This window comes from Herpailurus yagouaroundi, unplaced genomic scaffold, assembly GCF_014898765.1.
Source record: "Herpailurus yagouaroundi ecotype Mexico unplaced genomic scaffold, PumYag 186, whole genome shotgun sequence".
Lineage (NCBI taxonomy): Eukaryota > Metazoa > Chordata > Mammalia > Carnivora > Felidae > Herpailurus > Herpailurus yagouaroundi.
Genome location: NW_024412417.1, coordinates 14,132,020 through 14,203,824, shown reverse-complemented (window position 1 = coordinate 14,203,824; position 71,805 = coordinate 14,132,020). Strand labels below are relative to the sequence as shown.

At 41.2% G+C, this 71,805-nt stretch overlaps 1 protein-coding gene and 1 long non-coding RNA gene across 4 annotated transcripts; one reads left to right on the top strand and one right to left on the bottom strand.

Moving 5' to 3' along the window:
• Positions 1-30,843: 30,843 nt before the first annotated feature.
• AZIN1 (antizyme inhibitor 1) lies at positions 30,844-62,683 on the top strand. Of its 3 annotated transcripts, XM_040494159.1 has the most exons (13): positions 30,844-31,220; positions 35,340-35,477; positions 44,747-44,892; positions 49,530-49,727; positions 51,994-52,167; positions 52,678-52,850; positions 54,547-54,681; positions 56,115-56,196; positions 56,592-56,666; positions 57,316-57,478; positions 59,453-59,568; positions 59,888-60,102; positions 60,341-62,683. In XM_040494159.1, the coding sequence occupies exons 4-13, from the start codon at positions 49,626-49,628 to the stop codon at positions 60,450-60,452; spliced, it is 1,347 nt and encodes a 448-aa protein (XP_040350093.1). In that variant the 5' UTR covers positions 30,844-31,220; positions 35,340-35,477; positions 44,747-44,892; positions 49,530-49,625; the 3' UTR covers positions 60,453-62,683. The 3 variants fall into 3 exon arrangements, with proteins under 3 accessions (XP_040350093.1, XP_040350092.1, XP_040350094.1); XM_040494158.1 differs by lacking the exon at positions 44,747-44,892 and having other exon boundaries at positions 30,845-31,220; XM_040494160.1 differs by lacking the exon at positions 44,747-44,892 and having other exon boundaries at positions 31,079-31,220; positions 59,456-59,568.
• Positions 62,684-63,740: 1,057 nt separating this feature from the next.
• Positions 63,741-64,179, bottom strand: LOC121042815 (uncharacterized). Its single transcript, XR_005796465.1, has 2 exons — positions 64,072-64,179; positions 63,741-63,838 (listed from the first exon to the last, which is right to left on the bottom strand). It is a non-coding gene; the product is annotated as an uncharacterized LOC121042815 (long non-coding RNA).
• Between the last annotated feature and the right edge of the window lie 7,626 nt (positions 64,180-71,805).

The following is a 71,805-nucleotide window of genomic DNA, read 5'->3' as shown; positions in this document are numbered from 1 at the left end:
TCATTCCTTTTTATGGCCGAATTTCATCATGTGGCTATACCACACTTTGTTCCTCTTGTCACCCATCGATAGACATTTCGGTTGTTGCCACCTTTTAGCTATTGTGAATAATGCTGCTACGGACAATGGTGTACCTTTTGAAGCCTTGCTTTTAATTCTTTTGGGTATACACTCAGAGGTGGAATTGCTGTATCATCTGGTAACTCTATGTTTAACTTTTAGAGGACCCGCCAAACTGTTTTCTACGGCAGCTCCCCCAGTTTACGTTCCCACAAACAATGCACAAGGGTCCCACTTTCTCCACAACCTTACCAACATTTTGTTTTGTTTCGGTTCGTTTTGTTTTGGTGAGAGCCATCCTAATGGGTTGTGTAGTTTTGATTTGCATTTCCCTGAAGACTAGAGAAGTTGAGCTGCTTTCCATGTGCTTGTTGGCCATTTGTATACCTTCTCTGGAGAAATTCCTGTTCAAGTCCTTGCCTCCTGTTTTGTTTTGTTTAAAAATTTTTTAAGGTTTATTTATTATTGAGAGAGAGGCAGAGAGAGAACGAGCAGGGGAGGGGCAGAGAGAGAGGGAGACACAGGATCCGAAGGAGGCTCCAGGCTCTGAGCCGTCAGCACAGAGCCCAACACAGGGCTTGAACTCATGAACCATGAGATTGTGACCTGAGCCGAAGTTGGACACCAACCAACTGAGACACCCAGGTGCCCCTAGTCCTTGCCTCATGTTTTAATCAGGTTTTTTTCTTGTTGAGTTGTAGAGGTTCCTTATATATCCTGGATATTAATCCCTGATCAGATATATGATTTGTGGAGAAAATTTTAAACTCCATTCAAAAGAATGTAGCAATGTTACAACTAGTAGTCACCAAAGTGGTGACGTCCAGCCTTTTGAATGCTAAAATGAAAACTCTGTTGCCAGCTGGGAGACATGATTCCTTCCAGTCAGCACCTCAGAAATGGGGGCAAGCAACCAACTGCAACAGGTGACGGGAATGAGCACCCAGTGGGGTCAAGGCGGGTGGGGAAGGATGACCAGAACTCAGAGGGTCAAGGGAAAGACCCTGGGTTGTCCCTCCCCATGTCCCCTGCTTCCTTGGATGTTGACTGAGAAAGACTCTTCTGATTCCTTTCTAGTGCCCACCTGGGGATATCCTATCCCAACTTCTCCCCTCCCAACCCTGTTCCCCAACTGGGAACTTCACATTATTTCAGGGCAGCCTTTCATTTCATTTTGTTTCTGGGGCCTCAAGGCTGGCAGGCAATGTAGCTGATGACGAGATGGTTGAAAATCCCCATCTCCCCAAAATAGAGCTGCGGTTAAGAAAATAGCATCAGTCGTAGCGCCATGTTTGAGATCAGTCTTTGAAGCCATTGGCTGCTTTTGAATCCTGGATCTCCTGTTTATGAGCCCTGTGATCTTGGCAAATCAATTCTCTAAGTCTCATTTTTTTCATCTGCCAAAGGGGGATAATAATAGGATCTACATCAGAAGGCTGCGGTGAGGATTAAATGAGATACTTCCTGGAATGTGCTTTGACTAGGGATGGCACGTTGTGAGGGCTTAAGAAGCATTAGCTATTATTATCCTCATTCCTTCCAAGGTGCCTCTTAAGTTCTGGAATTGGCATGTTCCCGTGAATGACCCCAGACATTGCTCCTGTTATGATTTTCTACTCTGTGCCTTTCCCAGATGGCTGATTGCATGTTCTACAAATAGGTAGTGATGCTTCCAGTTTGTCCAGCATCATATTCAATAACATTAGAAACTGAGTCACAGTGCCCAGATCCAAAGAGGAGAAGAGTTTGTCCCAGAGGAAGATGAATCCTTCAGAGCCGCCCTGCGGAGAGCATTGACAGCACTATGTGATATTTTCCTTGACTGCCCAAAATAGCATGGCATTCACCTGGGAATCTGATAGAATTTCAGTGTTGCAGCCAAGAGCCAGATATGGCGGCAGCGGCCCAACCATGGAACGCCCAGGAAGAGATGCATGAATGAACACCTGGCTCAGACCAAAAGCACTATGGCTGAGCAGCTAAGAATGTGAGCACCAGGGTCAGGAGGCCCAGATCCCTACCCTGGTTCTGCTACCCGCCAGCTGTGTGACATGGGCAAGGAGCTTAATCTCTCTGGGCCTCAACTATTATCACCTGTAAAGTGGAGACAATGGCACTGCCCACTTCATGCTATTTTGTGAGGATGAATAGTTAATACGTGTATCGGGCTGAGAACAGTGCCTGGCGTAGGGTAAACCTTCTCTTAGAAATACATGTCATGCTCTGGATTCATCAACCATGGAACACACGGTGATGGAAGAGAAATGTACCTATCAAAGAGAGACAGATGGAGAGCATGACCCCGGGTCCACCAAGCAGCACGTCGGGACACGTGGTGAGCGAGAAGATAACGTGGCAGCATGCTTTGAAGCTGGCACTCACCGGAGTGGCCGCCCTCACTATCACGCAGAGACACCTGCAGCCAGCGGGGTGGGAATAGGAAGCGGAGGTGGAGAAGGATAAAGAAGCTTCACTGGGGCTTCTTGGGAATGGGTATTGGGAGGTACCCAGGCGAGGGGCACTCATTCCATTCAAAATCTCTCGGAAGAAGACCAGTTTATACTTGCATCTGACTTCAGCAACATTGGCTTCGTTATGTTTTGCCACCAGCCTTTCCCTGCAAGATTACATTAAGATAAATTGTAAAAAACAAAACAAAACAAAACAAAACAAAAACCACCCATCTGTGGCTCTCTACACTCCTGCGATTCCCAAATGAGTATCAGGGAGTGGCCAAGGGTGCTTCCAAACAGGCGTGAGGCGGCTGCCGTTTGTGTCCCTGCCTGGTGTCCCAGAAACACCTCCACCCGCCCTGTGTTTTCCCAGTGGTAAACTGCCAGTTCTCAGGTTTCAAACCCCTTTGCGTTTGGCATCTTGGCAATGGTTCCCTTCCCGGCTCAACTGGCCTTTCTGGCACCCACTCTTGTTAAATTCATCAGCTTGAAGCAGCCGTGCAGCCTGATGCCGAAAAGTGCCGAATCGGGACAGTTCGAACCTGCTCTCAGTCACTGGCTGTGTGAGTTTAGGCCAATCGCTCCCTCTCTTAGAGCTTTAGTTTCCGTCTCATCACGATGGGGATCACCTGCACCTTCCAGGGCTGTTGGGAGGATTACAGGAGATAAAGGAGCCCTTGCATACCTGGCAGAGCTGGGGTGAGATAACTGGGAGCTATTATTAGCCAGCATAGCCTAGCACAGCCAGGCCCTGCAGCTGCTCTTCTGAATCCCTAGCCCTGCTCCCTCCTTCCTCCTGGACTCCAGGTTTTAGGAGTGGGATAATTACTAAGTGCCGAAATCCGGGTGGGTGCAGGTACATCTAAAATTACAAACAAACACATTGCACAAATAAAATTACAAACCAGCTCGTGACAAACTGTTCCAGCTGTCCAGATTGTAGGGCACCATTTGCCCCAGGCAGCTAACTGTTGCTGTTTTGTGAAGTCATTTGAACCAGGGGGGAAGGGGGGGGGGGTGGGAGTGAGGACAGCGTGGCAGGGTCCTAGATGCCAGGCTCTGCTATTGGCTGATCTGGGGGGAAAAAAAAGACTCTAATGGAACCCACCCACGGGAAGGGGGAAGTCAGTCCCTCTCTGTTCTCTGTGTTCTAACTGAATTACTCTCCAGGGCTGGGGACAATTGAGCCAGAAGCAGGCGGTACTAGGATTTGTCTTTGGCACCAGGGTAACCAGACTCTCAACTGTTCATCATACCCACTCTTGCAAAACAAAACAAACAACAACAAACCCAGGTGCCTTTGACCAATATTAAGCAGAATGGTGTCCTCTGAAGTGAGTTCACAGAGACAGTTACTACAACGGGGCGGCCGGCTGGGTATTTGACGACCTTTCACAGGACTGGAATGAGCTCGAGTCTTCCAGACAGAAACAAAACAAAGAGATCTTGGGTCCTTTAACTCATAGGAAAACAGTCTTTATCTCTTTGAGGTCAGCCTCCTCCCTCCTTGTCTAGTTATATTACTATCAAATGAAGGACACAAAAGGGTCAAACGTGCCCCTGCTTATCTCTTAGCCAAATCCAGCCTTTCTTTGCTGAGGGCAAGCTTTTAAGACCGGCCAGTTTCAGGCGACCCAGACCCTCTCGGAGTTCCGGGGGGCTGCTGCCTTTGGGGCCCAAAGGCCCCCTGAGGTCCTTCCTCCCACCAGGCAGTATGGAGTTCCATCCTCCCGGCTTCATGAAAGTTGGCGGTAACGTGGCCATAAGGACTCAGCAGTACTCCTCTGTTGCTTTGTGCAACCCAAACGAAGCGTTCTGTTGAGCGAAAGGGAAAGGGGGGGATCTAGGAAGACACAAAATTCCCTGTGGCATTTCTAAGTGGGCCGGTAATTATACATACACAGATAATGTTATCTGCTCTACAAACAAAACTCACGATGGGGTGGGGGGCGGTTGTAGACTAACCTTCCCGGAAAAATCTCCTAAGACAATCTTGGCTATGGGTTTTTCTCCTCCCCTCTCTCTTCCCTCATCTTTCCTAGCTCCTTCTCCTTTGTTCCCCTCCGTGGACGTTTCTGGAGGAAGGCAAACCAGCACCATCCATCCCCTGCAGAGCATAAAAATGGAAGTAGAGATGATTGGAAAGGCAAACCCAGCCACAGCTTCCAAGCTTGCACAGTATCCTCTAGCAACCCGAGCGGTCCCAGGACGGCTGGAGAAGTCTTGAGTCACTGGCTTGTGGACTCTTTTCTTGTCCTTAATCCTCAAGCCCGCCAAATCTCTGCAGGTCTCTTGGGGTGATCTCAGAAGCGGCCCACTGGTCCCAGCACCTGAGTGTCCTGGAGTGCAGCTCCTTACTGACCAGACGATGGGGCATATGAGCCCCAGAGGACTGGAAAAGGAATCCAAAATCGAAAAAAGAACCCCAGCGTCTCCCCATCTACAAGCTCCTACGTTCCTTCTTTATGAGGAGAGCGAGCAGGAACTTCTCCGCACAAAAGGGCTGGGCTTGGAGGGACTGGGTGGCTCAGTCGGTTGAGCGACAGACTTCAGCTCGGGTCATGATCTCACAGCTTGTGAGTTCGAGCCCCGCGTCGGGCTCTGTGCTGACAGCTCGGAGCCTGGAGCCTGCTTTGGATTCTGTGTCTCCCTCTCTCTCTGCCCCTAACCCACTCGCATTCTGTCTCTGTCTCTCTCAAAAATAATAAACATTTAAGAAAAACAAAAGGGCTGGGCTGCACGGAGGGGCTGCCTACCTCAAGAGGAGACCAAGAATCTCTTTGGTATGCATGGAAGCAAGACCTGGAGTTTCCCTGGGGCTTCTCTCGGGCCACTCAGTCTTACCTCAGCTTTGGAATTGGAGAGAGGCACCAGGATGGTGGGAAGCCCACCTCCACCCCTGCCTCTATATATCTGCCCCTGCCCCCGGAGGGAAAAGTTTTCCTTCCCTTATATATGGGAGCCTTGGATACAAGTCGTTTCAGTTGATCACTTTTCTTTGTTTTTCTGTGTGTGCATGGGAGCCACAAAAAACAAAAACAAAAACAAAACAGGAGGGTTGTTGTTATCGCTATGGAGATTCTTTTTTTTTTTTTTTAGCAGTTAAACAAAGTTACAGAAGAACCTCTAAACTTTGGTGCAGAGGACTAAACATAACCTTCAATCCTTGAAGGATTCCTGGAACACTGTTTAGGTGAGTAGAGAATCCCCACTTATCCACAGGGTTTTGATCTTTGCTGCCCGGCCCCTCCACACATGCCAAACAGACAACGTGTCCAAACCCCAGAAGCTCCAACTCTCGTGAAGTTCAATCAGAAAGTCATCTGAAGGAGACTGAAAAGAAACAGAGCGACAAGGCCTCATAGGGGCTGTGACAAATCACACCAACAGTAGCTCACACCGCCCCGTGCTGTAAACGGATTACCCCACTCGAATATCACAACACCCTAGGGAGGAGGCATCACATTCCTCCCCATTTTACAACTCCTGAGCCAGCGTAGAAGACTGTGGCCCAACACGCCGTTGCTTGAGTCACGTGGCTAGGTTCAACTCCTGATTCCATCACCACCTGGCCCTGTGACCTTAAGCAGAGTCCCTAAGTGTCCTGTGCCTCAGTGTCCTCATCTGTAAAATGGGGACAGTAATAGTACCTAGAGTAGCTGCGAAGAGTGAGAAAAGAGACACAAAGTGATTAGAGCAGTGCCGAGCACACAGTAAATCACACGTTATTACTGTGACCTCATTCACCCAGCTGGGAGGCTATGGAGCCAGATTAGATCTGAGGATTAGATCCAAGTTATCTGGCCGCCCAGGTCTCTGGCTCCAGGTTGGGCAGGGAGCTTCTAGGAAACTAGAAGCAAGGAGCTGCTGACAAAGCCCTGGGGGCATGGCCTTGCCTCTCCTGCTCACCCAGGTCTGGGTTTTCTCTTTCACACGAAGGCCAAGCTGCAGCTCAAACACCCTTGGACACATTCAGCAGCGGTGAATCACAAACACACAGACCAGGTCCGTGAGATCCCTTCTGTCCCTGCCATGGCCAGTTTGTGATGCAAAACCCTGCCCCAAGCACCGATTCTGGGCGGCCTTTGCTGTACCTTTCAGCCCTGATGTCCTGCCAAGCGCTGTGCTTGAGGCGGCCACATTCTCCAGTCCTGGCCTCTTGGGCACCACTCTTTTCCACGAACTATTCAATGAGCTCTTTCTTCAGCCCAGCCATGCATCAGTGAGGGCCGACGTGGCTTTGGCTCACTACCGCCAATCAGAGTGATTGCTGGATTCCAATTACCAGTTGTGGTGGCGGCGAGGGAGGCTCTCCCTGCTGGGGGCTGCTCTTTCTCGGGTATTCCCCTGGCTGGTGCTCTCACCCTGGTAACTATTCCTGAGGGGCTTCTATGATTGTTGCTAAGGCAATCACTCCCTACCCCACACCCACTGTCAGGCAGGGCCTCCCCGAGCTCAGAGAAATAGACCCAACACTCAGGCCCATGTCATTGCTTAGTGGAAAGGCTCAAGGAACATCTAGTATCCCCAAATATCCTCCCCACTAATCAACCATCCAGCCAAAGATAGACTTACATCTCTTCATTATAAGTATTCCTTTAGGTTGTATTTAACCTAAGCCTGTGTTCCAGGTTGCCACCTAGTTTATACCTGTTATCCTAATAATTGTTAATAGGGTCCCTTTCATTCTCAAAAGTGTCTTGGTTTGGGCATGAACTATCTGGTCCTCCTAGTTTTAGCACACTTTCTCTCTGGGGGACTCCCGTTAAGATGTGCATGGTCCCTGGGCACTTGCATTTGCTAGTCCAAGGTACAGAAAAGTCCTTATGGGACTTTGAGATATTGTTCTAGGTTTATTCTATTGGTGGGGGCCAACAAGGGCAGGGGGAAAGGGGGTGAAAGAGGGGAGAGACTTCAGATCAACTAGGCTTAAGAAAAGACTTAGGCTTCTATACCTTCTTTACCTTCCCTGCCAACCCCAGTCTGGTCAGGTGCCATCTTCTGTGTTTTCCGACCTTCCCTGGGTGAACTCCAGGACAGCAATTGTCTTGATCCACCAGATCCTCCACCAGACCATAAGTTTCCCAAGGGCAAGGACTACATGTTACTCAGCTTTCTATCCCCAGCGTCTAATCTCACGTTTGGCACATAGTAAGCATTCATTAAACATTTTCCCTGAATGAATAAATGAATCTGAGACTCAATGTCTTCATCTGTAAAAGGGAAAGCCTAGCCTTTCAAGATGGTTGTGAGGCATAGAGGTATTTGTGTACAGTTTAACACATGCCCAACTACTAGAGACTTTCCTTAAATAATAACTTGTTTGCTATCATTATTATTAGTCATGCAATCAACCTCAAAGCAGCGCCACTAAAACCAAGTTGGAAGACTAGGACAGCACCTCCCAGAGAGCTGCCATCTCATAGTGATGACTGTTCCCCCTAGAGGGAAGTTCAATGTCAGGTGGGTTCTCGTACAAGGACTTCTTGGCACAGAAGGGGAAACATACAAGGTGATTTGTTCCACACTCACTTAGGGTCACCCGTTCTTAGAAAATAAGGCAAATAAATCAAATGGGTAGGGGAAGCACTGGGTGTTTGGGATGGGTCTGTAACATTGCTGGTTGCAGAAAGTGTGGGTGAGGTGCAGAGGGTGCAGAGCAAATATGAAAAATGGGGAAGGTGTTCCAAGGACATCTGCTTTGCAGTATGGTGCAGGACCAGGATGTCAGTTCCATTCCCTGTTTCATTCTCAGAAAGTCCTAGGAGATGGGATTTTATTACCCCATTTTCACTTTGAGAGGAGTGGTTAGATAGCTTACCTGGGGTTCAACAGCCGCTGAGAAGCAGCACTGAACACTGGGATTCACCCCAGGTCTGCCTGGGCCAGAGCCTACATGCATTCTTCCCAGTTTGCTGTCTTTCCCAAGGTGGTCCTAGGGTAAGGAAAGCAAGAAAGATCTGAGATGAGGTAACCTAATTTCCATGTCCTGACCCAACTTACAGGAGGTGGGACAGCATGGGGCTTATTCCTAGCATGGGGTCTGGCCTATGGCAAGCTCTTGGCAGACATCAAATGGAGCCAATGAAAACTGGGTTCAGGTGTGTCTTGCCAGACCGTGGCAGTAGGGGAGAAGGAGGTACCGTTTGCATCATTCCCAAATGCTCTTTGCTTCACCCACAGGGATGTGAATTAGGAACCCAGAGACAAATGTAATTATATATTTTGCTCAGAAACCATTACCTTTCATCTTTTTTATTTTATTTTATTTTTTGGAGAGAGAGACAGAGTGTGGGCAGGGGAGGGGCAGAGAGAGAGAGGGAGACACAGAATCTGAAGCAGGCTCCAGGCTCCGAGCTGTGGGCACAAAGCCCGATGCGGGGCTCGAACTCATGGACTGTGAGATCATGACCTGAGCTGAAGTCGGCCGCTTAACCGACTGGGCCATCCAGGTGCCCCGTCATCTTATTTATTTTAAATAGGAGAGATAAGAGTGCCCATGAGATGTCTGTAAAAAAACAGTTGGCCTAAACAGCATTTATATATGTGTGTGTATATATATATATATATATATATATACACACATATATATATTTACATAATTATATATATTTACATAGCTTATATAAGTTATATTATAAATTATTTTATAACTATATATAATTTACATAATCATATATATATATATATAATTTACAACTTTTGCTTAATAAACTTTTCTTTCATTCCAAGACAGTTTAAAATGAGAATTTCTACTTATACTATTTTGGAGCTGGGAAGAATATTAAGGGTTAAATTGTATTGTAGGGCTAACCTGTAGCCTTAAGAAATAACAGCTTTGTTTTAACACTGTAGATTAAGAGATAACAGCCTTGTCCTATCAATCAAGGGAATAAAAGTTTAAGGAAAATCAACTGGTTTAGTGTTTGATTGGATTGGGGCAAGGGCATATCTGAACTGTTTACACCCCCATCTGGGAACTATTTCTTTGTTCTGTCCCCAGGTGATGATAAGACAATGTGGTCGGCTATAAAAACTCTGTACCCCGGCTGTTGGAGACCGCACTCTGGTCAAGAGTGTCGGTCCGGATCGGTTGGCCTTGCCTCTCATTGCAATAAATTTTGTTGCGACTGTCACTGGTGCCCGTAGCATTCTGTTTCAGGAGTTGTGTGGATGCAACAAGAATCTTGGCATTTATCTGATCAGACACCCCATTCTTCAGAAAGGTGAGACACAGTATCACGTGGTTTGTCTAAGGCCAGGCTCCGTGGACTGATAGAGCTCATTAGAAGGCCTGAGCACTCTCTCTAGACCACAAGTTTTCAAATTGTGGAGAGTGAGCCATTAGTGCGTAGTGAAATAAATTTTATAAGCTACAAGCAACTTTTTATTTTTATTTTACCTAAAAAAATTTTTTTTAGTAGACTTCATCCTTTAGAGCAGTTTTCGGTTAATATGAAAACGGCACAGAAGGTACATATGCTTTAACTGATGAACCAATATTGATACAGGATTATTAACTAAAGTCCATCGTATGTGCTGGGGTTCGCTATTTGTGTCATTCATTCTGTTGGTTTTGACAATGCATTATGTCATGTGCCCATCATTACCATATCACACAGAATAGTCTCAGTGCCCTCCAAGTGTCCTGTGCTCAGCCTAGTAATCCCTTCCCTACTCCCCCTGGACCTCTGGTTCAATTTTTTATATGTAAGATAGCATAAAATTATAAAAATCATAGTGCACACATTACAGTGTGGTACCATTTCATGAAACTTTTGTTTTAGATACATATGTACATATATGTGCATTTAGGCTATAACGTAAAATGTGTGGATTGGAACAAAAAAATGTCTGACAAACATTGCTCTAAACTTTCTCATACATAAAACTCTAGGGAATGAATCCAGAAAATGAATCCACAGATGGAATATTTCATATATAAGACCAAAACAAGAAGAAAAATAAAAAAACTAAGAGACATTAAAAATTCCCTGAAGAGTGAGTACAAAGAGGTCAGAAAGTTACTGCTTTTCCCCAAGTCAGTTTTGATTTTAGTCTCTTTTTTGGGACTGCAAATCATTCGGATTCAAAGACTTTAATGTTCTTAGAGTACGAGATAAGGGAAGGGGCTGGAGGGTTGGGTGGGAGCAAGGGTTTTATCCTTACAAACTCATTCTGTTCAAAATTTCCAAAAATGTTATCTCTGAATAGTAATCAACAACAACAAAATTTCTTTTAAGGAGCATTTATTGAGGTTTGTTTGGCTACACAGCTATTGATTTTTCCATCGACAGGGCTGCTGCTGTATTTAACTTCATGTCATGCCAAGTATCTGAAGATTTCTACAGGATTCGATTTTATGCTTCAGTTGGATTCAATTTTTAAAAAAAAATGTTTTTTAACATTTATTTATTTTTGAGAGACAGAGGCAGAGCATGAGCAGGGGAGGGGGAGAGAGAGAGAGATACAGAATCTGAAGCAGGCTCCAGGCTCTGAGCTGTCAGCACAGAGCCTGACGCGGGGCTCGAACTCACAAACGTGAGATCATGACCTGAGCCGAAGTCGGACACTCCACCGACTGAGCCATCCAGGTGCTCCTGGATTCCTCAATTTTTAAAAAATCTCCTTTCCATGCATATTGGTACCTCATCTGTCCAGGGGAGATGTGGAATCTAGATACACCTGTGTGTCTCAGAGAAATCCTGATTTCAAACTTTGAATTGCGTTAGCTGATAGCGTGGCCTAGGGGTAGACGAGGGTTCAACTCCCAGGTTCTACTAATTACTTCATGAGCTTGAAAAGGGATTCTCTCTTAGTATTCTCTTTCAAGAATAATGTATAAAAATTCTCTATTAAATGATGCCAAGATTGTATTAGGAGCTTCTCCTCGTATGAGTGATGTGTTGGGTTCAACTCTTTGGATGGGATTTCTAATCCTATCAACAACCTATGACATAGAAATTATTGTACTCATTGAACAGTTGAACTAATTTAAGCTCAGAAAGCTTAAGGAGGACACCCAACGTCACCCAGAAAGATAGTGGTTGAGTTAAACTGGAACCCATGTCTGGAAGCGCATGGGCTTTTTCTTCTATGTGTCCCCAGGGCCGTAGTGCTTGATACATAGTACTGCTCAGTACATATTTCCTGAAGAAATGACTGATGGAAGATCAAAGGCATAGCAAAGATTTGGGGTTGGTTTTAAGGATAAGTAAGATAATATTATTGCTATACTTGGCATTCACTGAGCACTTACTTTGTGTCAGATACTATGTTAAAAAATTGTTTAATGTTTATTTATTTTTGAAAGAGAGAGAGAGAGAGAGAGAGAGCGTGCATGTGCACTGGGGAGGGGCAGAGAGAGAGATGGGGGCAGAGGATCCGAAGCAGGCTTTGCTCTGACAGCAGGAACCCAACGTTGGGCTCGAACACACGAACTGTGAGATCATGACCTCAGCCCAAGTTATACGCTCAACCAACTGAGCCATCGAGGCGCCCCTGTGTCAGATACTATGTTAAAGGCTTTACTTGTATTAAACTATATACACACTGCACATAATGGAATTAACACGAGGTATGGCATATAGTAAAGACATCAGTGTTACTAATGTTATTATGTATCACTATAATGGTAGATAGCAGCATTATAGCAAAAGAGCTTGTAATGTTATGATCCCTTCAACTTACACACTCGGTGATTTTCTCTGAGCCGTATTGACCAGGTCAACTGGGGGGCAGCCCTTTCAGCAGTGAACTAGCCCCCAACCTGCTTTCTCCCTCCACCTCTTTCTCACACAGGCGTAATTACAACATGCTGTGTTGGTCAATCCCCCTTTTTTTTTTTCAGTATATGTGTTGCTGAGGCAAGCACGGTGTTGGCCAATTCCTAAATTACATAAGAAGCCCTCTGTGTGCTTTTGTGGTGGGAGGGGGCCAAAGGGGTTGCAGTCTTGTGCTGGCATCTAGTTTGCATAACGTGCTCTTCTCTTTCGGCTTGAATTGAGAAAGAAGCCATGTGGTCTGGTGGCAGCAGCTGGGAGGAAAGGGTGGTGACTCAGCAGGGTTGTGAGCAGAACAGTGCAGGGGCAACTCTGAGGAGCAGCACAGATCAGCCTCTTCCTGGCAGCAAGGGAGGCGGGTGCTCTGAGCAAAATCAGCCCAACAGGCAGCCCTGGTCTGTGGGAAGGAAAGGAAGGAAGTGGTCCGTGGTAGGACCTGGTCAGGCTGTGTCAGTGGGCTTGGGGACAGTGTGAAGAAGGTCCGGGGAACTGAACTGGAAGTTCTCTGTGATCTGAGCGCGCACATTTTAAAGTGGGGAAGTACAGGGTATTGCCCATGGGTCTACTAAGGTCTTGAGCCTGTGACCTTGAAATTGAACTTCTAGATGGTAACTGGAATCCTCATGAAGTACATGCCACAAGTAGGAATATTATGCATATTTTTCTAAATAGAGCACTTGATTACCATCCTAGATAAGCATTCCATCTAGTGTCCCTACTACTGAACCCAGTATCAATATATTTTGACATGGGACCCCTATAAATATGAAGTCACTGTTACCTTTAATGACTTGAAGGTCTTTCAACAAAAATTCTCAGGAGAGAGATCTTAGAGTTTATTCATTCGCTTGTTTATTCATTCATTCATGCATTCGTTCAATCTACAATTTATCATCCTTTTAAGAAATTATTTATATTCTCTGAGTTACACCTGATGGTGACCTGAGCAGAAAGTCAGAAGACTGGTATCTGAGTCCCATTTTTGCTAGTACTTAATTGTGAGATCTTGGGAAAGTTGGTAAAATGTCGGGAAAAATTCTTTGCCTGTATTCTAAGAAACTTTTTAAAAAAGGCACCTGAGATAATGTATGGAAAGTACAGAAATGGTACTTTAGGAAATCACTGCATTTTATCTATTGAAGAAACTGAGACACAGAGTGAACAAAAAATGTGCCCAAAGTCATAATTAGCTAGTAAGGGAGGGCCAAGGATAAGATATACATTCTAGTGACTGGACAGGTTAGAGGCTGGAACTGATTCATCAGAACAATTTCTTTTTTTCAGTAGGATGCATGTGACTGTACGAAACATCAGTCCACTGAGGTACAAAGGGTTACTTACTGAATATACAGAGATCTCTCCCAGAATCCAAGGATAGAAAACAAAGTATTGGTCGGGCTTCATTCAAATTGGCCAGAGAACTGGGAAACCCTCAGGAATAGGATGGCTCTTCCCTGGATCTCTTCTTGGTCTCTGATTCTGAGCCGGCTCAGCCTTTTCTCCATTTTACCTGCCTTCCTCCACTCAATCATCCTGTGAGACACACACAACAGGACTGCTCATCCTGGACCTATACTGTGACCACTAAGTTCCAGCACCCTCTGGAACTTTTGGCATTCCAAATTGGCCATTTGGAATTGGCCAATTCCGCCCTGAAATTCTCCAAGGATGAAGGAACTAGCCTGGATCAGACAAGTCATTTCTGAGCAAGTGATTGGTTCTTCCTGGGTCAGGTGTGTGCTCACTCCTGGTCCAATCAGCTGTGGGATTTCCCACCCCCACCATCACCACCATCCATCTCTAGAAGTCACATTATCTCACATTATCTTGTGCAGCTTCCAGAGAGCTGTGGGTGGCCAGGGTGCTAAATTCCCAGGCTGGATGTTATCACAGAAAGAGAGGAACTATTTATAGGTAGAGTGTATTTGGAATGATTTTATGATGTAATTTCAATTATGAAATTTAAGACCCAAATTTCCTGGTCAAAAAAAAATCAATTCAATTTAATAAATACTGTGTCGGGCTCTGAAGATCGACACATAGGTCTACAAGGTATGTCCACAAATAGCTGTAATATAAAACAGTCTATGAAAGTTGCTTAAAAACTGTCTTACAAAATGGCATGGAAGCATAGAAAAGGATTACATTTCCTGGGGGAGTGGGATGGTTTCACTGAGTAAGTGCAACTGAAGATACGTCTTTTTTTTTTTTTTTTCCTGAATGTGTTTCTTTTTTTCGTTAACTTTATTTTTTATTTTTAAAAATTTACATCCAAATTAGTTAGCATATAGTACAACAATGATTTCAGGAGTATATTCCTCAGGGCCCCTTACCCATTTAGCCCATCCCCCCGCCCACCACCCCTCCAGCAACCCTCAGTTTGTTCTCCATATTTATGAGTCTCTTCTGTTTTGTCCCCCTCCCTGTTTTTATATTATTTTTGTTTCCCTTCCCTTATGTTCATCTGTTTTGTCTCTTAAAGTCCTCATATGAGTGAAGTCGTATGATTTTTGTCTTTCTCTGGCTGACTAATTTCACTTAGCATAATACCCTCCAGTTCCACCCACGTAGTTGCAAATGGCAAGATTTCATTCTTTTTGATTGCTGAGTAATACTCCATTGTGTGTGTACGTGTATGTATATTTATATATATACACCACATCTTCTTTATCCATTCATCCATCGATGGACATTTGGGCTCTTTCCATACTTTGGCTATTGCCGATAGTGCTGCTATAAACATGGGGGTGCATGTGTCCCTTCGAAACAGCACACCTGTATCCCTTGGATAAATGCCTAGTAGTGCAGTGGCTGGGTCCTAGGGTAGTTCTGTTTTTAGTTTTTTGAGGAACCTCCATACTGTTTTCCAGAGTGGCTGCACCAGCTTGCATTCCCATGGAGATATGTCTTGAAGTATTCATTTAACTTTTATAGAGAGAGATGGGAGATCAGGAGGACACACATGAAGTAATGGGAAAAGAATGAACAAAAAATGGGAACAAATTACGTGTGACTCTGAGAGGGCAAAAACGAAAGTGTGGCTAAAGAGCAGGGTGCGGGGGAGAGAAAAAGAAGCCAGCATGAACCCACTGGCCTCAGCTATACGCCTGATGTTTTCAGACGTTCCCTTGTTTCATCCTTTCAGCAATCCTTGAGATGGCATCTACCGTCACTATTTCACCAAGAGCACAAAGGCTGAAGGCATTCTCTCCGTTGTGCCATGATGAGGATGAGGTGGAGTGCGTGACAGGGCAGATGGAGAGAGGTCTTCCTGCTACATAACAAGTCCACACTTGGTGTGCCTGGCTGGCTCAGTAGGGAGAGCACGTGACTCCTGATCTTGGGGTTGTAAGTTTGAGCCCTTCGTTGGGTGCAGACATTACTTAAAAATCTTTAAAAAAACAAAACAAGTCCATGCTGGGCAGGAAGTCATGCAGGAATTCTGAGCAAAGAATCCTGATCTGGGCAGGAAGTCATGCAGGAATTCTGAGCAAAGATCATGATCAGATCTGAATAATAAAAAAACAATGCTGGTGGTAATGTGAGGATTAGAGTATTCTTTCTCTTTCCTTCATTCATTTCATTAAAAATATATATTGAAAACTTACTGTGGGCCAAGACTTTGTACTAGGCCTTAGGAAAAAATGTTATGCATTCCAGACACAGTCCCAATTCCCATGAAGTTTACAGTCTTTCTTTGTGTGTGTGTATATAATACAGTTTTATATATACTTTTCTCCATTTTATTTTATATACACACGTGTGTGCATATATGTGTATATGTATACATACATATACATATATACATACATACATATACATACATACATATATGTATATGTATACAAGAGTAAACCTTTACATTTTAATTATCTTTTAGCTCACAAAAATAGTAAGATAACATTCTTCTTTTAAAAATTCTCTTCAGGGGCACCTGGGTGGCTCAGTCAGTTAAGCAGATGACTTTGGCTCAGGTCATGATTTTGCTGCTCTTGGGTCTGGGCCCCGTGTCGGGCTCTGTGTTGACAGCTCAGAGCCTGGAACCTGCTTCAGATTTTGTGTCTCCCTCTCTCTCTCTCTCCCCCTGCCCTGCTCATCTCTGTTTCTCTCTCTCTCTCTCAAAAATAGACATTAAAAAATTAAAAAAAATAAAAATTCTCTATATATTCTGGATATTAATCCCTTATCAGATATAGTTTGCAAATGTTTTCTCCTATTCCATGAGTTACCATTTTATTCTGTTAATAGTGTCTCTTAATGGACAAAAGTATTTAATTTTCATAAAGTCAAAGTAGTCTATTTTTTTTTCCTTTTTTTCCTGTGCCTTGGTGTCATATCCAAGAAATCATTGCCAAATCCAATGTCATGAAGATATCCCTCTATTTTTTTGGTAAGAGTTTTATAGTTTGAGGTCTTTGATCCATTTAATTTTTGTGGATGATGTAAAGTAAGGGTCCAACCTCATTCTTTTGCATGTGGATGTACGTTTTCCCAGCACCACCATTTGTTGAAAAGACTGTCTTTTCCTCATTGAATGGTCTTGGCACCCTTATAAAAATCATTTGAAAATCATATAATTGAGAGTTTATTTCTGGGCTCTCTGTTTTCTTTCATTGATCTGTATGTCTGTCCTACACCAGGATTGCACTGCTTTGATTACTATAGCTTTGTAGTAAGTTTTGAAATTAGGAAGTGTGAGTCCTCCAAATTTGTTCTTTTTCAAGGTTGTTTTGGCTATTTAGGGTCCCTTGAGATTCCATATGAATTTTAGGAGTACTATTTTCTACTTCTGCCCCCCAAAAAGCCATCAAGATTTTGATAGCAATTATATTTGAATCTGTAAATTACTTCAGGTAGTATTTACATAGCATTTTGAATTCATGAAATGCCACTAAATTGTACACTTTAAAATGGTTAATTGTAGGTTATGTACATTTCAGGTCCATTTTTTTTTTTTAAAAGATTGGGCAATTATGTCTGAGGAGCCAGTATGCAGGTGGTATGAGGCAGCGCGAAGGGCAAGGAGGGACGTTGGGTTTGAAGAACTCTAATGCAGAAGTCTTTAGGGCAGGTGAAGTTCCCTGGAGTTGAGCAGTAAAAATGCTGGGAGGCTAAGGTGTTCCAAGAGTCTCTATGAAGATTAGTTCCTCACAAGGAGATTCAAGTCTACGGTTTCAGAAGGATCCATGCGAGGCTGGGAATGGTGTTCATCACTGGGGTGCATTGGAGACAGATGGGATTATAGGAGAATTTTATTATTATAATATCTTTTTAAAGAGAAAGAATAATGAAAATTGTCTTAAAGCTGTAATATAGGAACTTTAATATAGGAAAAAAAGATAATGAACTAGGTGCTCCCCCTTTTTTAAAATTATCATGGGAATGTCAGGAAGGTGTTAGATGATACAGGCATGGATATGGAGCGGGCGTGCCAGCTGGATTAATCTCTTATTTATTTTCAGAGTAATGGTCTGGCAATAGTACTGAGGAGCTGGGAAACGGCTAACTCTGCTTCCCGACCCTCAGGTATATGAGGCTTGGTAGAACAAACATCCCTCAAAGCAAGACTGAGGGAAGGGAAACTGTTTTTGCAAGATAACCAGATTTCAGTTAAGACAAGCAATGGGAGACAGTCTAGAGACGTGAAGGGCTTGTTCAACATGAAATGGGGATCCAAAGGAAACAGCAGAAGGGCATGAGAAAGAAAGGAGTAGCAGGGGAATGAGCACAGGAAGGCCCAGGGTGGTATGGGGGCTAGTGTACAGGGTAAGATGGGTGACTGGAGGCATTTACATTTGAGGCACTTACATGGTATGCAAACAGCGTGGTTCAGTGAGGAATAGCAGCCTTAAGGGCCCAGAGACACCCGTGATGTCAAGTTCAGGAACGGTGGAATAGGCCTCCTGGGATCTGAACAGGATGCTGGACTTCAGCTGGGACACTGGATGGTAGGATCTGGATAGACAATAAAACAAAAGTCACAGAAGTAGACAGTAGCATGGATTACTTGAGGGCCCTTGAGCAAACCAGACTAAAGCTGAAGGTTTGGGCTGGGATTACAAGGCTATCTCCTAAGGGTGCGGCTGGGTTCTGATGAGATTTAAAAGCCAGCAGAGGAGTTAAGATATGATTTGTAGGAAGTGTCCGTGGACAGATGAAAGGATAAGGAAGACGTGGTATATATATATATATATACAATGGAGTATTGCTCGGCAAGCAACAAGAATGAAATCTTGCTATTTGCAACAACATGGATGAAACTACAGTGTATTATGCTAAGCTAAATTAGTCAGAGAAAGACAAATATCACATGACTTCACTCATATGTGGATTTAAGATACAAAACAGGTGAACACAAGGGAAGGGAAGCAAAAATAATATAAAAACAGGGAGGGGAACAAAACATAAGAGACCCTTAAATACAGAGAACAAACTGAGGGTTGCTGGAGGGGCTGTGGGTGGGGAGATGGGCTAAATGGGTAAGGGGCATTAAGGAGGACACTTGTTGATATGAGCACTGGGTGTTGTACGTAGGGGATGAATCACTGGATTCTACTCCTGAAATCATTATGGCACTATATGCTAACTAACTTGGATGTAAATTAAAAAAAAAAAAAAAAAAAAAAAAAAAAAAAAAAAAAAGACATGATTTGTAAGAAACAGGTTCATTACAGGGTTTTGCCAGTGGAGGGACAGATGAAAACGGCATTTAAGGAAGATTAGTGTGAGAAAAATCCATGCAAAAAGTGGATAGGGGCCGGAAAGATTGGACTTGCTATCGATTTTTCTACCTAAACATGATGCGTGTAGGATTGGACTAGGAAGGACAAGAAATGAAAACAAGTTTCAAAATGAAAACATTGTTTCAAAATGAAAACGAGTAGCACTCGTTTTATATATGGATGAGGTGATGAAAAGAATTAAAAGCCTTCAAAATTTTGGACCCGGTTGATTGAGAGAAAGAAGGAACAGGATCAGTTTGTGGGGAAGGAGAGGGCAGTGATGACTTTGATTTGGGACCTAGATTTGTTTGGATCATACAGGTAAATGAGACTCTCCATCTGACCAAATGGAACAACTATCACATTTTATAGATAAAGAAATCTTGAGTTTGAAAGGACACAGGACATCCTGTCAGAGGCAGTTGGCCATTTATAGCTGCACTTCAGTGACAGAACAAAACTGGTGATACCCATTTTCGAGTCACATGACTAGTCACATCAAACAATTCTGTAAGAATGGATGAATTATTCAAGAGAGAGGGAATAGAGTGAGGAGAGAAGACAGAGGACATAGGAGGAGATAGCAGAAAACTGAATCAAGAGGTAGAAAAGAGACAGGAAGGTTAATTTGTTTATTTTTGTCATATTTTGTATCTGCTTTATTATTTTATATTATATTACAAAATTGTAATCACTTTTATATGCATATTTTTAGGTTGTGGAACGAATCATCTGAGTTTCCATTATTTCTTATGGGGAAATTCGCTTTGATATACAAGTGCTTTGGATTACAAGCATGTTTCTGGAATGAGTCACAAACCAAGGTTTTAATGTATATCTTTAGAGATCCTAATAGTTTAACTCAGTCTATGAGATCTTGATAGGCCAGTTTACTAAATTAGCACTCCTAAGTTTCACCTGTTTTCCAAAAATATTTTTATGAACACACGAGTAAAAACTTGCATGAAATTGTTTAGAAATTAAGATTACAATTAACATGTACCCAGGGAAAATAAAAAGGCTATTCTCCCATTTCAAGGCTCTTACTCTATTACAATAAAGCTGATATTCGACTTTTGTTTTTCATCGTTAATCTTACTAATTCTGTGAGCTTTGTATGCCTCTATACTTGACCCACATTCTAGCACCTTCTTGCTTTCTTCACCTCCAGACTCAGTATTCTGGATGCTTAGGTTTAAGAGTATGGTCGAACTTTAAATAAGCTAGTTTGGCAGTTTTCCCAAAGTAGCAAAACTGACAGAACATTAAATGGGTTTTCCAAGGGCTTCTCTTCTTAGAACTAGGGCCATCACTATAGAACAGGTTGTCCTATATTGTTCCCTGCAAGTCTGCATTAATCTCTGGGGCTGTCTGATCACCCGGGCTTTGGCCCAGTCTGATCTGTCTCCCCCAGATCTGAGCAACCAGAGGGCAGATGAAGCACTGTTGGGAGGCCCTAAGCAATGCCAGCTCATCGTTTTGGAAGAATACTGATTTTGCTTTTCTGACCATTGTTCTCTAACAACTAAAAGGTTTAGTTCATCATTTCACTTGGTATTAGCAACTAAATGTTGGATCCCAGTGCTCCAAAGTCATGTAACTCTGCTGTCAGTGGGTAAGGTGCCTGGGAAACAGGAGGCATGCCACAACACACACCCTCTGCATTAAATCATCTCCCACTCGAGGGCTGCTGCTGGCAGCTGGAAATTTGATTTAGGAGGTCAATATGCTGTTAAGAGCTATTGTTTTTGTGTACAAAGAACAATGGGGCTTTTTTTTTTTTTAAGCATTCTTGATGTTGTACTATTATACTGTCCCTCATTTTCTATTCATTCACTTTCTTTGAATAGCAAACACTCTTTTCTTGGTAATTTGGTACACAAATAATATGAAACATCTCAGTTTTTGTTTGACAGTTAATTCCCACTTTCATGACTACAATTTAAAATTTATTTTAAAAATACCATTCTTCCTCTCAAATTAGACACAGGCATTTCCTTCCTCCCTTCCTTCCTTCCTCCCTTCCTCCCTCCCTCCCTTCCTTCCTTCCTTCCTTCCTTCCTTCCTTCCTTCCTTCCTTCCTTCTATTGTAGGCTATGGATTTCCCAGGGGGAAGAGAAGGAATCAATAAAATGGCCAATCACAGATAAAACACGTCCTAATTTTAGTATAAGCAAGTAACAAATCACAAAGAAACAGAACTTTATATGTCAATATGCAATCATCATGAAGTTAAAATAATGTTTAAAGTTAAAATAATGTCAAATTCTGCTTTAAAAAAATAGTATAGGGGCGCCTGGGTGGTGCAGTCGGTTAAGTGTCCGACTTCAGCCAGGTCACGATCTCGCGGTCCGTGAGTTCGAGCCCCGCGTCAGGCTCTGGGCTGATGGCTCAGAGCCTGGAGCCTGTTTCCGATTCTGTGTCTCCCTCTCTCTCTGCCCCTCCCCCGTTCATGCTCTGTCTCTCTCTGTCCCAAAAATAAATAAACGTTGAAAAAAAATTTAAAAAAAATAGTATATAATGAATAGCAATGAATATGGTTCACCTCTACACTGTGATTAAAGAAGGAAAGTGTCTAAGAGGTCCCTCTGGTCCAACATCCTCCCAGGGCAGAAATCTCCTCTGCATCTCTGAGCAAAACCCAGTGGCAAGACAGATTTCTGCTCCATGAGACATCCCATGACATTGTCAGTTACTACATTGTTAGGAAGTAATTAGAGGTCTCTGTGTAAGGCACCGTGCTGAGTGTTCTGTGAGATTAAAAAAAAAAAAAAAAAAAATCAAAGTCCTTGCCCTAAAGAAGCTTAATATCTTATTCACTAAGTTCAGACAATAACAACATAAGACAAGCAATTAAAAGGGCCATAGAAAGGCACAAACCAAACCTTGTGGAAGCTCAGGGGGAGGGATGAGATAGCACAGCTAGGCGAGGGAACCCACTGGTCCTGGCTCTGCCATCTGTACTGTCACCATAGTTTCTTTCTCTCTACAGAGCTTGACACATTTTCTAGATGTGTTCAAAGAGACAATATGGCTGAGGGGCTTGAAGCTGGACCTTGGGCTTTGGACATCTTTGGATATGAATCTGGGCCCTCCCTTTTCAGGTGGGTTACCTTCAGCAAGCTGCTTCACCTCACTGTACTCCTGTTTTCTTGTTTGTACACTGGGCACAGTAAGACCCACCTGGCAGGCTTATTGAAAGATAATGTTGTTTTCTAGACCCCTCTCCTTTATGGCTATCTTCCTCCAAGTGGTGTAGTTTTCACTCTCCTGTACTACCTAGAACTTTACAACAAAACTTTATTTACAACTGGTTGTTGTTTACAAACCCCAAGACAGAAAAGCTACATTTGGGGTCTAACCAAAACAGTAAACCAAACTGCTACCTCCCTTCCGACTTGTATGTTTATTAATGCAGCCCCAAATTATTGCATTCAGAGTTTTTGTTTTTGCTTTTAGCAATTCCATGCTTTTGTTGGTTCATGGCAGGCTTGTGGCCGACTACTTCTCTAGGTGCTGTTTAGATAGAGAACAATCAGGCCTCTCCCGTCTTCTACTTGTGCAACTGACTTTTTGAATGAAACGAAGATCTTTTTTTTCTCTTGTGTAGGCCTGGATTTTTTGGTTGTAAGTGGCAGAAAGCTATTAACTTAGACAAGAAAGACGAATTTGGTATAACTGAAGAGCAAGAAAAATGGGACAACTGGAATGCTGACTCTCCCTTCTTTGTGATACGAGTTCGCTTCCTTTTCTCACATAGATTTCTTCTGGGACCATGGTTACTGGCAACTACCAGCTCATAGGGATAACTTGAGCATAAAAAAAAAATTTTTTTTTTAATTATTTCCTTGTCCAGTCCTCATTCCTCCAACCAAGGAAAGAATGGTCTGAAAATCAATAGGTACCAATGATTATTAAGCTGTCCCTGCCCCCCAGTGATGAGAAGCTGTTAACTCTTAGACCAGTTCCTGTGGCTTGGGAGGCCAGGGTTAAGAAGATGGCAGTTACCAGAAGAACTCAGGGTATGGCAGGCAAGAAGTTCTTCCAAAGGAATAAGGAATACTTTTTAAAAAAATGTCTATTTATTTATTTTGAGGGGGGAGAGGTAGAGAGAGAGAAGGAGAGAGAGGATCCCAAGAGGGCTCCAAGTTATCAGCACAGAGCCAGATGCTGGGCTTGAACTCACAAACTGTGAAATCAAGACATGAGCTGAAATCAAGAGTCAGACGCTTAACTGACTGAGCTACCCAGGCGCCCCGGAACACATTTTGTAAAAGAAATAGAGGTGGCTTAGAATTAAGTGACTTAGTCAAGCAGAGCCAAGACTAAATGAAGGTTTTAAAACTATTGTTATACAATAGATGATTGAATGGCACAAAAAGACTAATTATTTTTGTGAAAGTAAGTCATTTCTACTCTCCCTATTTTGGTAAAGAACTCAAGTTTTATTTCTTGTATGGACTTTTCTCCTTCTAGTTAAAATTAGATAAGGCAAATTCAGAATGATATAAATGTTTATAAGGGAACTTGCAAAACTTCCCCACTCGAGCTCTTCTCTCTCTCTCTCTCCCTCTCTCTCTCTCTCTCAAAAAAAAAGTTTATTTATTTACATATGTGTGTAATCTCTACCCCCAAACATGGGGCTTGAATTCATGACCCTAAGATCAAGAGTCATGCACTCTTCTGACTGAACCAGCCAGGCGCCCCTAAAACATTCACATTTTAAGACATGATGATATTTCAGTTGTCTGCCACATCTTTTGGTGCACTGATAATCTTCTAAAAAGCTAACTTGCTTTTCAAGGACCTGGTGCTCTGGCTTTTATGTACTGGTAAAAATGGCTAAAAGTGTTTCCAAATTACTTTGCAGAGTACAGAGTTCAGATTATATACCATTCTCCCCTTGGATGGAATAAATATAAGGTGCTGTCCTTTATTTGCTAAATATCTGTTGTTAAAAATCCTATAGAGCTGTAATTCCTTTACCCAGGTTGATTTTCTCCTGAGAAATCACTTAATTTGAAAAGGCATTTTTTATTGTCATGTTTAATTTTTTTTCTCACAGAATTTAGGTACCAGGTTGGTAGGTTTCTGGGGCATTCCAATCCAAGTGCCCTGCATCCCAGTACTGACTTGAAGTTGCTCATGTCCGTCACCCAATTTGTCCACAGAATAATTTAACCTATAGAATGGTGTGCCTGGCAAGCAAAGAGTGATAGAGCCCAGATTCAAACCCTGGTGTAAGGGAGACTTTTTTTTTCTTTTTTCATTGGCCATGTATGTCATTAGATATAGGTCAGCATTTTACCTCTCCCAAGTGACTTAGTGTCTGTGATAAGCAGGTCATAAGCAATACAGTGACGTCTTTTACTACAAATGAAAGTAGTAACAGATTACTCACTTAATTTAAGAGAACTGCTTCACAAACCTATGTAATCAGCCAAAGCAATAATCCAGTTTTACCAATTAAGTGTAACATACATGACTAGAATAATTGATGGACATAAACCGTGAGTTTGCTCTCATATCTTCATCTAATCCTTGGAAGTGAAGAAATCCTTGGAAAGTTAATTTCATTGTCACTTTGCTGCCAGGCATTATCTGATAACAAGTGTTTTATTTGTTAGGTAATGTATAGCAATATAGGCTTGTATTTCTCTGTCTCAAAACAGCTGGCTGGCAGATATTCCTAAACTTTTTGGTTATGGGCATAGAAAGTAGGAGCTCTGAAGTCTATTCTTGTCCAGTTTGAATTATGGTTTACTTTATTTTCTTTTTTTTTTTTAATTTTTTTTCAATGTTTATTTATTTTTGAGACAGAGAGAGACAGAGCATGAACGGGGGAGGGTCAGAGAGAGGGAGACACAGAATCTGAAACAGGCTCCAGGCTCTGAGCCGTCAGCACAGAGCCCGACGCGGGGCTCGAACTCGCGGACCGCGAGATCATGACCTGAGCTGAAGTCGGACGCTTAACCGACTGAGCCACCCCGGCGCCCCGGTAGTGATAAATTTTGAGAGCAGATATTCTAGGCAAGGGAAACAAGTGAGAGGAGGCACAGAAATGGGCCAGTTTAGAAAACTGTGAGTGGGCTTTCTGGCTCCAACATAGAGACATGGTTGCATGTGAGATTGAAAAGGTAGGGTCTGATCAAGAAGTGATCAGAGCTTGGACTTTATTCTGGAACCATTTAAGCAGGGACATGATATATTCAAAGATGTTTTTAAAAGATTATTCTGGCATCATGGGATTGGAAAAAGGTAGACAGTTTGGAAGAAACAGTAAAGGAGACCCCAAACAATTAAGAAGAATACTAAGGGATTCAGAATGAATGGGAGGGAGGGGTCCCAGGGTGGCTGAGTAGGTTAAGCGTCCGACTCTTGATTTCCGCCCAGGTCATGTTCTCGTGGTTCATGAGGTTGAGCCCCACATGGGGCTCCTCACTGGTAGCCGACCAGCGGAGCCAGCTCTGGATTCCCTCTCTCTGCCCCTACCCCCTGCTCATGTGCACACGCGCTCTCAAAATAAATAAACATAAATAAAAGAATGGATGGGAAGGAAAAGGCATAGCAAAAGCAGAAGGTAATCTTGAATGCCAGGGGAGGTAAGAAGGTGTCAAATGATTGGGGGATATTAAGCTAATCAACAGGGAGAATTCTAGAATCAGGAACACAGGTAGAAATAGAAGGTCCCAGTTGGGAGGGAAGAATATGAGCCAGCTTTGAGCATAGTTTAAGCTGTTGATGTAATAATGTCCATGTAAAGATGATCCAAAGGCTCCCATAAATACAGGGATCTAGAGCCCTTTTGGCTATGAATTTGAGAGCAGACGTGATTATTAAGGAAATGTTGAGGTCCACAGGAAAAGGGATATAAGCACAGGACTTCAAGACATGCCAGAGCGAAGAGAGACTGGCAGAGAAAACCAAGAGGACCAGCCAGAGAAGTAGAAGGAGAATCACAATAGTACAGTGCCAAGCCATGTGAGGAGGAGGGTGACCCAAGATGGGACAAATGATCCAGATGTCCCATCACTCAAACAGGATGGGAAGGGTTCTGATTCTGGCAAATGGCAAATCATTGGTAAACTCTGGTCTCATGTTAAGTTTGGATTTTTGTCTCCCAATTTTTCAGTCACAGGAGTGGTTTGGATTTCAGAAAAAGAATGTGGGGATGGAAAGAAGATGGGCTCTGAGTGTATGGCAGAGAGACCACTGGGAGAGGTATTGTAGTGATCCATTGAGAAGAATGATAAAGGCCTGAAAAGAAGTTATGTGACCTTTAACTGAGTAATTTCAGTGGAGTGGGAGGTACAGAGTGAAATTTGAGTGAGGAGCAGCTGAAGTGAAGTCACTGAATGTTAACCACTCTTTCACATGGAAAGTACTGGACCTGAGCCTAATTCAACACTCAGTATGGAGCCTGATGTGGGCTCCATCTCACGGCCACAAGATCATGACTTGAGCTGAAATCAAGTGGATGCTTAACCAACTGAGCCACCCAGATGCCCCTACTTTTGTGAAAAAGGGAAATGTTTTAACTATTCAAAACCTGTATATTTTGTCTATGTGAAAATTTGAACTGTGGAAGTACGGCGAAAAATTATTAACCTGTCATGTTTCTTTTCCTGTTGATCAGTTTGAAAACGTTATTTTTACAAAGTACTCTTTAACATGCTTGAATTTCAGAGAGTATTACCGTTTCCTGCAAAACTTCACATTAAAACTTTAAAAGTCTCAAAAAAAAAATACCCAAAACAAAACCTATATATTTTGGTTTTCTATATAATAAGGAGTACTCTAAGAATGTACCTTAGCAATAAAAATACTTATGAAGTAGTTTGGGGCGCCTGGGTGGCTCAGTTGATTGAGCCTCCAACTTCAGCTCAGGTCATGATCTCACAGCTCATGAGTTCGAGCCCTGCATTGCGCTCTGTGCTGACGGCTCGGAGCCTGGAGCCTGCTTCGGATTCTGTGTCTCCCTATCTCTCTGCCCCTAACCCGCTCAGAGTCTGTCTCTGTCTCTCTCAAAAATAAATAAGCATTAAAAAAAAATACTTATGAAGCTCCCTTTAAACATTCCCATTAAACTGGTATTTTTACCTTCGATTACAATGGTACTCTTTACATTTGTCACATTGATCTATGTGATGACAAGATATTTTTATTATAGGCTGGCGGTTTTAGGTATACCTATTGTTTTTGAGTGATTGTCTTTATCAGAAATCTAATTCATTCCATCTTTTATATCTATTGGCACAAAAGCAAATGAGGTTGAATCAATAGACCAGGATGATCTAAGTGTGAATGGTACTGTATCATTTTGTCTTAGGGCTCTCCGTTTAATAATAATACTTTCCCTGGCATTACCTGTATTTTTGTATATGAGTAACCTGACTTGGCAAAAAAACCCAAAACCTCAAGCCCCAAACACAATTAAATATGCTGTTCTCATTAGGAAGCTATCATTCTGTTAAGGTTCCACACTATGTTGACTAGTCCATTGCAGTACAGTTTTTAAGGTTCTATTGTATTCATCAAAGACACAAAAATACAATGATGCTAGCTAGCTGCACTATTCTTTAATTCTGAATACACAAACACTAATCGTGAGGGCACGTAGTTTGATTAATAGGTTGTTGAATCGCTTTATGGTATAAATGATGTTGAATTAGGCTCAGGTCCAGTACTTTCCATGTGAAAGAGTGGTTAACATTCAGTGACTTCACTTCAGCTGCTCCTCACTCAAATTTCACTCTGTACCTCCCACTCCACTGAAATTACTCAGTTAAAGGTCACATAACTTCTTTTCAGGCCTTTATCATTCTTCTCAATGGATCACTACAATACCTCTCCCAGTGGTCTCTCTGCCATACACTCAGAGCCCATCTTCTTTCCATCCCCACATTCTTTTTCTGAAATCCAAACCACTCCTGTGACTGAAAAATTGGGAGACAAAAATCCAAACTTAACATGAGACCAGAGTTTACCAATGATTTGCCATTTGCCAGAATCAGAACCCTTCCCATCCTGTTTGAGTGATGGGACATCTGGATCATTTGTCCCATCTTGGGTCACCCTCCTCCTCACATGGCTTGGCACTGTACTATTGTGATTCTCCTTCTACTTCTCTGGCTGGTCCTCTTGGTTTTCTCTGCCAGTCTCTCTTCGCTCTGGCATGTCTTGAAGTCCTGTGCTTATATCCCTTTTCCTGTGGACCTCAACATTTCCTTAATAATCACGTCTGCTCTCAAATTCATAGCCAAAAGGGCTCTAGATCCCTGTATTTATGGGAGCCTTTGGATCATCTTTACATGGACATTATTACATCAACAGCTTAAACTATGCTCAAAGCTGGCTCATATTCTTCCCTCCCAACTGGGACCTTCTATTTCTACCTGTGTTCCTGATTCTAGAATTCTCCCTGTTGATTAGCTTAATATCCCCCAATCATTTGACACCTTCTTACCTCCCCTGGCATTCAAGATTACCTTCTGCTTTTGCTATGCCTTTTCCTTCCCATCCATTCTTTTATTTATGTTTATTTATTTTGAGAGCGCGTGTGCACATGAGCAGGGGGTAGGGGCAGAGAGAGGGAATCCAGAGCTGGCTCCGCTGGTCGGCTACCAGTGAGGAGCCCCATGTGGGGCTCAACCTCATGAACCACGAGAACATGACCTGGGCGGAAATCAAGAGTCGGACGCTTAACCTACTCAGCCACCCTGGGACCCCTCCCTCCCATTCATTCTGAATCCCTTAGTATTCTTCTTAATTGTTTGGGGTCTCCTTTACTGTTTCTTCCAAACTGTCTACCTTTTTCCAATCCCATGATGCCAGAATAATCTTTTAAAAACATCTTTGAATATATCATGTCCCTGCTTAAATGGTTCCAGAATAAAGTCCAAGCTCTGATCACTTCTTGATCAGACCCTACCTTTTCAATCTCACATGCAACCATGTCTCTATGTTGGAGCCAGAAAGCCCACTCACAGTTTTCTAAACTGGCCCATTTCTGTGCCTCCTCTCACTTGTTTCCCTTGCCTAGAATATCTGCTCTCAAAATTTATCACTACCGGGGCGCCGGGGTGGCTCAGTCGGTTAAGCGTCCGACTTCAGCTCAGGTCACGATCTCGCGGTCCGCGAGTTCGAGCCCCGCGTCGGGCTCTGTGCTGACGGCTCAGAGCCTGGAGCTTGTTTCAGATTCTGTGTCTCCCTCTCTCTGACCCTCCCCCGTTCATGCTCTGTCTCTCTCTGTCTCAACTATAAATGTTAAAAAAAAAAAAAAATTTATCACTACCTTTCCCCAGCAGCCTTCTTTCATTTAGCTGTAATCATTTCCTCCCTCCACTAGGTTCCATGCAGCATGTTACCTATTTATCTATCAACAATTTAGTTATTTTGTGTAGTTGTTTTATTTCCCCTGCCAGATTGTTAGCAAGATTTCAAGTAGTGTATTCATCTCTAGCCTCCTCCTTCCACCAGGGGGGCCTAGTAAAATGCTGTGTTTATAAATGTTCTGAATCAAAAAGGATTTTTAGGGAATGAACGAGGAAGCCAAGACATATTAGAATGAAATAAGGAAAAATGAAATTAGGAAGAGTCCAGACTCCCGATTTTTACCAAATACTTTCCTCCAAAACCCCACAGTTCAGCGTTGCTACCTTTGTTACCTTTCCATCCAGGAAAGCTCTTTCTCTTCTTTCCTAATTTGTGATTTATTAATCAACCACCATGCTGCTCACAAAATAGAGGGTGGGGAAGAATGAAAGAAAAAAAAGTCAAGGTCTTAATTTCATAGATGTTAACTTGAAAGCGATGTGTAAAAACCTATTTCATTTGTGACACTGTGAGCTGGAGTTAGCACAAGATTCACGATTTCTGATCACCAGTATGAAGACATTTTTAAAAGATGAGAATAAATTAAAAGCTATGTGGGTCGTACTAGGTTCCCCAGTTTAGAAAAGAAAAAAGTTTGTTATGGAGTAGTAAAATATAAATGACTGCGAAAATGAGACGTGTGGGATTAAAGTAATATGCATTTGTAACATCAGTAATCCCCTCTCCAACACCGGTCCTTGATTAATAAGGGCTGGGTGTGCTTCAAATGAGGACAGAGTCTACACTGCTTAAAGAAAAAATCCTACTGCACCATATTGTAACATACACGAGGGACATTTTCGCGGGGTCACGAGGCTCTGTAACCTCACCAGCGCTGCAGTAAGGGACCCATCCTGGTCATTAGGAACTCTTTTCCAGAAAGGACCGGGGTATCCCTCGAGTGCCGGAGCTTCACCTTGGGAGGACAGTCCCCAGGCGTAGCCTATGGAACCCTCAAAACGCGGAGCGCACTAGAAGTGGGAGCTCCGGCGAAGGCCCTCACAGGCCTCCCCTACAGCCTCTCCAGGCAGCGCAAGCATGCCGCCGCCCCTGACCCAGCACAACTCAGCGTCGCGGCCACCAGAGACCCGGGTCCAGCTCCCAATGAGCGGGGGCCAGCGACCGGCGTGAGCACAGACACCTGAGGGGGTGGAGAAGCGGAGCCACGCCGCGCTGCGGACGAGCCGCGTTTCTTCTCCTTCACCCGCCCACGTCCGCGCGTCAGAAGCTTCGCGGCGGGGTAGCTGCAGCCGGCGCGAGGGCAGGAAGCCACCAGGCGGTCGGCACCTGCACTCAGGGTCGGCCGCCCCACCCCCTTTCGCCCCCTCCGCGTCTCACGCCTGTCTCTTCCGCTGCCTCCCTCCGCCGCGGGCCGCAGCCCGACTCCGCCCCACTCGCGCGGCAGCCCGGATGGCTGTGACGTCACAAGACCACGCCCACTTACTATAAATACTGGCGTCTCCGGCGCCGCCTTCCCACACTCTCTGGCTCTTCGCTTGGCTGCAGTGTTTCTTTTTTTTCCGCCTTCTTTGCCTCTTCTCATCCTTTCTCGTTCCTCCGCTCTGCAGTGTGACGAGGCCGAATCCTCTCCCCACCCAGTCCTCGCCATTCTTCTTTTACCTGCGCTGTTGTTCTATTTCTCCCCTTCGGCCGCCGCCGCCACTGCTGCACAGCTGGTGTCGGTGCCGCGCTTTTCCCCCCACGTCGTCCCCGCAGCCTATGGCCCAGGCCGCCTTGGGTATTTCTGCTCAAGGTAACCACATCCCTCTTTAAAAATTCCGCCGAAAAAGAGAAGACGCTTTACCCGACTCTTTGGGCCGTTATCTCACGTGAGTACTGACCCGAGGGGTGTGGGGGCGCGGGGCTGGCCTCGGGGAGCTGCCGGGTGCCTCCAGACTGGGCCCCGCCACCCGGCTGGCGGCCCCGCAGTGCCCCGCGGCCGGCTGCCTCGAATATGGCGGACGGCGGTGTGTGTGGCGGCGGTCGGTGTCTCCGCGGCGGCGGCGCGGCGGGCTGGGGTGGCGGGCGCGCCTCGGGGCCCTCAGGCGGCCGCCTGCCGCTCGGCGGAGCAGGGGGCCACCACGGTTAAGGTGAGGGGGCGTGTGCGTGTGGGGGCGCTCTCGGGGGTCTCCGCCGGGGTTCGGCGTCGTTTCCCGGCGGCGTGCGGCCCCCACCCCTCTCCCGTGGTGCATTGCTGTTTCCGGGGAGGGGGCCGGGCCGCAGCCCTGAGGGGCCTTGGTCTGGCAGCCCCGGCCCGGAGGCGCGTTGCGACTTCGCCTCCGGGATCCCCGCGGGCGGCGCGAAGGGCTGCAACGGCCGGGGCCTTAGGTTATGAATGGAGCGGGGCGGGCCCGGCGGCGGCCTTCTGTGACAGCTGCCGGAGGAGGACGGGTTCTTGGGGGTGCGGGGAGTGCGGCCCCCCTCTGGTGGAGGAAAGTTGACGCCACTCGGGGCCCGGAGGCAGGGAAGCCCCGGTGTCAGGTAGCTAGCGAGAGGCCCTTGGCCCCTTCTGGAAGCCTCGGGGCTGCTGCTCCGCCCCCTGCGGCTCTCCTGATTGGGCCAAGTTGCCTTCACTCACCCCACTCACCTCCTGGAGCCTGAGGATTAGTCACCATGGCTTCGTTTTCCCGTCCGCGCCACGATTCCTGGGCAGTGAGAGGGAGAACGGTAGGCTTGGGTGGCTTATCAAGTACTATTTTGACTGCCAACAGGAATGATGGTGACGTGTTTTAACTCTTGCCCAAAATACATTCTGAGCGTTTGTTTTTTGGGCTACCCTGCTGGTTCGGAAACCTGAGGTCGGGTACACAATTTACAGCCCCATTGATGTTCAGACTTAACTGGATTTTGTGGTGGTGCCTTGGACCCGTTAAGGTGTTGACTGTCTTCGTGTTTCCACCTTGAAGCCCCACAGCTTGGGTGCAAACCTGAGGACCCTTAAGGAAGAGAGAAGTGCTGTGTGATCTGGCAGAAATAGGGCTAAGGATTGTCGGGCAAGGCCCTAATCTTTAATTTTTTGCAAATGTGAGAGTGCAGATGCTGGTCCAGAAGACAAAGAAGCCCTGAGGGGTTTACATTTAGTAGAAAGGTAGGCTTCTAATGATTACAGGTGATGGAATATCAGTGCCTTCTCCTGCCACTCACGTTTAACTTAGTAAATTTTCAAACATAGAAGGCGAAAGAATTACATCTTCTCCTAGATTTAACGTTTTGCTTTCTTTGCTATCCTACTATCCATTCATCAATTCATGTCGGTTTTTTCCCATGTGTTTCAAAGTCGGAGACATCAGAACACTTAACGCCTCCAACTTCAGTTCATGAGCATATATCATAGCCTAATACTGGTTATTTCTTAAAAAAAAAAAATCTTTGGATAAAATCCACATAACCTTAAAATGCACAGATCTTTAAGTATATCATTTGATGAGTTTTGACGAAAAATAGAGTTGTGTAATCCAGACCTATCAAGATGTAGAGCATTTGCCTTACCTCAGAAGTTCTCTTTTGCCCTTTCAAATGACAATCCCCCACTCTTCAGAGGCAACCAGGATTCTGATTTTTTTTTAAACCACACATTAGCTTTGTCTAAAATGGAATTATACTGTTTGCTTTCTTTTCTTTGAAAAACTTTAATTCATGTTTTTGATAGTCATCGGCAGTGCATATATCAATAGATTGTTACTTTTATTTCTTAGTGGTAGCCGATTATGTGAGTACTTTGCTTTTGTAAAATAGACTACTTTGGAATAATTTTAGATTTACAGAAAAGTTGCAAAGATAGTATAGAGCTGCATACTTCTCACCCAGTTCACATTATTAGCATCTTACTGTGGTACATTTGTCAAAACTAAGAAACTGACTTTGATTCATTACTGTTAACTGAACTCTAGGCTTTATTTGAATTTCATCAGTTTTTAATGTCCTTTTTCTGTTACGGGATAATTCAGGGTACCATGTTACATTAGTTGTCATATCTTCCCCAGTTCTCTCTGATGTGTGACAGTTTCTTAACCTTGTTTTTCATGTCATTGATAGCATAGAGAAGTAGTGGCCAGATACCCAGTAGAATGTCGCCCAGTTTGGCTTTGCTACTTTTCTCATCATTAGACTGGAGTTTGGGGTTTTTGGAGAGGATACTACATAGCGACTTTAAAAGTCATTGGTAAATGCAATGTATTTTGTTCAAATACTGATAATTTGGGGGTACTAGGCTTTGGGATAGTACTGTAAAAGTGATGGGAGGCTTGGTTTTTTTTGTGGTAGTGACCTACTGCTGACTTCAGTCAGGACTAGTTCTCTCTGTGCTGTTCACCTAGATGTAACGAGAGACATTGTCTTCAGTTAAGGAACTTGATTGCAGTGTTCATGAACCAAAGGATTTACACATACCATTCTAAATGAGAATAACTTATCTTTTCCTGTACCTCCTTTTCTCCACATTTTCATGTAACTCCTTTATGGTTTATCTCAACTGTACAAATATTTATCCTGTACGTAAATAGCTCTTTTACCCTATATGCCCCTTTTATTTTACCAAAATGTGCTTTTCATATTTTAGGGTTTTCATTTCCTACTAGTTTCTTTTGTTGTTGCTAGATGGAAATGTTTTAGAGATGATGAAAATTTTTGAATGTCTGAAGTTTACTATCCTTAATATTTTACATCACTGCTCTTTAGGTTGCATTAAGCAAAACAGTTGTGTGGATGTGGATACCTGGGGGGGGGGCAGATGAGAGTGTCTCACCCAGGATAATTATCCTATTCCTTATAAACTCTGTCTTTGCAGCATGAGTCAACTTTTAATTTATTTTTAAAATTATCTTGGTGTGGGAAGACTCAAAATCTTTGTTTTTGAGTACATTATTTGGAATCTAATGTAAGGTTATAATCACCATTGCATGTTGGTAAGGGTTCTTGACTCATCAAGAATATGTGAGCATATTTTTTTTAGTAAATTAAAAGAACCACAAGGATGCTTCTGTTCTGGTGGAGATGAGAGATGCTTTATTTTTAATTTAAAATTTTTTTGAGATGCTTTAGATATACCTAGAGTACTTGTGAAATTTCTCTGATTCTTAACCTTATAATCCCTAGTTAGATCATTTTTCTGGTTTCCTTATCACCCTTTCTAACAAATGCTGTCCGGTTATATTACTTTAAAGTAGCAACCACTGAATTATGATTTCTAAGTATAGGTGTAGCGGTTTAGTTAAGAGGTAAGAAGTCCATCCAATCAAACCATAATAGGTAATAACCATTTCTAAAACTTAGTGTTTTGTAACATGCTAAGCACTTTAACATTTGTATGTTGTTCTAGCGATAGTAAAAAGACGCGAGGTAGGTTAGGTATGAGGAAGAGAAGTATAAACTTCCAAGTGACTTACCTTAATGTATAAGGCAATTCTCAAATGTTATTTCACATTCATAATGTATTAAGTCCTCGATCTTCTTTTTGGTATGTAGTAAGATTTTCTACTTTAAGCAAAGAAGAACTTGCAATTTGGAGAGTAAAAGAAATGTTCTGGGTAGTTGCAGATTACAAATCATACTAGAACATTATACACATCAGGTTGACCAGGGTACTTGGGGAATTTTGCAGTTTCAGTCCACTGAGAAATTTGGGTTTTGGAGGATAAATAAAAGCAAAAATGAAATTAGATGAAGGCTGGAAACTGAGTAGGTGGATAAAGCATCTTGGTAAGATGATACCAGTTCTGTGAACTTTGCACTATTAAGAGCTTGGAAATTTTTACTACATAAAAAAGTACTTGGTAATATGGTAAATCCTTTGAAAACATTATTTGTGTAATGTGATTAATGAAACACTTTTAAGACTAAAACATACTCCTATAGTTAATCTATAAATCAACTTAACTTGCTTGAAAAGTACAGTGTAACATATTTTTTAATTTATGACTATTTACTACTACTTTTATTTCCTTCTTTAGGGCGAACTTTCTGACCGAGTATACAACTACCCAGAGGGCCTAGGAGAAGTGCTGTATAGAGAGCAGTTCGACTTCAACGCTGAGCCACCTTGGGAACCTAGCTGATGATAGGGGGGTTCCATCTCCTAACTTGTCCATGTAAGTATTTTCACATCTGTACGGGGGTCTTGTAAAATTGAAGTAAAGGAGAGTTCTTGTTGCTCACTTTTTTTTCTGAATTTGAAATTGTATTTACCTCTTAAAATGCAGTGATCTTTAATGTGCTTTTTAAAAGTTCTAAAATAGGGGCACCTGGGTGGCTCAGTCTGTTGGTTGAGTTCAACTCTTGATTTCAATTCAGATCATGATTCCAGGGTTGTGAGATCAAGCCCTGTGTCAGGCTCTGAGCTGAGCATGGAGCCTGCTTGAAATACTCTTTCTTCCTCCCTCTCTCTCTCTCCCCTATGTGTGCTCGCTCTCTTCTTGTACACACGCGCGCTCTCTCTAAAAATAAAAAAATAAAGGCTTGACAGTTAAGGGTTTACTGATTCAGTTTTATATGCATTGTTTACCAATCACTGAATCACTTAAAATTTATTTTGAATATATAACAAGTATTACTCTACTTAAGTATATACTGTAGACCAAGTTTTAGGAAATCTTACTAATCCAGGTTGTAATATAAGTTGTTGGAGAGTTTTGGGTGGGTTGTTTTTTATGTTTGTTTGTTTTGTTTTGTAATTTAATGTGTAGGCAGTGGCTTATTCCATCATTCAACCATTTGGTAAATTTTCAAGTATTTGGGCTTAATCAGAAAAAAAGACATTTTTAAATAGAGTAAAAGATTCTGTTCATTCTACTCACTGAAGCTATACCTCACAGCATGGTGTAGGAGAGGTGAATATTAGTTCTTGTATAGTTATGAGCATTTTGCCAGGTATAAAGTGACTACTAGAGTTTATAATTGCTTTATAAGATGACTTTATGTAATACTCAGCTGGTGAGGAAAAATTGGTTGTTTTCAGAGGACTTACTGAGGGATGATATATGTACGTCTCCTAGCTTGCTATTTTCTGAACAGATTTTCTTGGATAATTTTTGCCAGTACTTGATCTTCTATGTATGGATTTGACTTTTGAATTGAATGTCTGTGCAAAATACAGTTCCACAGTAAACTGATGTTTAAATTTGAATTTGCTGCTGGATTTGTATAGTTTATTTTAGGTTTCTTGCAATTGAAGTTTGGGTTTTGAGGTTTCGGGAGTTTTTTTTTGTTTTTTTTTTTAACGTTTATTTATTTTTGAAAGAGCACTCGTGCAAGTAGGGGAGGGGCAGAGAGAGGAAGACTGAGGACCTGAAGCAGCCTCCATGTGGGGCTCAAACTCCCCATTGTGACCCAGAGCTGAAATCAAGAGTCCGACACTTAACTGACTGAGCCACCCAGGTGCCCCAAAGTTTGCATGTTTCTGAGTTGTGCAGACACTTGGAATAACAATTGACATTTTCAGGAAAGCATAGGTTATCAGTTTAGTGTTCCTGTAGTCTGATTTCGTTAAAAAGATCGTATCGAATAAAAATGTTTTCTCTAATTAAAATGTGTTTTCAACACATTTGTAAGGCTAGAGAGTGGGGGGAATAAGTTTAATAAAATTTCTTGAAAGTTCTGTTGACTTAGAAACCTGACTAGAGGGTTTCTCCTACTGGCTTTCTCTTAGCTGTGTGAGTTTGAGCAAATTACTTTTTTTTTTTTTTTTTAATGTTTTTATTTATTTTTGAGACAGAGAGACAGAGCATGAGCAGGGGAGAGGCAGAGAGAGAGGGAAACACAGAATCCGAAGCAGGCTCGGGCTCTGAGCTGTCAGCACAGAGCCCAACACGGGGCTCGAACCCACGGACTGTGAGATCATGACCTGAGCTGAAGTTGGATGCTTAACCGACTGAGCCATCCAGGCACCCCTAAATTACTTATTTTTAAAATCTAGCTGTAACTAGATTTCAGCTGTAACTAGATTTCAGCTGTAACTAGATTTCAGCTGTAACTAGAACAGTTCCTTTAGCCCTAAACTGATACAATGATTTTTTTTTTTTTTTGAGTGTATTAACCACCCCTTGTTAATGAAGTGTGGTCTTTGGGATTAGCATCAACTACAACAGAAATGCAGAATCTCAGCCCCACCCAAACCTGACTCAATGCATTTTAACCAGGTGTCTTGTGTGCATATTAAAGAGAAGCACTATTGCTGCCATCTCAGGACCAAGTCAGTTATCTCTTAATTTTTGTTAGTCATCTGTCTGTTTCCAATATATCTGATGTTTCTCCCTCATTGGCCTGGAGATTTAACTTTTCTGGGGTGGGGACTAGTTGATGACATAGTCATGAATAGATTCTAAGATGGAAATTTAAGAACAAGCTTCATGATTTAAGGAATGTCATATTAAAACAGGCATTTAGTTGAACTCTCTAATGAAAACTTAACTTTGCATTTTATTTAATATTTATAGTGAACTTGGGAAATCCATAGTTAACACCTCCTCTGCGGGTAGATGAGTACAGGTAGAATATATTAAAGATACTTATTTCTGCAGGTTCTGACAGCCAAAGTAACTGACTTTTACTTATGCCCAGGTACAATGTGTATTATGTTGAAGGAAACTTTAGTGCTTGGTGCTTTGCTTGCAAAGCTGCAGGTCCATAATCCCTTATGTGTATAATTCTGAAATTCAAAAGTTACTTAAAAAAATTTTTTTATGACCTTCTTGTAGTAACCTAAACTGATTTGGGAACAAAAACTTGACCTGAATCTGAGCTGACTTGAGGCTCTTTATCTTATCCCATGTAGTGCCAATATTCCTAAATTTTGTTGCAAAAATATTGTGATCACAGGGTGTTGACTTCGCCTCCTGGCCATTCTAAAATCTGAGAAATTTTAAATTCCGGAAGGATCACTGGCTCCAAAGGTTCTTGAGTAGAATTAATGAAAATGGCAAGAGAAAATTTTACATTCCAGAAAGATCCTTAGATATCAATAGGAGTTTGTTATACTGGATATTTAAAATCCTATGGAGCAACAATACTGTTTGGAAAATGAGAAGTCATTAAAAAGCTGGCTTTTGTAGAAAATCCTTGCATTTGCATAGCATTGCAAAGCATATAGCTATGTGAACTCTGAACACTGTAATACTTCAATAGTTCTGTGCAGGTGGTCTGAGCTCTAGGATTTCCCTCCAGAGTTAGGTTTCTAAATCAGGTAACCATGTGAATTTTGAGATAGTTTATTAAGTATTTAGGAACTTAGGTAGTTGCTTATATAAGAGCTTTTTCTTTGAAAACTTTTCTTTAGAATATATGTATGATGTAATATGTGAGCACTGTAAAGATATTTGACAGGTGTTTTAACACTAATAGTATCTAAAATTAATGAAGGGCCTCTAATTGTGGAAAAGCTTTTGCATGCCGTTAAAAAAAAATCCTTAGAGCTTTATGCTGGAGTGGATTTTTCAGTGGGCTAGATTCTCAAGTTATTTTAGCCAGAGCTCCATTTTGTAATTAATAAGCCTGATGGAAAAATCTGAAGTAGGCCTTTCCAGAAAACTAAATTCTCTTCTAACCAACTGCATTTTATTAGCAGATCTGGTGATGAAGTCAGATTGAATTAATCATTTCCTTACACTTTTTAGTAAGTTGTATCTAAATCTAGAAAAAGGTTACAGTTGATTTGTTTAAATGGGCTCTTAAAATTTGTGTAAAATATTTTATGTGGTTGTCAGTTGACTATGTTCATGTAGGAACTTAATAAGAATCATTAGCATTTTGTTTTTTATGAAAAAAATTTTTTTTCATGTTTATTTTTGAGAACGTACTAGTGGGGGAGGGGTAGAGAGAGGGGGGACCCAGAACTTGAAACTGGCTCCAGGCTCCTAGCTATCGGCACAGAGCCTGATGCAGGACTCAAACTCAAGAACCACAAGATTAATGACCTGAGCTGAAGCTGGAGGCTTAACCGACTGAGCCACCCAGGCACCCTGAATCATCAGCATTTTAAATATCCATGTTCTGTCTCCTGATTGGTAATATTTACATATGCCTTAATAGTACCCATCCTACCTAAATTAGAATTATTGTAACTAAGGGAAAAATGTTCTGTATGTATGTACTAGTATTGTTTCTTCGTGTTTTGCTGTTAATTGTCAGTAGTAAAGTCAGGTTTTTGACTTTGGAAAAAAGTTTGGTTTTGGTAATTTACAGATTTTGTGATGAAAGCAAATTCAGCAGAACACTCATTAATGGTTGTTAGTGTCTTTGACAAAAAAAGTCAAATAAAACTATCCTTGAAATACCAGTTTTTAAGGCATATGTATCCCCTGGCATACATAAAATAGTGTTTGATGGTTCTGCACTGCTTGTGTAAATTAGTGGAAAAGTATTCTGTACAAGAACAATGTGGAAATATGCTAATGGATTAAACAGCATTTGGGGAACGTGGATTTTTTTCCTTTGAGCAAATTTAGAATCTTCTCTGGGAGAACCAAAAAGATTGGAAAGCAATGTAGACCAATTTTTAAAGGGCATAAAATGGTTCTTGCATTTATCACAAAAGACAGTTGAGCCAAGAGAATCAACAGTGGCTACCAGTCTGTGTGTTCCATTATACTCTTTTCACCTGGTGTTATTTCAGAGTTTTTGAGACTCTTAATCTAGCCCCCTGAAATTTTGATACTCTTAATTTCTTTTTGTTTTTTTATTTTATTTTATTTTATTTTTATTTTTTTTAACGTTTTTTATTTTTATTTTTGGGACAGAGCAAGACAGAGCATGAACGGGGGAGGGGCAGAGAGAGAGTGAGACACAGAACCGGAAGCAGGCTCCAGGCTCTGAGCCATCAGCCCAGAGCCCGACGCGGGGCTCGAACTCACGGACCGCGAGATCGTGACATGGCTGAAACGGGACGCTTAACCGACTGCGCCACCCAGGCGCCCCGATACTCTTAATTTCAAATAGGAGTAAATAAGTTATTTGTACCTTGCATGCTATAAAATCTAGGTAAATAGTAGGCTGCTTTAGGCTGACTGTCGTTCAGATAAGCCTAAAGAGGCTGTTGCAAGTGAAGTGCTCTCATATTGGTAAGGCATAGGAAGACGGTATTTTTTGTCCTTCCCTTTCATTCCAGGGTCATCCATGTACACTTAAAAGATTTATCACAAGCTAACTGAAGCAAAGATTTACCCATCCTTTATTTTAATGAATAATGTGAAGAACATTATGAAAGGAATAGAAAATATTTGTACTGAGTTACAAGGATTACACTGATGACGTTCAGCCTGCCTCAGCCATATTCAGCCACTATGAGATCAGAGCTTAAATGCCTAGAACTAACTGACTTGGAGAAGGACCCAAGAGAACAAATTCTTATTGAATGCTCCTCTCCAAACTTTTTTTTTTTTTTTTGCCTTTTCATTATCTTATGTAAGCATGCATTTTAAATCTCTCTTCAGAATTTGCTGTGGAGTTTGTTACTTTGTTACTTTTTGTGCCCTTACAGTCTAGCTCTGTAAGCTTGTGAATTGATCTTTGTTACCTTGATCAAAGTTACTTGGAGGTGGTGAGCTTTAAAAGTTAAAACTAACTTTAAGATTCTCAGTTGCAGGTGCCACATTGTGAGTGCTGGGGAGTTATATGTGGCTAATGGCTATTATTTTGGGCAATGATAAAGAAAATTGCATTTAGCACAGAAAGTTCTATTGGACAGCATTGTTCTAGGGTATTGTTATTTTTGGTTTTTGGTTTTGTTCCCCATAGGAACTATTGAATTTTATTCAGCAGTCTGTATGTAGCATGGGAAAACTGACTTTCCTCAATTTAAGGTCCTGCAGTTTTTTGGTTTTTTTTTTTTTCAACGTTTATTTATTTTTGGGACAGAGAGAGACAGAGCATGAACGGGGGAGGGGCAGAGAGAGAGGGAGACACAGAATCGGAAACAGGCTCCAGGCTCTGAGCTGTCAGCACAGAGCCCGACGCGGGGCTCGAACTCACAGACCGCGAGATCGTGACCTGGCTGAAGTCGGACGCTTAACCGACTGCGCCACCCAGGCGCCCCTGAGGTCCTGCAGTTTACCACCTATACTAGATTATTTATTTGTATATATTAACCAACATTATAGGTGCATATTTTAGGTTTTCTTCTTTTCTCATTGATGTGAACTGTTATGTATTATAAGTCAGACTAATTTTAAACCTCTTCTTAAACTATTTGTATTTAGTATATCCATTCTTTTAAATTTACATCCAAGTTAGCATATAGTGCTGTAATGATTTCAGGAGTAGTTCCGGTGATTCATCCCCTGTGTATAACACCCAGTGCTCATCCCAAGTGTCCTCCCTTATGCCCCTTACCCATTTAAGCCCATCCCCCCACCCACAACCCCTCCAGCAACCCTTAGTTCTCTGTATTTATTTAAGAGTCTTATGTTTTGTCCCCCTCCTTGTTTTTATATTACTTTGCTTCCTTCCTTTATGTTTGTCTGTTTTATATCTTAAATTCCTCATATGAGTAAAGTCATGTGATATTTGTCTTTCTCTGACTAATTTCGCTTAGCATAATATTCTCTAGTTCCATCCACATAGTTGCAAATGGGGTATTATTAACATGAGTAGTATTAGCTGTAATAATCTTAAAACATTGACTAATAAACATAAAAATTACGCATTCTCTTCTTTCTCCTTTCATTTAATAAAAAATTTCCTTTAACTGTAGGGGCTTTTCAGTTTTATATTTTGAATTCTTTATCATGCTGTTAGGATGTAATTCCCTACTATGATTTTATGTGCTTATGTAGACAAATTAATATTAGGTTTATGTTGAATATGTGATTTTTCATCTGTTTGTTGGCTTTTTACTGCAAGGACCCTCTGATATCCTAAAGAGCTCCTAAATAAGTATAGTTCTTGGGGCGCCTGGGTGGCGCAGTCGGTTAAGCGTCCGACTTCAGCCAGGTCACGATCTCGCGGTCCGTGAGTTCGAGCCCCGCGTCGGGCTCTGGGCTGATGGCTCAGAGCCTGGAGCCTGTTCTGATTCTGTGTCTCCCTCTCTCTCTGCCCCTCCCCCGTTCATGCTCTGTCTCTCTCTGTCCCAAAAAAATAAATAAACGTTAAAAAAAAAAATTAAAAAAAAAATAAGTATAGTTCTAGGTTCTAGATGAACTTCAGTTCACCTACGTTCAACATGACCAAACATGTTATCTTAGGCATGACCAAAAGTAGGATGAAATGCTTTAGTACGTTCAACATGGATGATCTAACAAAAACCATCCCCAAATAATACTCAGTGAGGTATTTGCTATCCTAAATTCATGAAGAGCTCCCACAAGAAAAAGCAAAAAACAATGGGAAAATGAACAAAAGACTTGAAGACCTTTTTTCACCAAAAACTTAGCAGTTCCACTTCTAGTATGTAGCCCTAGACCAGTGCTACTTAAACTGCCAGCCAGCAAGCTAGACTCTTGCACTACAGTACAGTTTGCATAGCACTGCCCTTAGGTACATAAGTAATAGAAGTTAGGTCATAAATAACATAAAGAATACAGCAAAAAGTGGGAAGTAACCCATAGATCAGTTCAGATAAATAAATGGCATACCTACACAGAATACTACCCAGAAATGAAAATAAATGCACTTTGGTTATGTCTATCTGCATGGGTGAATTGAGACTAAAGTTGAGCAAAAGAAGTCAGTCATGGTAGAAGAATAGCAGGGATGCTATTTATAGTTCAAAACCAGTAAAGCCAATGGTTTAGGGGCACATAGAACAATAAATATTAAATAACAAGGGAATGATGATCGGAAAAGCATGAACATGTTTATTCTATGGGAGATGCAACCACTGCCACCTGGGAAAGCTGTATAGGGCTTCTAGGGTATTCTCTTTCTTAACCTTGTATTTGTTGCAATAATTGTATTACACGTGTGTTTTATATATGATAATTAAGGTTTCTTCTTGGAAAGATGACTGAGATCTGCTCTAAGGTAATCAAAATAGTAATTAAGTGCATTTATTTATAGAGTTATTCTGTACCTGTACTGCACCTGAAAAGCTTAGAAAGCATGAAGTTACTATGGTTGTAAATTTCCTGTTCATGTGGATTACAGTAGTTATCTTTAATGTCACTACATCTTTTTTTTTTTTTATTTTTTTTTCAACGTTTTTTATTTATTTTTGGGACAGAGAGAGACAGAGCATGAACAGGGGAGGGGCAGAGAGAGAGGGAGACACAGAATCGGAAACAGGCTCCAGGCTCCGAGCCATCAGCCCAGAGCCTGACGCGGGGCTCGAACTCACGGACCGCGAGATCGTGACCTGGCTGAAGTCGGACGCTTAACCGACCGCGCCACCCAGGCGCCCCAATGTCACTACATCTTAATTACCAAAAGGCCTTTAAGTATTTTACTTGAGTGAGGGTACATACACTTCTTCCAGAAAAAAAATTAATCTTTACATCAGATAGTCAAGACAGATTTTTTAAAAGGCTAATCTTGTCAATTCCACATGTAAAAGTATATGGTATGAAAATCCTGTATTTTGTTTTCTGATTAAGACATATTTTAGAATTGTGAGACCTTTCACATGGCAGCCTTTACCTAGGCATTTCAAACTTAGCCCGTTGAGCTCATTTCCTTTAGGGTTTTTCTCCCCCACCCTTAAATATCTCCTGTTCATTTTTGCTTTTGTCTTTTAAAATAATTCTTCAGCAGTCACCTTTAATATTCTTTTTCTAGGGTTATTTGGGTTTTCTTTTTTTTTCCCCCACCTTATCACCTGAAAAATAAGTTTGAGGGTGCCTGTTGTCATTACTGGCTTTCCACTTACTGTTGATAAAAGCATACTCTGTCCTGATTATCCTAAGTACTCTGTGTAGGTTATTGTTATTCTCCATCACTTATTTTTGGTCCAGTATGGCAAAAATCCATATTGCCTTTGCACAGTTTATTGGAACTTCCTCCCATTTCCAGTATATAGCTTCCTGGCACTGTTTTTGGTGGTTTGAACCTACTCCAGGCCTCCCGTCTATAGTGCCAAAGTCATCCTTCAGAATCCTCTTCTAATACTCTCCTGCCCAGTTATTTCTAAAGTTATTCTGTGTGGTAAGTAACATTTCTATCAGCGGTAGGATACAGAGGTGACCTTGACAGCATTGTGTCTTTTTAAGCTGTTAGCTGAGTTTTAAGTCATCAATTGACTATGTTAAAAAAAAAAAAAAAAAGTGCTCTTTGGCTTCTTTACAGTAGTAGTTTCAAAATGTCTCAAGTTCTCATTTTTTTTAATGAGTAAAAAGTCCTTTTAGAAAAGTGGTTGATATATTAAGGTTGGGTTTCCTGCTTACATGTCTCTGAAACCGTACTCTCAGCCTTTCAGCTCTCCCTGTTCTACTTCCAGGGAGGTCTTCACTTCAGAAATCCAAGACTCATATTCATCCAGCTTGGTGTCAAGTGGGCTGTTGCTGCCAGAATTATCTTGTGATAATTTGAGAGATGTATCAGTTTCTTCTGAAGTACAATCAACTATAGAAGCCTTTGTAGCAGGTGTGTAACAAGGCAAGTGCCCAGCTGCTGCAGCCACTTCTCTTGGCGCTACCCTCTCAATGGACATGAGGACTCAGCGGCCTCATGGAAGGCTCCAGGGAGCTGTGTGCAGTTCTTTGGAGCCTTTTGTTTCTTTGGCAGCTCTTCATTAAAAGATGTATTACCAGAAAACACCAAGGTGTAAATAAGGAATGTTAAACATTTTTTTTCTTCCCAGCTATGCTATCCAAGAGGAAATTCCTTACAAAAGTAGTATTGTGATTACAGCCCTTGTGCTACTGTAATAAACAGTTTGCTTTCACCATATATTGATAAGGTGTTTGGTTGTGAACATGGCTTAAAGGCTTGAAGTAGAGAATACTTCCTAGTATCTGTTGATGAAAATAAACTTGAGAGCTTTTATGGAAAATGAATTTGCTCCAGTTGAAGAGAATCTAAGATCTATATAGGGTAGATTTTTTGAAGTTTAATGTAAATACTTCAATGTCTAGCAGCACCAGACCATAGTATATAGTGGGTCATAATGTGTTGGAGCCAGTAAGTCAGTCCCATTTTTGATTTATAAGCCATAAAAAATGGTGCAATGTCTGTTGGAAATTATACCTAGGATTGGAGCATTGGGGGGAAGTTTGGCATTACCTGGGTTTGAGTCCATTCTTAATGGAGAGGTGCCTGGAAATTCCCTGTGGTGTTTAAAATTAAGGTGGATTAACTTGGTGATCTGGCATACAATACAAACTCTGCTCACCCACAACACATACACACTTATTTTCATTCTGGGTCCATAGAACATACTGTATGTGTCATAGATTTTTGGTTTAATGCATTGTTACCAAGTAACTTCAAATGCTTTTTTGGGAAACTAGCAAAGTATTTCTTTAGTGCTCTAAGGCAGAAATGTAGAACATAAACCTTTTTGAGGTAGTGGAGCTTTAAATATTTTTTGCTAACATGTTAAGAAAATTAGTCAAAGGCTTCTGGAGGTAGGATTATGAACTACTTTTAGGACTCTTTCAGTGAGAGAGGGGCACAATTATTAGAGGTAGGAAAGAAGATCAGCCTACCCATAATCCCCTACTTCAGCGTTTTCAGTTGTTGGAAATACTGGGTTTCTAGGTGACATTTCATGTGAACAAAGGGTTTGTCGGCTTAAGATGTGTTAGAAAACCTCTCTTCTGAAGGCCTTTATCTTTTGCAGATTCTATAGCAGAATTAGTTTTTCCTGCATGTTAACTTTCAGCTTTTAACGGTAACTGACATTTGAGCTTTGCATTTACATGTGGGTCACTATCGTATCAAGTTTTGGGCTCCTTTCGAGAAGGTGAAAGATGGACTGGACCATCTTTTTCAACACACTTGGAAGTTGAAGGAGTTCATTGCTGTCACAAGCCAACCCTAAGTTTAAGAACTCCCCATTCTTAAGCGTTGTGAAGTCCTTTGTCCCATCTGTTTGTGAGCACCTATTCTGAGCTAGGAAATATAGAGGTATCAAAACCTTCAGGGACCATATAAGAAGAGATAGAGCTCACTTATGCTCACTATCTTTTATGTATAGGTTTTATTAGTGTCGGCCTAACAATTTTATTGCAGTGCTCAGTGTAAATAAGGAAATCAAATATTACATGTACTACATCTGTTTTAGTGGTTTAGGTGTGTTAGTCCCTTAATTCTTTCATTAAGTACAGCCAGTATAGCAAATGAATTTTATTTTTCCTTCTGAGTCCTTTTGTGAATCAACTAGGGATTGGTGAATGAACACTAGGGTTACTTTTGAAGTGAGAGTTCGATTTCAATGATAATAATACAGCCATTCTACAAGCATTGTATCCTTTAGAGCAGTCCAGTATTTTGGTTCATGTTATTCATTACTTGTCAACTGTTTTAGTTTTAAAATTATTTCACTTCTACAAAAGTCTGATCTATAGTGGCAGAAAGAGCTCAATGGTTACCTGAAGCAGATTTGGGGATTTACTGCAAAAGGGACACGAGGGAACTTACCTTTATGGTTAGTGGTTACACAGATAATATATGTTTGTCAAAATGGGTGCACGTCGTTTCATGTAAACTGTTGATATGATGGATAGAAAAGGAAAAATAATTTCAAATTTGGGGTTTGCCTGAGAATTAGACCAAAGATACAGAAGAACAGCAAGGTTAAAATCTAGAGACTAGTCATAGAGGCTAAAAGGCTATGAATAAGTATAATAGGATGTTTTTATGCTGTATGTAAGTTGGAGATCCAAAAAAGCAATCCTGTATTTTCTAGGGGTGCTGGAGAGACTTTTTTCCTTTTAAACATAATTTGATCGTCAGCATCTCTGGAGCTAATTGTTTTGTGCCTCAGTGTCTTAATCTCTAAAATGTGGGCAGTACCATTATTATGGTTTTTTTTTTTAAGGGTTAGAGATCTAATTGTATAGATAAAGTACTTACAACAGTGCTTGGCACACTGCCATAACATCTTTGCTGTTAAGAATGTAGGCATTCAGCAGGTAAGATGGATGTTTTTGTAAGTACTGAGGATCCTACTACTAGAGGAAAATCACCCTTTCTGTAAGGACTGCAGCTATAGGAAATTGAGGTACATATCATTGTGACTGTAAACGACTTTTGCATGTGGCAGCAGTTGCCTGTAGAGGTCCATAATTCCTAACTTAAAGTTCCCAGGTAAATAGTACATACAGACTTAGGAGTTTCATGAACTGAAAAATTAGACTGAAGATCTTTTTTTTCATTATTAATAGAATTAAGTGAAAGCTGTTGGACCAAAAAGATTTTTGATGCTAAACTGAACTGAAGGTTTCTGCTGTACTCTTTCTTATACTTACCTTTGATCTTTTTTAAAAAGTAGCTTTTATTGTTTCTATTTCCCTTAGTGCATAGATGAATAGTCCCCTAAATTGTTACTGTAACTGGAGTTAGGTTGTTTAAAATAAATATGTATCCTCAGGCCTAAAATGTCTGCTTCCTGGGCACAGGTTTACATCATTGCTGGTATAACAACCTTTAGAGAGTGTCCAGGCTACAATGTGACTTTACTGCATAAGTATTAAGTCTAATGTAGATATGCCTAAGTTAATTACTTCGTTAAAATAAAAATATTCTCAACTTTTCTGTTTCTGCTGTTGCATGAAGGAGATTTGATGAGCTAAACTGAATGTAGTTGACTTCTTGGAGTTGAAGATGTTTTAAAAGTTTAAAAAACTTATTTCATGGAATCTAATGTTATGGTCTACTGATGAGTTTGTTCTGGTGCATTCAAAAATGCACTTTGGGAACCATTGAAATGGAGTATACCTTAGGATGAGGGCCATCACAGAAAGTGAACACTGGCACATAGAATAGCATTGGGAGAATCAAGGACATGGGAAAGGCTGTGCAAGTTTTGAAATAGGTTGCCAATAGCTGGTCTGTGTCCATTCCGAATGTAACCAGAAGTCAGTACCAGACAATGAGTAGTATCCTGTCTGGAAGACTTGTTTTGCTAACGGACTTTTTGTTTATGTTAAATGCTTGCCTAAAGTAACCTTTAACGACCAGTGAATTCAGCAAAGATAAACTTTTATGTCAGTATATGCTGCCCTGAGGAGAATGGGTGATCTGGGGTAGGGAGGGGAAAGATTTCTTTGCTAAGAGAAATGTTGGATTTAGTCAGCCTTTAGAGCTCTTAGTAAACGGTCTAGGATATACCAGGTGCCTAGCTTGTGCCTAGTTTTAAATTGTGATGGCATTTTTGTGTTACTGGCAATTGGCAACTTAATTTTAGCTCTATTCTGAATCAACACGTTTAAACAAGTGTTTGGTTTTTTTTTTTGTATTCATATGCTATACTTTTTCTTTTCTTTCTTTCTTTTTTTTTTTTTTTTTTACAGCAACCTTTTGAGGAAGTAGTTAAGATAATTAACTGAAGTTCAGAGAAGTTGACCTAGGATCGAATAGCTATTAAATGACATAGCCACGACCAGATCTTTCTGACTTCTATTTCTCTAAGTCAGCTTAACTCATAAGAGAATTACATTGCTAACCTGATGTAGCCAGTACCATTTGAGCTTGAGGTGAGACCTAGACAGTCTGTATCAAAGCTACAGATTGTCCACTAAAGTGACTCTCTACCACTTCTATCCATTTCTGTTACTTCATTTTTCCCCTCCTGTAGAATTTAGAAGACCTTTATCTACAGTTACCTGCTAACACACTGGGAGGTGGTTGGCAGTATATTGAAGCTTAGGCTAGTATTTTAATTTCTTGGCTGCAGATAATATTTCTCTAGCTTTCTTTACTTAAAATGAGGATGTGCTTTCACTGAAAATTGTGTTATGGAAGAACGATAAAACAAGAAATAATACAGGCTGGGTCTGCAACTCCACGTCAATAAGGTGACCATACTGGTGATAAATTGCACATATATGGATTATCTTAAACTATGTCATACTGAGCTTGGTTTTTAAATGTATAAAATACACATTCACTATAAAATGGGCATTAAAAGATAGTGAATGATCCAGTGTTTCTGCAAGTGTTAAGTGATACAGATTCCTCACTAATTTAGGCACTTAGCATGCTTTCATTGACATCCCCTACATTATAAGGTTAATAGTGAAATAATACAGACTTTGAAATAACTTCTATTTTGACAGTTTGTTGCATATTCTAAGGACCCAGACATAAGGCTTGGTGGCCCGTCTCTTGTTTTTCCTGGTTTATGACTTTCGGCTTTGTGGAATACGGCTGAGATGAAAGGATTTATTGACGATGCAAACTACTCCGTTGGCCTGTTGGATGAAGGAACAAACCTTGGGAATGTGATTGATAATTATGTTTATGAGCACACCCTGGTAAGTGTGCCGTTTCACATTTCTCAAATTCAGTGTTTACAAATTTTTGAATTCTAAAACATTGCTCTATTTCTAAGATGTTAATCTGATAAAAGTACTTTTTTCAGATGTTCGCTTTTCCAGGTTGTCTGACACTCCCACTTCCCTTGCGTAGTGATGAGGTTTTCTTCGTAGCCCAGATTAAAACAAGTGGCTTTCTGGGGCGCCTGAGTGGCTTAGTCGGTTAAGCATCCGACTTCCGCTCAGGTCATGATCTCACAGTTCGTGAGTTTGAGCCCGGCGTCGGGCTCTGGGCTGATAGCTCAGACCCTGGAGCCAGCTTCAGATTCTGTGCCTCCCTCTGTCTGCCCCTCCGCTGCTTGCACTCTGTCTCTCACATTGTCTCAAAATAAAACATTAAAAAAATTTTTTTTTAAACAAGTGCCTTTCTAATTTAATCTTTCTCTGCTGTGCCCAGCTCTTGTATGGTCTATTTTCTTGATTATGTTCCTCCTAATCACTATGGCTTTTTACTCCGTTTTTCTCAACTATATGCTTGAGTAGATTTTAATTTATATTTAATATAATTTTGGTCGTGTATGTTGGCTAAGAATTTGGTAACTTACACTGAAATGTTTACTCTGGCGCCAGATGTCAGCTTCTATTGACTCATATTCTTTGCTACTTAAGATTATTTTTGTTATGTACTTACTAATAGAACTATCTTTGTTTATTATCTTGCTAATAAAATTTGTTGGAGCTAATTTCCCATTTCCCCAAATTTATTGAAAGATTTTCACGTTATTGGTGTTCAGTAATAGGATACCAAAGTACTTTTGTTGACCTTTACACGTGTGCTCCAGTCTCCCCACACCTCAACAGATCTCTTTCCCCTGGCATCAAAATTTTGGGGAAAAAAGTGACACTTGTCATACTGTTCAGTCAATTGTATAGCCATGCCATTCTGCAGTTCCTTCTCTTAGGTCACTAGGAACCTCCTTGTGGAAGTATGCTGACCTTTCTCTTAGTCCTCTAACTTTTGCAACATTCTTTGTGGGTCAGATAATGATCTTCGAAATAATCCTTTCATTCATTCTTGTCCCACAATGTTGAATTATCCCACATTTAGTGAGGGTTAGTCTACAGCCCTCTTCTTTCCTAGCAGTGTCATCTAATTGTATGGTTCAAGGGTGGTTACAGCTGAAAATCTTGTTGTTGTTGTTTTTTAATCCCAGTTTGCTGGTCGCCATAATTATTGCCTTATTTGTTTTTTCCATATTAAAGTAAAAATAAATTTTCTGTCTCTAGAACGTTAGGGATGGTATATCTTGACAGAATGGAGTAATTTGAGTACAACTGTCCCATATCTGCTATGCAAAAACCTTAATTTCCAATCATGTCTATATCCTGATCAGTATTTTCCAATAATGTAAATTTTCAAATGTGTATTAAGGAATAGAAAACAGTAATATTGTCTTGGCTTTTCAAACAATAGTTGTGTATTCTAAATAAGATGATTTGGTCTGCCATGTAACATTGAATAATTTATGCTCTCTCTGCCTGACATGTTACAGTCATTTCTCTTACCCTAGAGTAGCCATGTTAAAATTATTACAGATTTCCCCAGATCCCTAATTAAAATCTGTTTTCTTAGTTTTGAAGGAAGAATATCCTTATTCCAGTTCAGCTGGTATTTAGTGTACTTCTGTATTTTTTTTTTAATATAATTTTGCCATCTCTGTATACAGACTACCAGCTTTGTCACCTTAAAGATCGGTTCCTAGTGTCCTTGCTTTCTTGTTTTACCATCCTGTCTTTACGTGCAATTTATAATGGAGATACATAGCTTATTTTGGTTAGCATTCCTGATTCTACTCACTGTATTAGGAAATCAGGTCCTGAACTACCAGAGTAGTTTTAAACAGTGTAGGAAAAAAGCATGGAAGGAAACAGGTGGTTTTCTTCTCCTTTACTCCCCCAAACTGAGGCAATTGTAAAGTAGAAAGTCACTACCATTGATACAGTTTTTTAGAAAAAGCAAAGAAGAGAATATGTTATATGGCAGCATAGCACAGCAAAAAGTCCAGTTTTATAAAGAAAAAGGTATTTGGATTCTCCTGTATTTGCTCTGTTTAGCTTTAATTACTCTTAAGCCTTAAGTATAGTAGTGTGTGTAAATGTGTATTTTCGCTCCTTTATGGAGGAAAAGGGAGTTCTTTACTACTTTTGGTACTCTGTTTTCAATGGTTCCTTTATTATTTCTCTTTTTTGTGTGTGATCATAATAGACAGGGAAAAATGCATTTTTTGTGGGAGATCTTGGAAAGATTGTGAAGAAACACAGTCAGTGGCAGAATGTAGTGGCTCAGATAAAGCCATTCTACACAGTAAAGTGCAACGCCACTCCAGCTGTACTTGAGATTTTGGCAGCTCTTGGAACTGGATTTGCTTGTTCCAGTAAAGTGAGTATTTTTCATTATTTTGTCACTGAACTGCAACATTTTAGAACTCACTTTAACTTTTGGTTACAGCAGTTAGAAAAATTGCAAGGAAGTTTCTCTTTTGGATGTTTTTAAACTCTTGTGTAAATTCGCAGCCTGATGGAAATTTACAAACTTTTCAAGTGTACCAATGAAAGGAAAGTTTCAGTGAGATGAGATTTTGAAAAGCTTTATCTTTTGTCAACAACTTTTTATTTGTTCTTCATTCTTAGGCTAGTGCTAGACCATTACTTCTGATAACAGCAAAATAATTCTAAACCAGATTTCTCTGGTGGTAATTACAGCTTTTAAAAGGATTTTTAACACAGAGTAGTGTTATCAGAATAAGAACTGTGACTTTATGCAATCCCAATTTAACTTAATGTGATTTAAATTTAGCCAAAAATAAAAGTTATAAAGTGGTAATTGAATGAAAAGGGGTAATAGAAATTTTGCTTTTTAGATGACACTATTTAAAATATATTTTTATAGACTGAAATGGCTTTAGTGCAAGAATTGGGTGTATCTCCAGAAAACATCATTTACATAAGTCCTTGCAAACAAGTGTCTCAAATAAAGTATGCAGCAAAAATTGGAGTGAACATCATGACATGTGACAATGAAGTTGAATTGAAGAAAATTGCACGTAATCACCCAAATGCCAAGTAAGTGTAAAACTAAGTACATGGGAATATTTATCTTACTCTTTAGGGTTTGGGTTTGTCTTTGGCCTGGGAAAAGGCAATGCTTAGTAGAGTAGTGATTTGTATTGTAATTATTTTTTTAACTTATTTAATAAGTTCCTATATCGAAAATGCTGATAGCATCTTATTGGCTACCTATTTCTGATCCTTCTTGTAGAGTTGGGAGGAGATAAGGGCAGTTTGGAATATGAATTTATAATCTTGAACTCGAGGAAGAAAATGGGGTTCTTGGGATAATAAAATGAGGGCCACAGCCTATTTTCATAATCATATCAACCCTACTAGTTGTCATGCTGGGAACAGGATATGTGTTGGTCAGCTTTTTTTCCTGGTTAGCTCAGGGTTTAATCTGCCTTTAGCTGTAGTTCTTAAATGGTTGTCCTTAGTGGCAGTGTCTTAGGAGCCTACTCTGTAGATTCAAGGGGTTTCTTTTCTAAGGCCCACTCTTCTCTTTGCATAGGAAGTTTACTTTTTTTTTTTTTTGTACTTGTTCCTGCATGCATCTCAAGAATTTTTAAATTAAAACGTGTACTTTTTAAAAGCAAAAAGCAGATTTAATCTTGTCATGAACTGGTACGTCAAGAAGACCTTAGGATATACTAAAAGTATAGTGTATTAATACAAAATTGCTTGTTTTTAATGCATTGTGTTCCTGAAAATGTGTATCATATCCATATTTTCGTTGTATATTTATAATTTTCTTATTGACTTCAATGGTACTCTTAGGTGTCCTGACAGGATTGATTACTCTAAAAAACTTTGAATAAAGGCCTTTTGGGGAAAATTCTAGTGAACCACTTGTCTCTCTCAAAAAATCTTTCTGTTCTGTGATCTTTTAAAGACAGCAGTGATTAGGGATGTTTACCTTGTTAATTGTAAAGTGGATGTTATATTCTTGATAGAGCTGATTATTTATACCTATAGGAAGAATAATTTTGCTTTTATCAGACTTGGCCCCTCTGATCATCAGTCACTCATCAGGACTTCTTTGGGAAAACAGTTTTACAAACAGCATTTGTATATTTTGGGTTTTAGTAGTTTGTAGTTACTGTGTGTCTCCTGAGACAGTCTTGATCATTTTGTCTTGGTTGTCATGATTTGGAAGGAAATACCAAATAGAGTTGAATCAGTATTTAAAAGGCTACTGTTTTAGATGCTTAAATAACTCCCAAGTTTGCCAATTTTCTGGTAAGATGTATGAGATTAATAGGAGTTCTCAGAATAAGTGGTGGAAATTTAGGTAGCTAGAACAATTTAGGAAATTTGAAACATTTAAAGCCCTGATATTTTCATCCGAAAGACAATGATGGCATTGCTGTTCAATTTAGTCTTTCTAGGTGGTTTTGTGGACTGATGGACTTCATTTGAAAGTAATGTCGTCTTTCATTACAGAGCCCAACTGACTCTTGCTGCTACAACAGAGTCTTAACTTCCTGCATTTTCCAAATTCCCGTCCTTGTGAGCTTCATGCTTTAGGCCCTAATGGCTAGTTTTTTCTCTGTACAGGATTGTTTTTCATTAGGTTCACTGATTTCAACCGTCGCTGGATTTGGGAGCACTGGCAACATAATCAACATACTTCTACAATCTTCAGGCTTCACATGTGCTGATGATGATGTAAACCAACTCTGCCCCAATCATCTTCCCCTTCTCTTAGGGTCTTACTACATATTGCAACAGAAGATAATATTGGAGGCGAAGAGGGTAACATGAAGTTTGGCACTACCCTGAAGAACTGTAGGCATCTCTTGGAATGTGCTAAGGAACTTGATGTCCAAATTATTGGGGTTAAGTGAGTATTTGCTTTAAATTTCATTTTATGGTGATAAATCTTTGTCTTTCTGATTTATTTTAAGACTTTTTGCATGAACTCTGATAGATTCAACTTTCAGTTTAATGTATTTTTTTTCCTTAGTCTAGGAAAAACAACTAAATATGCTTTATCCTTCATGTAATTTTGTGCCTATACCTTCCCCTTCCCTAAGAGATAAAATAGTAAATAAAAATTCAATTAGTAATTTAAAACCCCCCTTCTTTAAATTGAAGGCAGAGGATGTACTAGAATTCTAATGAATACCAGGATGGCATTCATTCGAGTTGTGTGCTTTTATTTTTTTTCCCCATCTTTAAATTTTTTTCCTTTTCATCTTAATCTCTTGGCCACTCCAATAAATCAGACATTGTTCCACTTCTCTTGATTTTTATGTGTGTAGAAACTGAGGCCCAAAGAGATTTAATGATTTGATCATGATGTCAGAACTATGGTCTGGGTCAAATTTGGAGCACAGAGCTCCACGTTTTTTGAGTTGCCAGTCCATTGTTAGTCTCACTGCAATGCAACGTCTTGGTTTTTAAGTTGTTCATAAAGATGGATAAAAAGTCACCACTGTTAAGTTTAATTCTGCCTTAGGTAACAATATTGACCGATTTGAGGGTTTTCGTATTTCTGTTTTTTAAGGTAACATTCAGTAAAATTGACTTTTTGGATTTGACTTGTTACGAATTTTAACAGATTCGTGTAACCACTGCCATAGTCTTAAGTATTCTGTTACGAGTCTCTAAGTTTCTCTTAATAAGTAGCATTAACAAGTGTTAGTACTACTCAGCTGAATTAATGTACATTTGTATTTAAATTTTTTTTTTATGTTTATTTCTGAGACAGAGACAGAGCATGAGTGGGGGAGGGGCAGAAAGAGAGAAGGAGACACAGAATCCGAAGCAGGCTCCAGGCTCTGAGCTGTCAGCACAGAGCCCGACGCGGGGCTCAAGCCCACAAACCACAAGATCATGACCTGAAGTCGGTCGCTCAACTGACTGAGCCACCCAGTACCTTTGTATTTTACAATAGACACGTTTTTATATTTTGTCAGATAAAAGTATACATTCAAATTAAAGATTTTGTGACCCAGTTTTATTAGTGGTGCTTGATGCTTCATATACATAAAAGCCTGTCTCTTTCTGGTAGTTATGAAGCCTGACAGCTCATTGTTAAATTCTTTGTAAAATTACAGTGTTACCCATACATTGCCTTTTCTTAAAAAACAAACAAAAAATCAGCCAAACAAAAAAACACTGCTATTGTAACTTGGATAATTAGAGGTGTGTGCTTCCAGTTCTTTAAATATTTGGTAATGTTATGTCTGGTAAATGAGAACTGAAAGAGAATGACAGGAAGGACCTCTAAGATGTGCTGTTGCTTTAAATTTACTACTCTCTTTCTTCCAGATTTCATGTTTCAAGTACTTGCAAAGAATCTCAAGTATATGTACATGCTCTGTCTGATGCTCGATGTGTGTTTGACATGGCTGTAAGTTGTTGCCTTACGTTATTTCGATGTTTTAAGCCAGGGTGTTATTTAAGACTAATATCCAGTGTTTTTACTACCTCTGAAGTACCCTCATATACTTAAAACATTTGCATCATTTTTTATAATCCGTTCCATACAGTCACATTTTTTAACTAGGTAAAGGGATGAAATAGTAATTTATTTGCATATGACTACAAGCCAGGACAGACCTCAGGAAGACTGTACTGTATACATATACCATTGAGTAAACCTTCTTCGGTTAATAGAGACCAAAGCACTTGCTATACTAAAGATTATAACAGATCTTATTTACCTCCTTGGGAAGGGGTGTTTGAAATGTCCTTGTAGCCATAACAATTTGGATAAGCATTTGAAGTATTTTTTCCTATCTCTAGGGAGAATTTGGCTTCACAATGAACATGTTAGACATTGGTGGAGGCTTCACAGGATCTGAATTTCAGTTGGAAGAGGTAAACTTTGTTCAGTGGATGGATGTGCTGGAATAATCTCATTCTTTACTAAAATGGTAGATATAGACTAGAGTTTAACAATGGCAGGAAATAAACCCTGTACTATCTGTTTAAAAGTGATTCTGGGGTACCTGGCTGGCTCAGTTGGTTAAGCATCCGACTTTGGCTCCGGTCATGATCTCATGGTCTGTGAGTTGGAGCCCCATGTCAGTTTCAGAGCCTAGAGCTGCTTCGGATTCTGGGTCTCCCTCTCTCTGCCCCTCCCCTGCTCTCGCTCGCATGCTCTAACAAATATTTTTAAAAATTTTTTAATTTGATTCTAAGATAAAGAGACAATGAGAAGACCTAGCTGACTTTGAAAAGCTTAATAAAATTCTGTGAACTCTAACATAACTTACTTACAAAAAATTTGTATACAGTTGCGTTTCTGCCCTTAGGGGTACTTGATTGCACAAATGAATTTATCATCTGGATAGTTTAAGCTGTTTTAATTAGATGTACGTTACTATTCACCTTCTTGCTCTCCCCTCCATCCCTCATGCTATAATATTTAGAAACTGATTTGCTAGGGTTAGATTATAGAACATGACTGTGTCATGAATTATCTAATTCAATATTGAAATCATAATGTGGGGTTTAAAATTTATAGGTTAATCATGTTATCAGCCCTTTGTTGGATGTCTACTTTCCTGAAGGATCTGGCATTAAGATAATTTCAGAACCCGGAAGCTACTATGTGTCTTCTGCATTTACACTTGCAGTTAATATCATTGCAAAGAAAGTTGTTGAAAATGATAAATTTTCCTCTGGAGGTAAGTTTTTTTTTTTTTTTCCCCTCCCCATTTTTGAGAGAGTGTGAGCAGGGGAGGGGCGGAGGTGGGGGTCAGAAGATCCAAAGCGGGTTCTATGTTGACAGCTGGATGCAGGGCTCGAAATCACGAACAGTGAGATCATGACCTGAGCCCAAGTTGGACGTTTAACCAACTGAGCCACCCAGGTGCCCTCTTATAGTTTGGTTTCTGTTAGATCAATTCATCTACAAATGAATTGAAATGATTAGATACTTGTCAAGTGTAAAATACTGTAGGACATGGATGTTTATATGTTGTGAAGGACCTCCTGAATCTAACTCTTGGTTCTGGTGTTTTGATAAGCATATTTTAGGTAAGCTTCCCCAGCTGATTGATTGTCCTATCTTGTTAAGAACCGGTGTTTTATTGTAATGTCTCTTGTCATGGAACTTTTACTCATGGGGGACAATGTACTTTATGCTTTCTTTCATAACAAGGGCCAACAGTCTTAATCTCTCTTGTCAAACCAACAAAAAGGCAGTAGTCAGTCTGTCTTCCTGACAAATACTACTTTAAAAAATGTAGAAAGGACTGTTGAACATTAAGAAGACTTACTCTTATAGTTTTTTTCCTTAAGTTAACGGGAATAAGTTTTTTTTCTATAAATAGTCTTAAAAATTTCAAACTTGAAGAGCTGCAAGGATACAAGGAACTTTACATTTTGATCACTTGGTTAAGATGGTATCAAGTGAGTTTTCTTCATAATGAATTGGAAAGATCATTGTAAATAACCTTTTTCTCTTCGTATTTTTACTTCATTATTCAGTTTAAGAATAGCTTTCTCTTTCTACCTTCCTACCTATTTATATTAGACTCCTAGGTACTTATTCAACAGGTTATGTAATCTACTACTTTTCATTATTTACTGCCCAAAATTTGGGTCCTTTTGACGTGCCCCCGTCATTTCCTGAGTGCTATTTTACTTTCTGGTACATCAAGATGTTCCAAGCTCTTCTTACCCTGCCTCAGACCTGGAGTTGGCCGTTTCTCCAAAGAGCTCCAATTCATTTTAATGGAGAGTGGTATTTTAAAAACCAAGAAGAGTATTGATTGTGTTCACTACTTCTGACATGTCCTTTTTATTCAGTGAGTACAGTCTTAAATACACGATCTGACAAATAATGAAGGCATATATTGACATCCCTATAAAAACATAAATTTCATATCCTAGAATTTCCCTCCAGTTTTGTTCCTTTGCCAGATAGCGACCATTCTGATGGTTTTTCCACCATATATTAGTTTGGGCTATCCTCAAACTTCATATAAATGGAATCCTCTAGCATATATTTTAGGACCGCTCAGTATAGTGTCTGAACAATTTTTTTTCACGTTCAGTACTAATATTCCACTGTGAATATGCAATTTATTCATTCTCCTTGGCAGTGAATAACAATGAATGACAACTGGTTGTTTCCAGTTGTGGGCTATTATGAGTAAAACTTAATCTTGTGTAAGTCTTATGGACATTTTTCATTTCATTGGGGGAAATGACTAAGAATAGAATTGCCAGGTCACAGAGTAGATGTTTCCGAAGATTTCAGTGGTATTTTATCCTCCTGGTGGTATATATGTGCAAGTTCTGATTGTTTCCCCACTTTCATGGATGTTTTCAGCATTGTCACTTTTTAGTTTTCTCCATTCAATAGGTATGTGGTGGTGATGGCTCATTGTAGTTTTAATTTGCATTTACCTGGTAACTTCTGTAGGGAACTTTTTTCATGTGTATTGGTTATCTTCCTGTATGAAATGTCTTTTCAGTTTTTTAGGCTAACAGTTTTAAAGTATGTCAGTATATTTTTTTAAATTAAATATTTGGGAAATGTGAAAGCTGTAAGTCTGCTCTATAAATATTCAGTCTGTTTGCTATGCCTTGCATAGTAACTCTATTAGAAATTTCAATATAAATTCATCTTTGTTTTTTCTGCTTTATTTCAGTAGAAAAAACCGGAAGTGATGAACCAGCCTTCATGTATTATATGAATGATGGTGTTTATGGTTCTTTTGCAAGTAAACTGTCTGAGGACTTAAATACCATTCCAGAGGTTCACAAGGCAAGTTTTATTACAAATACCAGAGCTGCTTATTTGGCAGTTTATAAACTGAGCCCTCCCCCCCCCCCCTTTTTTTTTTTTTTAAAGATGCATCCCAAGTTTTGGAGATATACTTTAGGATGGGAAATGTTGCCCTTTTTTGAGGAGTTGCCCTCCTTAGATGGAGTTAAGAAGGAGCACCAGTGCCCCTGGCTCCAGGCCTGCCTTTCATAGGTGCATTGGGTCTGACTCAGTGAAAAATGCTCTCATCCTCCCTCGGATTCATTACCTGCATGAACACGAGTAAAAATTAATGAAGAAATAAAACCTTTTCCTACAGAAATACAAGGAAGATGAGCCTCTGTTTACAAGCAGCCTTTGGGGTCCATCCTGTGATGAGCTTGATCAAATTGTGGAAAACTGTCTTCTTCCTGAGCTGAATGTGGGAGATTGGCTTATCTTTGATAACATGGGAGCAGATTCTCTCCATGAACCATCTGCTTTTAATGATTTTCAGAGGCCAGCGATTTACTACATGATGTCATTCAATGATTGGTAAAGTATTGTTTTCATTTTAAAGCTGATTGGGTATTTGAGATGACATAAGATGTTTGCTAATAATTTTAATTCTGTAACAAATGCCTGACAAGCAATAAATAGCAAAGTGCCCCTCCCTCTGTTAAGGATTATTGGAAGACTAGTTATATTTATAGTCTTGTCCATTTGTTATGTGGTAGTGTGGTCTTTGTGCTTAAATTTAGAATTACACTTTTTTTTTTTTTTTTAATGTTAGGTATGAGATGCAGGATGCTGGAATTACTTCAGACACAATGATGAAGAACTTCTTCTTTGTGCCTTCTTGCATTCAGCTGAGCCAAGAAGATGGCTTTTCCTCTGAAGCTTAAACAGGCATCAATGCTTCTTTAGATCTGAAGTTGCAGGTTAAGCTTGTCTGGTCTACATTCCAGTGTGAAACAAATTCAAACAATCTTATTCTGTTAATTCTCTTGGAAACAAAATCTATTAGTAATAGCTGTTTGGGACCAGACAAAATCAGCTTTCATCTATAATTCATTGGGGGGTAATTGGGAGATTTAGATAATGTATCCAGATTTAAACTTAACCAGTTTGTCCTACCCCTTAAGCATTTAAAATAAAATATGCAACAAAATGGATGACTTAGTGGAGATGGAAGCCCATTAATTGGGTTCCCCATTAAATCGTTTACATACAAGTACACAGTTTTTATACTAAGGATTCATGTTAAAAAGTCTTGTAAAGTTAATGTCTTTCACCCAGATATATCAAATGTCAGTGGAAGACCAGTGTGACTTCATTAGATACGTTTAGTGTATTTAGAATGTGTAAATTTGTGCTTTGAACTGTAGTTTAATAAATGTAAAATTGCATCATAGTATTTGTTGTATTTGACCTAATGTAACCCTTGTATGATTGCAATAAAATTTTGTGTAGATTTTACTGTTTTTTCAGGCTAAAACTTTGGGAAAGGGGCTAGCTAGCAAAGGTAGTTTTGAAATAGATGTGTATATGGACTGTTTTGAAGGTTTTTTTTATTTTTTGTTTTTCCTTTATAGCCCATTTAAGTTTAGTTTGGCTCAGTACATTTTTTCAGTTATTTAATTAGTAATTTAAGTAAAATGTTTGGTAAATCATTGTGAAGTTCAGATTCATTATGGAGAGTCGATGTGCAGTAAGCATGATGTTTTAACAATTTTAACACCAAAAATGTTAATTCTGCATAAACCGATTGTAATAATTAATAGGTGTTTCTGTATAGATAGAATGCATAGAATACCTTAGTAAATCTTTGAATTACAAATCTTTCGGCTGAAATGGAAGATTCTATTAAATACTTTGAATAAACTTGGGGGGAGGGAAATAAAATTGCAGAAGAGTCTGCAGCGCACTAAAACTTAAAGAAGGGCTACATCTATATCCAGAAACCTGATGCTCTTTTGCACGGAACATTATTTAAATTCAGAGTTGTAAGGGGGTGGGGTGAAGCACACCTGTTCTCAGTTTCTCAATTGCAATGATTTCAAACTTTAGGAGTTTGCTTTGTTTTAGTTACTCTCCATTCCTTGTTATTTCCCATTCAGCTTAGTAATTTTAATTCTTTTCATACTAAAATCTTGTGACTGGGGGAAGGGAGTTAGCGTTACTAACCTGACAGTTGTTGCCAGGCGTTTACGTTGTTCACTGCTAGTATATTAGTAATCCTAGATCTCAGAATCACAATAGTAATAAAATATAAACAACAGGGGTCATTTTTTCCTAACTTACTCTATGTTCAGATGTGGAATTTCTGTCTCCCAAGAGGAAATGTGACTTCACTTTGGTGCCAATGGACAGAAAATTCTACCTGTGCTACATAGGAGAAGTTTGGAATGCACTTAATAGCTGGTTTTTACACCTTGATTTCAAGGTGGAAAGAAATTGATCATGAATCTCTAATAAATTTCAATCTAAACCAGTAGGTGCTTAATATTTTTTGATTTGATTGATGCCCATTTGAATTTCATGGGTTCTATTAATTAAATTTAAGACCCCAGTCCATTGTCATCTAATTACCCTTGGACTTTACCAAGGCATAATATGGGGTTTTATGCAAAGTTCCAAGCTACATGCAACTTTTTTTAACCGTAATAAAGAGGAGGAATTCTTCCCAGCCTTCTTTACATGTCGTGCTTTGTGGTCCAGAAATGACAGACCTTTTAGAAGATGGTACAACTTTGAGTTCTTGGCTTGAGTATACAGCTTTGAGTTTTCATGGCTTGTCAACTTTGCCATATTCATAGGAGAGCTGTTCTATGTATACAGCTCAGAGTAGCAAATATCACATGTGAATGAAATGGTAACCTTAAGAAATGTCTGTATTGTATTTGAAGACTGTTTGCCATAAAATCTGAGGTTTGAACTAATGTATTTCAATTTGGTATGCTAAAAAGTACTGAATTAATGTAACAATCTTTTTTTTTTAAACAATATTGTAATCTCAGTTCAGAATTTAACTGAAAACATAAAACCCAAATGATTTCTATATAGTAAATTGAACTGTAAAGGTAATTTGTGTGTGATTCTGAATACACAGATAAAATGTTTTTATTCCTCCTTATGTTTTACTTTGGCTTCTATTGTGAAAGAGTTAATTCTGCATTTCAACTCTGAATATTATGAACTTCCAGTTATTCTTTCAGAATCTTAATTATAAAGTAGCAAATCCGGTAACATGCTGGGCATTACACATGGAAGATTTTGGTAAAGTTCAATACATACGTGAGCACGAGTATGTTTCCAGGGCCACATTTTCTAGATTGATCCATTAATTCACCAGCCTTTTAATAATTTTAAACTGAAAACTAAATGAAATTGATTTATATGAATTAAAATAGATATTCCAAATAAATGTGGGCACTGATAACATTCACTGAAAATACTGTGCTTAAAAAGCCACTGTTGAATCTTTTTGTCCCTTTTTTCGGGACTTTGTGTTTTCTCACTGTTGATATTGGCAACTTGACCAGTTATATAGCAAGAATACTTGCTTAATTGACTAAAACAGAAGAGGAGAAAAATCTGTAGTCTTGCACATTCAAGTTGTGAATAAATCCTACAAATACTTCATAATTCCTGTCTTGTCCGTGCTGAAGGCACAAAAGAATGGTCTATTTGCAGATTGAGGCTTTCATAGTGAGAATAAACCTAGGCTAGGAATAAAAAAAAAAACAAAACAAAACCTTATTCTGGTCTTTTGATAGCAAAAGTACGAATTTCTGAAGCCTTTTTACTCTGCTGGGATTGCGATCAAATTTGTTAGGGATGGTTTGGATTAGATTTTTTCCCCTAGGTCTGTTGTTAATTCAGGATGGGGTTTCAAAAGTATAGAAATAGGAAAGCATTTTAAGTTTGAAGAAATTCTGGTAATGTATGATCATCAATTTGGGCAAATTAACTTGAAAAGTAGCAGTGCCTACTCTTTACTGAAGGACTTTGTTTTTCCTTTGCTTACTACAGATTGTGGGTGTTACATGTATCTTAATCACAGTTTTTTATCTTCACCCAGAATGCAGTGTAGATAGGGGAAGACAGAATTGCTACAGGCACTCTGTCCGGTGTTGCACAGTGGAAGGATTTATGTTTTATCTGTTGAAAATGGCAAACTCTTTTTTTTAATGGCAATGAGTAGAAGGTTTAATCTACCCAACACGCTCATTTTGTGTGTTGTCTTGGAGCAGGTAAGAACCATCTCTTAACTTCTGAATCCCTTGACCTATCTTTTAATTTTTTTTTTCAACGTTCATTTATTTTTGGGACAGGGAGAGACAGAGCATGAACGGGGGAGGGTCAGAGAGAGAGGGAGACACAGAATCGGAAACAGGCTCCAGGCTCTGAGCCGTCAGCCCAGAGCCCGACGCGGGGCTCGAACTCACGGACCACGAGATCGTGACCTGGCTGAAGTCGGACGCTCAACCGACTGCGCCACCCAGGCGCCCCTCCCTTGACCTATCTTGACTTTAATTTCAAATGCATATTCATTGGTAAATGGTCTTTCTAATCCTGATTGTACCATAACATTGCTTATGCCTGTTAAAACCTGTGCAGTTGATGGCCTAGTGAGAAGATTACTACTGTATTAACTATGGGAAGTTAAAAAGAATCTGCAGTTGACCGATGACCTGATTGTGCATTGGCGGTCCCCCCCCCCCCCGCCCGAAAGATTTTGTAAGAGTGAAAAAGAAAATCTTGTAGTAAACTAGTAGGATATTATTCAGATTCAATTTAGGGCCAGATAACTTAAAAGCTTTTCCTAAATAATGGTGCCAGACTGCCTGGTGTGTGCCTATATCTACAACTTTGACACCACCTCGATTTTTAGCAGTAGTATGCAGAAGACCTATGACTAAAGGTTAGGAATTTTAATTCTCTGGATTTTATTGATTTCCTCCCATCCACTTGGTGTCTCAAATTGCTTTCTAGGAGGTCTTCTCCGCTCCATATTCCAAGTCTATTTTTCACTTTGGCAACTTTTTAATTTCCAAGCTAAGGGTGCAGTATCTTTTATCCAGGAGACTGTCCCTGAATTCTTCATGACTTAAACCTACTCATATTTTCCTTTTAAGTAATCAACAGCAATGAAGCAAGAGCATTTTCCAAGTTCAGTTTCCTCTAATTCTACAAGGATGCAACACACTTAGGGTGCCTGGGTGGCTCAGTCAGTTGAGCTTCCGACTCTTGATTTTGGCTCAGGTCATGATCTCCGGATGGTGACATTGAGCCCCGTGCTGTGGTCTGTGCTGTGGACCCTGCTTGGATTTTCTCTCTCAAAAAAAGATGTAATACACTTCAAGAGTTTGCTGGGAGAGGGAGAACTTTAGTGGTTCCCAAAAGAAAAGCATTTAAAGTTTATGAATGTGTTATATCTCATGTTGCCCCAATAAGAACTGGGTTGAGAATTAGACTGAAGGGGGGGCATTAGGGTGTAGAGCTGGACATAAATTCATACTGAGGAGGAAAATATTCCCAAATAGCATGACACGATTGCCCCCTCCCTTTCAGGTACATTTTTGCTCTAACTTGACATTCTTACCTAAACATTTTTACACCGAGGGGCACCTGGGTTAAGTCGGTTAAGCGTCCCCCTTTGGCTCAGGTCTTGATCTCACCAGTCCAAAGTTGGTGCCCTGCGTTGGGCTTTGTGCTGACCGCTCAGTCTGGAGCCTGCTTTGGATTCTGTGTCTCCGTCTCTGTCAGCCCCTCCCCTGCTTGGGCTCTCTTTCTCTCAAAAAAAAAAAAAAAAAAAAAAAAAATGATTGCACTGAAATTGTGCCATGGGTCCTTGGGAAAAATGTGGGGTTCAGAGCACAACACTTTGTCCGTGCAATATTATCTTAACATTGATCCCTAATAAAACCAATCACCTTGGGACAAAGCGGTTTCAAAATACCTCCCAGGAGGGAGTAGGGTTGAAAAGTACCAATAATAAAGGATTAGGCTCAAGCCTTAGCTACCAGCAACCCTACTCTTCAGTGACGGCAGTTTTGCGGCAATCGAGAAGATTAAAAAGACAGACATTGGAGCTAAAAGCCTAGGCTTAAGCTGTGTAAGGACCAACATCTCACCAGCCTCGGGACACTATTGTATGACACAAATGAGAAGCTCCAAGTGTCCTAAGGGTTTCTCTCTAACTTACTTGATTTCGCATTTGAAGAAATCTGGGATACCCAGATAGGTTAAGGAATTAGCCTGAGATTTTTACGGCTAAAACATGTCAGAGCAGAGATTTGAGCCTAATACTTGATAAACCTGTGTCATTGTCTTCGATTGGGCTTCCCGGATGCACAGCCACATGCAGAATGTTGGTCGGAAGTGCTCTTGGGAGATGGGAGGCAGGGATGGACAGAGGAGGAAGTTGTCACAATGCAGTTCCAGAGGAGGCCTCAGCTGATGGTACAGGCAGTCCTGGAGCTAGGATGGCTCTTCAGAGTTAAAGCAAATTGAAAAGCGAGGGCTGGGACTTTGTATCACAGTATCAGCCAGTCACTGGCTGGCTACGGGCTGCACTTTGCAAGACGTAAGTTTGGGTGAGCAGTTCCCTGTGGCAAAGGACAATTCTCTGGACAATGTTGTGAGCCAATTCCAAGTGGAGAATGAAGCCATTAGCTGCGAGTCTTAAGCCGTTAGTTGTGAGTCTTAAGACGCACCTGATACTCCTGGTAGTGGGGGATGAGTCCCATCAGCCTTGCAGGAAACCTTGGAGGAGCACCACAGTATCCGGTCCTTAAAAGAAAAAGGCTAGATCGTGTTTAAGGTCAAAAGCAGTTTCTGCTAAGAAGGCTAGCAGCTGCTAGGCCTGCCGTAACAAAGTACCACAAATTGGGGGCCTTCAACAACAGAGATTCATTCATTGTCTCGGTCCTAGAGGCTAGCATTCCAAGGTCAGGGTAAGTGTTGGTTGCTTCGAGGGCTGTGAGGGAAGGATCTGTTCCCTCTTTCCTTGCCTTGTAGATGGCCATTTTCACGTACACCTAGCATTCTCCCTGTATGTGCGTCTGTGCCCAAATTTCCCCTTTTGTAAGGACACCAGTTACATTGGATCAGGGTCCACCCTAATGACCTCATGTTAACTTCAATTACATCTGCAATTACCCTATTTCCAAGTAAGGTCGTATTCTGAGGTACTGAGCATTAAGACTTCAACATGAATTTTAGGGGTACAAAATTAACAACAGCTATGCTGCCAATCCGAATGCAGCAACACCTTGACCCTGGGACCCTGGCCTGACTGCCTCAGTGTGCCTGCCTGTCCACTCCTTTCCTCTCAGCGGCTGCTCCTTTCTTCTGTCCCCTCCCTTTCCGTGGCCTGTTACGTTCTCCAGCTTTCCTTCTTTCTCTTGTCTATCTTCCTGTTTTCCTACAGAGATCTTTGTTTTTTCCCATTATGAAGTGATTTTGTTATAAAAATTCCAATAATACAGAAAGGTATAAAGAAGACCGTTTTTAAAAATCACCTGAAAACTCTTGACAAATGCTTTTAATGCCATGTGGCGCTGGCTTCCAGACACCTCCGTTTCCACCTCAACATTCCAGCCCTCTGTTTCCTCCTGGGAAAAGTATGGCTTCATTAACACTTGAGGGCCCAGCATTTTACTTCTGCCATTTCCAATCGTTTTTTCCCTCCAATAGTGCAGTGAACTGGCTTTGAGTGTTACAGGGGTCTGTGACTCCGGAGAAGAAAATCCAGAGAGATGCTCTGAAGTGAGACCACCCCTCAGGTAAGCCCTCGGGTACACCTGGAAATGGTGGGTTCGAATTGTACCAAAGGGGTGTGGCTACTTTGCAACTCTCCAGATGGTTCTCTAGGGGAAGGGGAAGCCCAGGGTGCAGACCTCCATGGCCTAGCCCAGAGGGCACCTGTAGCTGAGGGCGTGAGACTCGGTCCAAGAACTAGTTTCTTCAGTCTGAGTGGCCACTTTTCACTCCCAGCATTTTAACGTCTCCCTCCCCGTAAACCGGCCCCCAGACCAGCAGCTCAGAAGGCCCTCACCCATTTCCTTCTACCTCACTCACCATTCCCAGCTCCAGCCTGCTGACCACCTCCACGTACTGCGTGACCCAGAGGATACGCAGCACCAGACTGACCCAGACACCCAGGTGAGGGCAACAGGCACACCAGAAACCACGCCTGGTTCTAGAGACTTGCCAGTTTGACTCCCTCCTGTCTCTTCACTGGACTATTGCAATAGTTCCTACCTGGTCTCCTTGCCCCTAGAACTCCCCCTCAGCCCACCATCCTTAGGGCTGCAAAGTGGGCTTCTGTCACTGGTCCGATGGGATGACTGGGCCGCTTTACAATCTTGTGTTCGGGAAGATTCGGTTTGGGATCTGTGCTCTCCAGGCAGGCCTCAGTCGGCCTTAGGAACCATCTTGTTACCCATCCCATGAGATCCCTCATCACCTGTCAAATAGCTTGATTCCTGCAGGGCAAAGCTTGAGGGAGGGTCCAACTTCATCACTGATTCATTCACTCGGGTGATCATTTATTCTCCAAGTACCTTTTGATATTTAGAGGCCATTCTTAACACTCGGACAACAGTAAACAAAATAGCCCTAAATCACTGCCCACGTGGCACTTCCCTTCCAGGGAGCCAACTGACTTCTTTCAACTGACTTCTAGGTAATGTCTGACAGACAAACCAGCTTCTGCTGGATCTTTGGACCTGGCGGAGCAAGTGGTCTGACCCTGTAGGTGCCCCATATCTCTCGTCCAGGATGCCAGGCTGGGCAGGAGGAAACGACACTAATATCCACACAACCCCAATCACGTACCAAGCAAACTGCAGGTGACTCTGTATCGCAGCCCCCACCCCTCTCTGCTGGCAAGTTCCTCTTCCAGCCTGTGACCCGAAAACAGAGCCCCGCTTCCCCCCACTCTGGCTTTGGCTGATGTCTGACACAGAGCTCATAAAGCAGTGGAGCTTGAGCATGTGGATTTGGGGCATTGCATTCCAACTTTGTTTCTGCCACTTACTAGCTGTGTGCCCTTGGATGAGTTATGTAACCTCTCTGAGCCTCAGTTACCTCTTCCATAAAAAGGGCATATTAATTATTTAATGCTGCATAGAAAACTGCCCCCAAACTCTCTGAGGTTCATTTCCCCACCTACAAAAAATTGTAAGAATTCAACGAACTTTACATTTAGTGCTTAAAAAAGTGCCCAGTGTATAGTAAAGGTTCGAGATGTGGTAGCCATTACGTCTCCCTTGTTTCTGCTCACTGAATTTTAGCTTGATGTATCCTGGGGTTCTGAACCCTCTCATTCCTGATGACTCCTGGATAAGATGTTCAGGAAGGTGACGGGGAGTCTGTGCGAAATACGGATGACTCCAAGTTTTCCCAAAGATTTGAAAAAAATATTTTTCATGTAAGATAGAAACTACATAAGGAAAACGGCAATGAAGTGGGGGCGTTGCGGGGGGGGGGGACCTTAAAAATGAGATAAAACGGAGGTGGGGTTAATACAAAAGTGATCGTGATAAGGTCCTGATAAAGGTTGGCCCCGTTTTGGCTCGGAGATTCCTAGCAGCCATAGAGGAAAGTCACATCTAAGTCCAATTTTTAAAGAAGTTTAACAAAATTTAAAGCACCTATAGGTGATGAGTGAGGCTTTCTTGGCTGCCTGTTTACAACGCAGAGCGCAGCGATAGGGGTAATGAAGCTCAACAAGTTTTCTCTGATGAGGACCCAGGCGGGTCTGCTTCCTGATGGGAAAAATTCTGGTATCTCACGCGGTGCACCACAGCTTGAAGTTTACGGGGAGGACGGCAGTGACAGATATTCACACTAGATGGCGCTCGTGGACTACCTTTTGCTTAGTGCCTATGACGTTACCCCATTTTTTCCCCCAATGTGCTTAAGCTGATTTCACTTAATATTAAGTTCTAATGTTCCGCCTTTCCACCCTTTGCATTGCTACAGTGGGGTTTGTAGTGGGGAGGAGCTAGGAGGAAGGGGGCATTCCTGCCTCACTTTCCCCACCCTCCCCCATATCCCCACTACTAGAAGCAACAGCCTTTGCCACTGTAAATCCCAAACTAAGTGCAGGTTTCCAGGTACTGTGACAACTTCTGGGCCCCTGAGCGCAATGTGAGCTGGTGTTCCTGGGTGTGAGAAAACGTAACGAAAGGCTAGAAGACCTGGATGCTCAAGGGATGTGGTTGGTAAACTTTTGCGTGGCTTTTTCCAGGTGGGTTTTGAACTCCTTCAAGCTAGAATGCCAGGCCCGCCAAGGACAGGCGTGTGGCCCCACAAGCCAAGTTTACTTAGCTTGACACATGCAAGGAACTCCTACACCAGGCAAGCCTTCAGAGCCTCTCAACCTGATAGGGTTAGGATGGGCTTTTCGGAGGTGGTTGAGGCACTCATAAAGCAGGGAACCCTTAGGACTGGTTGGTTGGTTGGTTGGGAGAAAGGAGATTTTTTGCTGATTGGGCTCAAAGAAGGGACCTTTTATCTGTGGGGGAAAGTTCCCTGTGTGGTTGTGGCTTTGCGAGATCCATGGGTTTGTTTTTGTGATTTAGGAGTTAAGATCTTGAAGGCATTCAGTGAATTGGTTTCTCAGTGTGCCGTCTCCTGAGGACACGGCTACATCTTTTACGTATCCCCAGAGCCCGGCACATAACAGATGCTCTTTGTCGGAACTCTCAAACTCCCCCTCCTCTCTCTGCTTCTGCTTCTCTTCCTGGGCTTGTCCTGAGATGGGTGAGCAGAACGCCACACGCTACCCCAGAGGTGAGCAAACAGGGAGGGTAGCCATCATCTGTTCATTCACATGTTTATCAAACACATATTTATGGCTCTGGGCCAGGTGCTGGCAACACCATTATGGGCAAACCAGAAGTGACAGTATCCTGAGGGAGATGAGCGTCGAGCCAATACATGTAAGACTACGAGAGTCACGGTTATGGAGGAGTAGCACCTGGTGTTGAAGAGCATTCGATGGGGCATTTGGCTTGATCAGAAAGATTTCCTGGTTAGAGAATAGCTGCACTGAGATGTGAAGGAAGAGTGGGAGTTAAACAGGTGAAGAGATGGAGGGAGAATGGTCCATGTAAGGGGCACAGCGTGTGCAAAGGTCCTGGGGTGGAAACTCGAGGGACTGAGGAAGGCGGCCAATTATAGAAGGCTTATAGAGGCTCAAAATGCAGTCACCATGCATTTCTATCCTAGGAGAAATGGGAAAGACGTTACCGTTTTTATAGCTACGGGTGGGGTGCGCCTCAGAGCTGTCAAACGATGTGCGTTTTGCAGGTCACGGGCCGCAGAATCCGAGGTGAGCTCGTATTCCTGGGCAGCTGCTCCTGGTGGCCCTGGAATGTGTCTATGTGTGACATAACTGAGTTTGTATTTCAAAGGCATTCGTCACGTTGGCATTGTGGAGAAAAGACCCGAGTAAATCGAGAGTTGGAAGTGGAGACTGGTTAGGCCCTTGCATTGGCGGAGGTGGAGGTGGAGAGCAGGGAAGGGTGGGAGGGCTGTTTCAGAGGTAAATGGGCAAAGACATGAGATGAGTCCCAAAAAAGGCTGGAGGGAAAGGAAGAAGAAGATGCCCGAGTTTCTAGCTGGTGTAACTGCATGGATGACAGGCTTCATCACTGACACGGGTCCCAACAGAAGAGGACCAGGGTTTGAGGGGAGGTTTGTGAGTGTGGTCTTGGGCATATCACATTTAAGGTAAATGTGGGGGGTGGGAATCAAGTGGCAATGTCAGTAGGAGGTTGGATCTTCAGTCTGGAGCTTGGAGAGATGCCAGACACAAAGGCCACAGAGATGAATGCCTTGGTTCCCATACCTTTCTTGAGAAGTTACAGCAGTGTCCTTTTCGTCCCCGTAGTGCTCTGGGAGGGTGGGGGTGTTCGGGGGAAGCTGGGCTCCTCTCTTTCAAAATCCCCAGGGAAGGTCCACTGGGGCCAGCTTCGCCCTGGAAGCGAGTCCAGGAAGAAGACGTGACCGCACACGTGCTGAGGTCCATTGGTTCGAAGGCAGCTGCGAGTAGGGAAGGAGGTGTGGCCACGTCCAAAAGCCCAACCCCACTAAATCCCACTCCTTCACATCCCACATCCCAGATTCAATCACATCTCATCAGTTGGCACCTCAATTGTCTGGAGTTACGAGGCACACCGAGGGTGCAAGAGACAGTCGCACGGGAAAGCATGAGCTCATAGCAGAGACTTGTGTCGT

Bases quoted from the DNA above. Each gene is read 5' to 3' on its own strand.
- AZIN1 (XM_040494159.1), top strand. From the start codon at position 49,626: ATGAAAGGATTTATTGACGATGCAAACTACTCCGTTGGCCTGTTGGAT. The intron at 52,168-52,677 runs GTGAGTATTTTT...ATATTTTTATAG, and splicing joins GATTTGCTTGTTCCAGTAAA to ACTGAAATGGCTTTAGTGCA. The intron at 57,479-59,452 runs GTAAGTTTTTTT...GCTTTATTTCAG, and splicing joins TGATAAATTTTCCTCTGGAG to TAGAAAAAACCGGAAGTGAT.